Genomic DNA, 71,209 nt, shown 5'->3' on the forward strand with positions numbered 1-71,209 from the left:
AGTTTCAGGGCATGAGGTTCAGGGCTGCAGTTTCAGGGCAGGAGTTTCAAGGCATGATATTCAGGGCAGTAGTTTCAGGGTTTGCGATTCAGGGCAGGAGTTTCAGGACATGAGATTCAGGGCATGAGATCAAGGGCATGATTTTCAGGGCATGAGTTTCAGGGCAGGAGATTCAGGGCAGGAGTTTCAGGGCATGAGATTTTGGGGCATGAGTTTCAGGGCAGGAGATTCAGGCCATGAGATTCAGGGCATGAGTTTCAGGGCAGGAGATTCAGGGCAGGAGATTTCGTGCAGGAGTTTCAGGGCATGAGATTCAGGGCGGGAGAATCAGGGCATGAGATTCAGGGCATGAGCTTCAGGTCAGGAAATTCAGGGCTGGAATTTCAGGGCATGTGATTCAGGGAATGAGTTTCAGGGCAGGATATTCATGGCAGGGGATTCAGGGCAGGAGTTTCAATGCAGTAGTTTCAGGGCATGTGATTCAGGGCATTAGTTTCAGAGCAGGACATTCAGGGCAGAAATTTCAGTGCAGGAGTTTCTGTACAAGAGATTCATAGCAGGAGTTTCAGGCGTTGTGATTCAGGGCATTATTTTCAGGGCATGAGTTTCAGGGCAGTAGTTTTAGGGCTTGAGATTCAGGGCAGGATTTTCCGGAGAGGAGATGCAAGGCAGCAGTTTCAGGGCAGGAGTTTCAGGGCAGGAGTTTCAGGGCAAGAGATTCAGGGCATGAGTTTCAGGGCAGCAGTTTCAGGGCATGTGATTCAGGGCATGAGATTCAGGGCATCAGTTTCACGGCAGGAGTTTCAGGGCATGAGATTCAGGGCAGTTGTTTCAGGGCATGTGATTCAGGGCATGAGTTTCAGGGCAGGAGATTCAGGGCAGGAGTTTCAGTGTAGGAGTTTCTGCACAGGAGATTCAGGGCATGAGTTTAAAGGCATGGGATTCAGGGCATGTGTTTCAGGGCATGAGATTCAGGGCATATGTTTCAGGGCAGGAGTTTCAGGGCAAGAGATTCAGGGCAGGAGTTTCAGGGCATTTGATTCAGGGCAAGCGTTTCAGGGCAGGAGATTCAGTGCAGGAGTTTCAGGGCATGAAATTCAGGGCAGGAGAATCAGCGCATGAGATTCAGGGCATGAGTTTCAGTGCAGGAGATTCAGGGCAGGAGTTTCAGGGCATATGATTCAGGTCAAGATATTCAGGGCAGGTGATTCAGGGCAGGAGATTCAGTGTAGGAATTTCAGGGCATGAGATTCAGGGCATGAGTTTCAGGTCAGGAAATTCAGGGCTGGAATTTCAGGGCATGTGATTCAGGGCATGAGTTTCAGGTCAGGAGATTCATGGCAGGAGATTCAGGACAGGAGTATCAGGGCATGAGATTCAGGGCATGAGTTTCAGGGCAGGAGATTCAGCGCAGGAGTTTCAGGGCATGGGATTCAGGGCTGTGGTTTCAGGGCTTGAGATGGGGGGGCAGGTGTTTCAGGGCATGCGATTCAGGGCATGAGATTGAGGGCAGGAGATTCAGGACAGGAATTTCAGGGCAGGAGTTTCATTGCAGGAGTTTCAGGGCATGAAATTCATGGCATGAGTTTTAGGACAGGAGATTCAGGGCAGGAGTTTCAGGTTATGAGATTCAGTGCAGGAGATTCAGGGTATGAGATTCAGGGCAGTCGTTTCTGGCCTTGAGATTCAGGGCAGGAGTTTCAGGGCATGATATGCAGGGCATTAGATCAAGGGCATGAAATTCAGGGCATGCGTTTCAGGGCAGGAGATTCAGGGCAGGAGATTGAGGGCATGAGATTCAGGGCTTCAGTTTCAGGGCTGGAGATTCTAGGCAAAAATTTCAGGGCATGAGTTCCAGGGCAGGAGATTTAGGGCATGAGTTTCAGTGCCGGAGATTCTGGTCATTAGTTTCAAGGCATGAGATACTGGGCAGGAGTTTCAGGGCATGACATTCAGGGCATGAGTTTCAGGGCAGGAGTTTCAGGGCCTGAGATTCAGGGCATGAGTTTCAGGGCAGGAGAAACAGTGCAGGAGTTTCAAGAAATGAGATTCAGGGCTTTAGTTTCAGGGAATGAGATTCAGGGCTGTGGTTTCAAGGCTTGACATTCAGGGCTGCAGTTGCAGGGCAGGAGATTCAGGGCATGAGTTTCACGGCAGGAGATTCAGGGCATGAGATTCAGGGCATGAGTTTTAGGGCAGGAGATTCAGGGCAGGAGTTTCAGGGCATGAGATTTTGGGGCATGAGATTCAGGGCAGGAGATTCAGGCCATGAGATTCAGGGCAAGGGTTTCAGGGCAGGAGATTCAGGGCATGAGTTTCAGGGCATGAGATTCAGGGCATGAGTTTCAGGGTATGAGATTCAGGGCAGGAGATTCAGTGCAGGAGTTTCAGGGCAGGAGATTCAGGGCATGAGATTCAGGGCAAGAGTTTCAGGGCAGGAGATTCAATGCAGGAGTTTCAGGGCATGAGCCTCAGGTCAGCAGATTCAGGGCTGGAGTTTCAGGGCATGTGATTCAGGGTATGAGCTTCAGGGCAGGAGTTTCAGGGCATGAGATTCAGGGTATGAGGTTCAGGGCAGGAGTTTCAGGGCAGGTTTTTCAGGGTTGGTGTTTCAGGGCATGAGATTCAGGGAATGAGTTTCAGGGCATGAGATTCAGGGCTTTAGTTTCAGGGCATGAGGTTCAAGGCTGCAGTTTCAGGGCAGGAGTTTCAAGGCATGATATTCAGGGCAGTAGTTTCAGGGTTTGCGATTCAGGGCAGGAGTTTCAGGACATGAGATTCAGGGCATGAGATCAAGGGCATGATTTTCAGGGCATGAGTTTCAGGGCAGGAGATTCAGGGCAGGAGTTTCAGGGCATGAGATTTTGGGGCATGAGTTTCAGGGCAGGAGATTCAGGCCATGAGATTCAGGGCATGAGTTTCAGGGCAGGAGATTCAGGGCAGGAGATTTCGTGCAGGAGTTTCAGGGCATGAGATTCAGGGCGGGAGAATCAGGGCATGAGATTCAGGGCATGAGCTTCAGGTCAGGAAATTCAGGGCTGGAATTTCAGGGCATGTGATTCAGGGAATGAGTTTCAGGGCAGGATATTCATGGCAGGGGATTCAGGGCAGGAGTTTCAATGCAGTAGTTTCAGGGCATGTGATTCAGGGCATTAGTTTCAGAGCAGGACATTCAGGGCAGAAATTTCAGTGCAGGAGTTTCTGTACAAGAGATTCATAGCAGGAGTTTCAGGCGTTGTGATTCAGGGCATTATTTTCAGGGCATGAGTTTCAGGGCAGTAGTTTTAGGGCTTGAGATTCAGGGCAGGATTTTCCGGAGAGGAGATGCAAGGCAGCAGTTTCAGGGCAGGAGTTTCAGGGCAGGAGTTTCAGGGCAAGAGATTCAGGGCATGAGTTTCAGGGCAGCAGTTTCAGGGCATGTGATTCAGGGCATGAGATTCAGGGCATCAGTTTCACGGCAGGAGTTTCAGGGCATGAGATTCAGGGCAGTTGTTTCAGGGCATGTGATTCAGGGCATGAGTTTCAGGGCAGGAGATTCAGGGCAGGAGTTTCAGTGTAGGAGTTTCTGCACAGGAGATTCAGGGCATGAGTTTAAAGGCATGGGATTCAGGGCATGTGTTTCAGGGCATGAGATTCAGGGCATATGTTTCAGGGCAGGAGTTTCAGGGCAAGAGATTCAGGGCATGAGTTTCAGGGCAGGAATTTCAGTGCAGGAGTTTCAGGGCATGAGATTCAGGGCATCAGTTTCACGGCAGGAGTTTCAGGGCATGAGATTCAGGGCAGGAGATTCAATGCAGGAGTTTCAGGGCATGAGCCTCAGGTCAGCAGATTCAGGGCTGGAGTTTCAGGGCATGTGATTCAGGGTATGAGTTTCAGGGCAGGAGTTTCAGGGCATGAGATTCAGGGTATGAGGTTCAGGGCAGGAGTTTCAGGGCAGGTTTTTCAGGGTTGGTGTTTCAGGGCATGAGATTCAGGGAATGAGTTTCAGGGCATGAGATTCAGGGCTTTAGTTTCAGGGCATGAGATTCAGGGCTTTAGTTTCAGGGCATGAGATTCAGGGCTGTGGTTTCAGGTCTTGTCATTCAGGGCTGCAGTTTCAGGGCAGGAGTTTCAAGGCATGATATTCAGGGCAGTAGTTTCAGGGCTTGCGATTCAGGGCAGGAGTTTCAGGGCATGAGATCAAGGCCATGAAATTCAGGGCATGAGTTTCAGGGCAGGAGATTCAGGGCAGGAGTTTCAGGGCATAGGATTTTTGGGCATGAGTTTCAGGGCAGAAGATTCAGGCCATAAGATTCAGGGCATGAGTTTCAGGGCAGGAGATTCAGGGCAGGAGATTTCGTGCAGGAGTTTCAGGGCATGAGATTCAGGGCGGGAAAATCAGGGCATGAGATTCAGGGCATGAGCTTCAGTGCAGGAGATTCAGGGCAGTTGTTTCAGGGCATGTGATTCAGGGAATGAGTTTCAGGGCAGGATATTCATGGCAGGAGATTCAGGGCAGGAGTTTCAATGCATGAGATTCAGGGCATGAGTTTCAGAGCAGGAGATTCAGGCCATGAGATTCAGGGCATGAGTTTCAGGGCAGGAGATTCAGGGCAGGAGATTTCGTGCAGGAGTTTCAGGGCATGAGATTCAGGGCGGGAGAATCAGGGCATGAGATTCAGGGCATGAGCTTCAGTGCAGGAGATTCAGGGCAGGAGTTTCAGGGCATGTGATTCAGGTCAAGAGATTCAGGGCATGAGTTTCAGGTCATGAAATTCAGGGCTGGAATTTCAGGGCATGTGATTCAGGGAATGAGTTTCAGGGCAGGATATTCATGGCAGGAGATTCAGGGCAGGAGTTTCAATGCATGAGATTCAGGACATGAGTTTCAGAGCAGGAGATTCAGGGCAGGAGTTTCAGGGCATGACATTCAGGGCATGAGTTTCAGGGCAGGAGATTCAGGGCTGGAGATTCAGGATATTTGATTCAGGGCAATAGTTTCAGCGCAGGAGATTCAGAGCAGGAGTTTCAGGGCATGAGATTCAGGGCTTTAGTTTCAGGGCATGAGATTCAGTGCTGTGGTTTCAGGTCTTGTCATTCAGGGCTGCAGTTTCAGGGCAGGAGTTTCAAGGCATGATATTCAGGGCAGTAGTTTCAGGGCAGGAGATTCAGGGCATGAGATGCAGAGCTTCACTTTAAGGGCTGGAGTTTCAGGGCAGAAATTTCAGAGCATGAGATTCAGGGCATGAGTTGCAGGGCAGGAGATTCAGGGCATGAGTTTCAGGGCCGGAGATTCAGGGCATTAGTTTCAAGGCATGAGATTCACGGCAGGAGTTTTAGGGCATGAGATTCAGCAGCAGGAGATTCAGGGCAGGAGATTCAGGGCTTGAGATTCAGGGCTTTAATTTCAGGGCTGGAGTTTCAAGGCAGAAATTTCAGTGCATGATATTCAGGGCATGAGTTTCAGGGCAGGAGTTTCAGGGCCTGAGATTCAGGGCATGAGTTTCAGGGCAGGAGAAACAGTGCAGGAGTTTCAATAAATGAGATTCAGGGCTTTAGTTTCAGGGAATGAGATTCAGGGCTGTGGTTTCAAGGCTTGACATTCAGGGCTGCAGTTGCAGGGCAGGAGATTCAGGGCATGAGTTTCACGGCAGGAGATTCAGGGCATGAGATTCAGGGCATGAGTTTTAGGGGCATGAGTTTCAGGGCAGGAGATTCAGGCCATGAGATTCAGGGCATGAGTTTCAGGGCAGGAGATTCAGGGCATGAGTTTCAGGGCATGAGATTCAGGGCATGAGTTTCAGGGTATGAGATTCAGGGCAGGAGATTCAGTGCAGGAGTTTCAGGGCAGGAGATTCAGGGCATGCGATTCAGGGCATGAGTTTAAGGGCATGAGATTCAGGGCAGTTGTTTCAGGGCATGTGATTCAGGGCATGAGTTTCAGGGCAGGAGATTCAGGGCAGGAGTTTCAGTGTAGGAGTTTCTGCACAGGAGATTCAGGGCAGGAGTTTCAGGACATGAGATTCTGAGTTTTAGTTTCAGGGCATGAGATTCAGGGCTGTGGTTTCAGGGCTTGAGATTCAGGGCAGCAGTTTCAGGGCAGGAGTTTCAGGGCAGTAGTTTCAGGGCCTGAGATTCAGGTCATGAGTTTCAGGGCAGGAGTTTCAGTGCAGTAGTTTCAGGGCATGTGATTCAGGGCATTAGTTTCAGAGCAGGACATTCAGGGCAGAAATTTCAGTGCAGGTGTTTCTGTACAAGAGATTCATAGCAGGAGTTTCAGGCGTTGTGATTCAGGGCATTATTTTCAGGGCATGAGTTTCAGCGCAGTAGTTTTAGGGCTTGAGATTCAGGGCTTGAGATTCAGGGCAGGAGTTTCCGGGGAGGAGATGCAAGGCAGCAGTTTCAGGGCAGGAGTTTCAGGGCAGGAGTTTCAGGGCAAGAGATTCAGGGCATGAGTTTCAGGGCAGGAATTTCAGTGCAGGAGTTTCAGGGCATGAGATTCAGGGCATTAGTTTCAGGGCAGGAGTTTCAGTGCAGGAGTTTCAGGGCATGAGATTCAGGGCATGAGTTTCCGGGCAGGAGATTCAGGGCAGGTGTTTCAGGGCAGCAGTTTCAGGGCATGTGATTCAGGGCATGAGATTAAGGGCAGGAGATTCAGGGCAGGAGTTTCAGGGCATGATATTCAGGGCAGTTGTTTCAGGGCATGTGATTCAGGGCATGAGTTTCAGGGCAGGAGATTCAGGGCAGGAGTTTCAGTGTAGGAGTTTCTGCACAGGAGATTCAGGGCATGAGTTTAAAGGCATGGGATTCAGGGCATGAGTTTCAGTGCAGGAGTTTCAGGGCATGAGATTCAGGGCATGAGTTCCAGGGCAGGAGATTCAGGGCAGGAGATTCAGGGCAGGAGTTTCAGGGCATGAGATTCAGGGCTGTGGCTTCAGGGCTTGAGATTCAGGGCAGTAGTTTCAGGGCAGGAGATTCAGGGCAGGAGATTCAGGACATGAGTTTCAGGGCAGGAGTTTCAGTGCAGGAGTTTCAGGGCATGAGATTTTGGGCAGGAGTTTCAGGGCATGTGATTCAGGGCATGTTTCAGCGCAGGAGCTTCAGTGCAGGAGTTTCAGGGCATGAAGTTAAGGGCATGAGTTTCAGGGCAGGAGATTCCGGGCAGGAGTTTCAGGGCCTGAGATTAAGGGCTTCAGTTTCAGGGCAGGAGTTTCAGTGCAGGAGTTTCAGGGCATGAGATTCAGGGCATCAATTTCACGGCAGGCGTTTCAGAGCATGAGATTCAGGGCATTAGTTTCAGGGCAGGAGTTTCAGTGCAGGAGTTTCAGGGCATGAGTTGCAGGGCAGGAGATTCAGGGCATGAGTTTCAGGGCCGGAGATTCAGGGCATTAGTTTCAAGGCATGAGATTCACGGCAGGAGTTTTAGGGCATGAGATTCAGCAGCAGGAGATTCAGGGCAGGAGATTCAGGGCTTGAGATTCAGGGCTTTAATTTCAGGGCTGGAGTTTCAAGGCAGAAATTTCAGTGCATGATATTCAGGGCATGAGTTTCAGGGCAGGAGTTTCAGGGCCTGAGATTCAGGGCATGAGTTTCAGGGCAGGAGAAACAGTGCAGGAGTTTCAATAAATGAGATTCAGGGCTTTAGTTTCAGGGAATGAGATTCAGGGCTGTGGTTTCAAGGCTTGACATTCAGGGCTGCAGTTGCAGGGCAGGAGATTCAGGGCATGAGTTTCACGGCAGGAGATTCAGGGCATGAGATTCAGGGCATGAGTTTTAGGGGCATGAGTTTCAGGGCAGGAGATTCAGGCCATGAGATTCAGGGCATGAGTTTCAGGGCAGGAGATTCAGGGCATGAGTTTCAGGGCATGAGATTCAGGGCATGAGTTTCAGGGTATGAGATTCAGGGCAGGAGATTCAGTGCAGGAGTTTCAGGGCAGGAGATTCAGGGCATGCGATTCAGGGCATGAGTTTAAGGGCATGAGATTCAGGGCAGTTGTTTCAGGGCATGTGATTCAGGGCATGAGTTTCAGGGCAGGAGATTCAGGGCAGGAGTTTCAGTGTAGGAGTTTCTGCACAGGAGATTCAGGGCAGGAGTTTCAGGACATGAGATTCTGAGTTTTAGTTTCAGGGCATGAGATTCAGGGCTGTGGTTTCAGGGCTTGAGATTCAGGGCAGCAGTTTCAGGGCAGGAGTTTCAGGGCAGTAGTTTCAGGGCCTGAGATTCAGGTCATGAGTTTCAGGGCAGGAGTTTCAGTGCAGTAGTTTCAGGGCATGTGATTCAGGGCATTAGTTTCAGAGCAGGACATTCAGGGCAGAAATTTCAGTGCAGGTGTTTCTGTACAAGAGATTCATAGCAGGAGTTTCAGGCGTTGTGATTCAGGGCATTATTTTCAGGGCATGAGTTTCAGCGCAGTAGTTTTAGGGCTTGAGATTCAGGGCTTGAGATTCAGGGCAGGAGTTTCCGGGGAGGAGATGCAAGGCAGCAGTTTCAGGGCAGGAGTTTCAGGGCAGGAGTTTCAGGGCAAGAGATTCAGGGCATGAGTTTCAGGGCAGGAATTTCAGTGCAGGAGTTTCAGGGCATGAGATTCAGGGCATTAGTTTCAGGGCAGGAGTTTCAGTGCAGGAGTTTCAGGGCATGAGATTCAGGGCATGAGTTTCCGGGCAGGAGATTCAGGGCAGGTGTTTCAGGGCAGCAGTTTCAGGGCATGTGATTCAGGGCATGAGATTAAGGGCAGGAGATTCAGGGCAGGAGTTTCAGGGCATGATATTCAGGGCAGTTGTTTCAGGGCATGTGATTCAGGGCATGAGTTTCAGGGCAGGAGATTCAGGGCAGGAGTTTCAGTGTAGGAGTTTCTGCACAGGAGATTCAGGGCATGAGTTTAAAGGCATGGGATTCAGGGCATGAGTTTCAGTGCAGGAGTTTCAGGGCATGAGATTCAGGGCATGAGTTCCAGGGCAGGAGATTCAGGGCAGGAGATTCAGGGCAGGAGTTTCAGGGCATGAGATTCAGGGCTGTGGCTTCAGGGCTTGAGATTCAGGGCAGTAGTTTCAGGGCAGGAGATTCAGGGCAGGAGATTCAGGACATGAGTTTCAGGGCAGGAGTTTCAGTGCAGGAGTTTCAGGGCATGAGATTTTGGGCAGGAGTTTCAGGGCATGTGATTCAGGGCATGTTTCAGCGCAGGAGCTTCAGTGCAGGAGTTTCAGGGCATGAAGTTAAGGGCATGAGTTTCAGGGCAGGAGATTCCGGGCAGGAGTTTCAGGGCCTGAGATTAAGGGCTTCAGTTTCAGGGCAGGAGTTTCAGTGCAGGAGTTTCAGGGCATGAGATTCAGGGCATCAATTTCACGGCAGGCGTTTCAGAGCATGAGATTCAGGGCATTAGTTTCAGGGCAGGAGTTTCAGTGCAGGAGTTTCAGGGCATGAGATTCAGGACAGGTGTTTCAGGGCAGCAGTTTCAGGGCATGTGATTCAGGGCATGAGTTTAAGGGCAGGAGATTCAGGGCAGGAGTTTCAGGGCATGAGATTCAGGGCAGTTGTTTCAGGGCATGTGATTCAGGGCATGAGTTTCAGGGCAGGAGATTCAGGGCAGGAGTTTCAGTGTAGGAGTTTCTGCACAGGAGATTCAGGGCAGGAGTTTCAGGGCATGAGATTCTGGGTTTTAGTTTCAGAGCATGAGATTCAGGGCTGTGGTTTCAGGGCTTGAGATTCAGGGCAGCAGTTTCAGGGCAGGAGTTTCAGGGCAGTAGTTTCAGGGCCTGAGATTCAGGTCATGAGTTTCATGGCAGGAGTTTCAGGGCATGAGATTCAGGGCATGAGTTTCAGGGCAGGAGTTTCAGTGTAGTAGTTTCAGGGCATGTGATTCAGGGCATTAGTTTCAGAGCAAGACATTCAGGGCAGAAATTTCACTGCAGGAGTTTCTGTACAAGAGATTCATGGCAGGAGTTTCAGGGCAGGAGATTCAGGGCATGCGATTCAGGGCAGGAGTTTCAGGGCAGGAGATTCAGGGCAGGAGTTTCAGGGCATTTGATTCAGGGCAAGCGTTTCAGGGCAGGAGATTCAGTGCAGGAGTTTCAGGGCATGAAATTCAGGGCAGGAGAATCAGCGCATGAGATTCAGGGCATGAGTTTCAGTGCAGGAGATTCAGGGCAGGAGTTTCAGGGCATATGATTCAGGTCAAGAGATTCAGGGCAGGTGATTCAGGGCAGGAGATTCAGTGTAGGAATTTCAGGGCATGAGATTCAGGGCATGAGTTTCAGGTCAGGAAATTCAGGGCTGGAATTTCAGGGCATGTGATTCAGGGCATGAGTTTCAGGTCAGGAGATTCATGGCAGGAGATTCAGGACAGGAGTATCAGGGCATGAGATTCAGGGCATGAGTTTCAGGGCAGGAGATTCAGCGCAGGAGTTTCAGGGCATGGGATTCAGGGCTGTGGTTTCAGGGCTTCAGATGGGGGGGCAGGTGTTTCAGGGCATGCGATTCAGGGCATGAGATTGAGGGCAGGAGATTCAGGACAGGAATTTCAGGGCAGGAGTTTCATTGCAGGAGTTTCAGGGCATGAAATTCATGGCATGAGTTTTAGGACAGGAGATTCAGGGCAGGAGTTTCAGGTTATGAGATTCAGTGCAGGAGATTCAGGGTATGAGATTCAGGGCAGTCGTTTCTGGCCTTGAGATTCAGGGCAGGAGTTTCAGGGCATGATATGCAGGGCATTAGATCAAGGGCATGAAATTCAGGGCATGCGTTTCAGGGCAGGAGATTCAGGGCAGGAGATTGAGGGCATGAGATTCAGGGCTTCAGTTTCAGGGCTGGAGATTCTAGGCAAAAATTTCAGGGCATGAGTTCCAGGGCAGGAGATTTAGGGCATGAGTTTCAGTGCCGGAGATTCTGGTCATTAGTTTCAAGGCATGAGATACTGGGCAGGAGTTTCAGGGCATGACATTCAGGGCATGAGTTTCAGGGCAGGAGTTTCAGGGCCTGAGATTCAGGGCATGAGTTTCAGGGCAGGAGAAACAGTGCAGGAGTTTCAAGAAATGAGATTCAGGGCTTTAGTTTCAGGGAATGAGATTCAGGGCTGTGGTTTCAAGGCTTGACATTCAGGGCTGCAGTTGCAGGGCAGGAGATTCAGGGCATGAGTTTCACGGCAGGAGATTCAGGGCATGAGATTCAGGGCATGAGTTTTAGGGCAGGAGATTCAGGGCAGGAGTTTCAGGGCATGAGATTTTGGGGCATGAGATTCAGGGCAGGAGATTCAGGCCATGAGATTCAGGGCAAGAGTTTCAGGGCAGGAGATTCAGGGCATGAGTTTCAGGGCATGAGATTCAGGGCATGAGTTTCAGGGTATGAGATTCAGGGCAGGAGATTCAGTGCAGGAGTTTCAGGGCAGGAGATTCAGGGCATGAGATTCAGGGCATTGGTTTCAGGGCAGGAGATTCAGGGCAAGAGTTTCAGGGCAGGAGATTCAATGCAGGAGTTTCAGGGCATGAGCCTCAGGTCAGCAGATTCAGGGCTGGAGTTTCAGGGCATGTGATTCAGGGTATGAGCTTCAGGGCAGGAGTTTCAGGGCATGAGATTCAGGGTATGAGGTTCAGGGCAGGAGTTTCAGGGCAGGTTTTTCAGGGTTGGTGTTTCAGGGCATGAGATTCAGGGAATGAGTTTCAGGGCATGAGATTCAGGGCTTTAGTTTCAGGGCATGAGGTTCAGGGCTGCAGTTTCAGGGCAGGAGTTTCAAGGCATGATATTCAGGGCAGTAGTTTCAGGGTTTGCGATTCAGGGCAGGAGTTTCAGGACATGAGATTCAGGGCATGAGATCAAGGGCATGATTTTCAGGGCATGAGTTTCAGGGCAGGAGATTCAGGGCAGGAGTTTCAGGGCATGCGATTCAGGGCATGAGATTGAGGGCAGGAGATTCAGGACAGGAATTTCAGGGCAGGAGTTTCATTGCAGGAGTTTCAGGGCATGAAATTCATGGCATGAGTTTTAGGACAGGAGATTCAGGGCAGGAGTTTCAGGTTATGAGATTCAGTGCAGGAGATTCAGGGTATGAGATTCAGGGCAGTCGTTTCTGGCCTTGAGATTCAGGGCAGGAGTTTCAGGGCATGATATGCAGGGCATTAGATCAAGGGCATGAAATTCAGGGCATGCGTTTCAGGGCAGGAGATTCAGGGCAGGAGATTGAGGGCATGAGATTCAGGGCTTCAGTTTCAGGGCTGGAGATTCTAGGCAAAAATTTCAGGGCATGAGTTCCAGGGCAGGAGATTTAGGGCATGAGTTTCAGTCCCGGAGATTCTGGTCATTAGTTTCAAGGCATGAAATACTGGGCAGGAGTTTCAGGGCATGACATTCAGGGCATGAGTTTCAGGGCAGGAGTTTCAGGGCCTGAGATTCAGGGCATGAGTTTCAGGGCAGGAGAAACAGTGCAGGAGTTTCAAGAAATGAGATTCAGGGCTTTAGTTTCAGGGAATGAGATTCAGGGCTGTGGTTTCAAGGCTTGACATTCAGGGCTGCAGTTGCAGGGCAGGAGATTCAGGGCATGAGTTTCACGGCAGGAGATTCAGGGCATGAGATTCAGGGCATGAGTTTTAGGGCAGGAGATTCAGGGCAGGAGTTTCAGGGCATGAGATTTTGGGGCATGAGATTCAGGGCAGGAGATTCAGGCCATGAGATTCAGGGCAAGAGTTTCAGGGCAGGAGATTCAGGGCATGAGTTTCAGGGCATGAGATTCAGGGCATGAGTTTCAGGGTATGAGATTCAGGGCAGGAGATTCAGTGCAGGAGTTTCAGGGCAGGAGATTCAGGGCATGAGATTCAGGGCATTGGTTTCAGGGCAGGAGATTCAGGGCAAGAGTTTCAGGGCAGGAGATTCAATGCAGGAGTTTCAGGGCATGAGCCTCAGGTCAGCAGATTCAGGGCTGGAGTTTCAGGGCATGTGATTCAGGGTATGAGCTTCAGGGCAGGAGTTTCAGGGCATGAGATTCAGGGTATGAGGTTCAGGGCAGGAGTTTCAGGGCAGGTTTTTCAGGGTTGGTGTTTCAGGGCATGAGATTCAGGGAATGAGTTTCAGGGCATGAGATTCAGGGCTTTAGTTTCAGGGCATGAGGTTCAGGGCTGCAGTTTCAGGGCAGGAGTTTCAAGGCATGATATTCAGGGCAGTAGTTTCAGGGTTTGCGATTCAGGGCAGGAGTTTCAGGACATGAGATTCAGGGCATGAGATCAAGGGCATGATTTTCAGGGCATGAGTTTCAGGGCAGGAGATTCAGGGCAGGAGTTTCAGGGCATGAGATTTTGGGGCATGAGTTTCAGGGCAGGAGATTCAGGCCATGAGATTCAGGGCATGAGTTTCAGGGCAGGAGATTCAGGGCAGGAGATTTCGTGCAGGAGTTTCAGGGCATGAGATTCAGGGCGGGAGAATCAGGGCATGAGATTCAGGGCATGAGCTTCAGGTCAGGAAATTCAGGGCTGGAATTTCAGGGCATGTGATTCAGGGAATGAGTTTCAGGGCAGGATATTCATGGCAGGAGATTCAGGGCAGGAGTTTCAATGCAGTAGTTTCAGGGCATGTGATTCAGGGCATTAGTTTCAGAGCAGGACATTCAGGGCAGAAATTTCAGTGCAGGAGTTTCTGTACAAGAGATTCATAGCAGGAGTTTCAGGCGTTGTGATTCAGGGCATTATTTTCAGGGCATGAGTTTCAGGGCAGTAGTTTTAGGGCTTGAGATTCAGGGCAGGATTTTCCGGGGAGGAGATGCAAGGCAGCAGTTTCAGGGCAGGAGTTTCAGGGCAAGAGATTCAGGGCATGAGTTTCAGGGCAGCAGTTTCAGGGCATGTGATTCAGGGCATGAGATTCAGGGCATCAGTTTCACGGCAGGAGTTTCAGGGCATGAGATTCAGGGCAGTTGTTTCAGGGCATGTGATTCAGGGCATGAGTTTCAGGGCAGGAGATTCAGGGCAGGAGTTTCAGTGTAGGAGTTTCTGCACAGGAGATTCAGGGCATGAGTTTAAAGGCATGGGATTCAGGGCATGTGTTTCAGGGCATGAGATTCAGGGCATATGTTTCAGGGCAGGAGTTTCAGGGCAAGAGATTCAGGGCATGAGTTTCAGGGCAGGAATTTCAGTGCAGGAGTTTCAGGGCATGAGATTCAGGGCATCAGTTTCACGGCAGGAGTTTCAGGGCATGAGATTCAGGGCAGGAGATTCAATGCAGGAGTTTCAGGGCATGAGCCTCAGGTCAGCAGATTCAGGGCTGGAGTTTCAGGGCATGTGATTCAGGGTATGAGTTTCAGGGCAGGAGTTTCAGGGCATGAGATTCAGGGTATGAGGTTCAGGGCAGGAGTTTCAGGGCAGGTTTTTCAGGGTTGGTGTTTCAGGGCATGAGATTCAGGGAATGAGTTTCAGGGCATGAGATTCAGGGCTTTAGTTTCAGGGCATGAGATTCAGGGCTTTAGTTTCAGGGCATGAGATTCAGGGCTGTGGTTTCAGGTCTTGTCATTCAGGGCTGCAGTTTCAGGGCAGGAGTTTCAAGGCATGATATTCAGGGCAGTAGTTTCAGGGCTTGCGATTCAGGGCAGGAGTTTCAGGGCATGAGATCAAGGCCATGAAATTCAGGGCATGAGTTTCAGGGCAGGAGATTCAGGGCAGGAGTTTCAGGGCATAGGATTTTTGGGCATGAGTTTCAGGGCAGAAGATTCAGGCCATAAGATTCAGGGCATGAGTTTCAGGGCAGGAGATTCAGGGCAGGAGATTTCGTGCAGGAGTTTCAGGGCATGAGATTCAGGGCGGGAAAATCAGGGCATGAGATTCAGGGCATGAGCTTCAGTGCAGGAGATTCAGGGCAGTTGTTTCAGGGCATGTGATTCAGGGAATGAGTTTCAGGGCAGGATATTCATGGCAGGAGATTCAGGGCAGGAGTTTCAATGCATGAGATTCAGGGCATGAGTTTCAGAGCAGGAGATTCAGGCCATAAGATTCAGGGCATGAGTTTCAGGGCAGGAGATTCAGGGCAGGAGATTTCGTGCAGGAGTTTCAGGGCATGAGATTCAGGGCGGGAAAATCAGGGCATGAGATTCAGGGCATGAGCTTCAGTGCAGGAGATTCAGGGCAGTTGTTTCAGGGCATGTGATTCAGGGAATGAGTTTCAGGGCAGGATATTCATGGCAGGAGATTCAGGGCAGGAGTTTCAATGCATGAGATTCAGGGCATGAGTTTCAGAGCAGGAGATTCAGGGCAGGAGTTTCAGGGCATGAGATTCAGGGCTGTTGTTTCAGGGCTTGAGATTCAGGGCAGGTGTTTCAGGGCATGAGATTCAGGGCAGGTGTTTCAGGGCATGAGATTCAGGGCAGGAGATTCAGGACAGGAATTTCAGGGCCGGAGTTTCATTGCAGGAGTTTCAGGGCATGAAATTCAGGGCATGAGTTTTAGGGCAGGAGATTCAGGGCAGGAGTTTCAGGTTATGAGATTCAGTGCAGGAGATTCAGGGTATGAGATTCAGGGCAGTAGTTTCTGGTTATGAGATTCAGTGCAGGAGATTCAGGGTATGAGATTCAGGGCAGTAGTTTCTGGCCTTGTGATTCAGGGCAGGAGTTTCAGGGCATGATATGCGGGGCATTAGATCAAGGGCATGAAATTCAGGGCATGCGTTTCAGGGCAGGAGATTTAGGGCATGAGATTCAGGGCTTCAGTTTCAGGGCTGTAGTTTCAGGGCAAAAATTTCAGGGCATGAGTTCCAGGGCAGGAGATTTAGGGCATGAGTTTCAGTGCCGGAGATTCTGGTCATTAGTTACAAGGCATGAGATTCAGGGCAGGAGTTTCAGGGCATGAGATTCAGGGCTGGAGATTCAGGGTATTTGATTCAGGACAATAGTTGCAGCGCAGGAGATTCAGGGCTGGAGTTTCAGGGTAGGAGATTCAGGGCAGGAGAATCAGGGCATGAGATTCAGGGCATAAGTTTCAGTGCAGGAGATTCAGGGCAGGAGTTTCAGGGTAGGAGATTCAGGGCAGGAGAATCAGGGCATGAGATTCAGGGTATGAGTTTCAGGGCAGGAGATTCAGGGCAGGAGTTTCAGGGGATGAAATTCAGGGCATGAGATTCAGGGCAGGAGATTCAGGGCAGGAGATTCAGTGCAGGAGTTTCAGGGCATGAGATTAAGGGCATGAGGTTCAGGTCAGGAGATTCTGGGCATGAGATTCAGGGCATGAGTTTAAAGGCATGGGATTCAGGGCATGTGTTTCAGGGCATGAGATTCAGGGCATATGTTTCAGGGCAGGAGATTCAGGGCATGAGTTTCAGGGCAGGAGATTCAGGGCAGGAGTTTCAGGGCATGAGTTTCAGGGCCGGAGATTCAGTGCAGGAGTTTCAGGGCATGAGATTCAGGGCATGAGTTTCAGGGCAGGAGATTCAGGGGAGGAGTTTCAGGGCAGTAGTTTCAGGGCAGGAGTTTCAGTGCAGGAGTTTCAGGGCATGAGATTTTGGGCAGGAGTTTCAGGGCATGTGATTCGGGGCAGGTTTCAGGGCATGAGATTCAGGGCAGGAGTTTCAGGGCATGAGATTCAGGGCATTAGTTTCAGCGCAGGAGCGTCAGTGCAGGAGTTTCAGGGCATGAGTTTCAGGGCAGGAGATTCAGGTCAGGAGTTTCAGGGCCTGAGATTAAGGGCTTCAGTTTCAGGGCAGGAGTTTCAGTGCAGGAGTTTCAGGGCATGAGATTCAGGACAGGTGTTTCAGGGCAGCAGTTTCAGGGCATGTGATTCAGGGCATCAGTTTAAGGGCAGGAGATTCAGGGCAGGAGTTTCAGGGCATGAGATTCAGGGCAGGAGTTTCAGTGTAGGAGTTTCTGCACAGGAGATTCAGGGCAGGAGTTTCAGGACATGAGATTCTGAGTTTTAGTTTCAGGGCATGAGATTCAGGGCTGTGGTTTCAGGGCTTGAGATTCAGGGCAGCAGTTTCAGGGCAGGAGTTTCAGGGCTGTAGTTTCAGGGCCTGAGATTCAGGTCATGAGTTTCAGGGCAGGAGTTTCAGTGCAGTAGTTTCAGGGCATGTGATTCAGGGCATTAGTTTCAGAGCAGGACATTCAGGGCAGAAATTTCAGTGCAGGAGTTTCTGTACAAGAGATTCATAGCAGGAGTTTCAGGCGTTGTGATTCAGGGCATTATTTTCAGGGCATGAGTTTCAGGGCAGTAGTTTTAGGGCTTGAGATTCAGGGCAGGAGTTTCCGGGGTGGAGATGCAAGGCAGCAGTTTCAGGGCAGGAGTTTCAGGGCAGGAGTTTCAGGGCAAGAGATTCAGGGCATGAGTTTCAGGGCAGGAATTTCAGTGCAGGAGTTTCAGGGCATGAGATTCAGGGCATCAGTTTCACGGCAGGAGTTTCAGGGCATGAGATTCAGGGCATTAGTTTCAGGGCAGGAGTTTCAGTGCAGGAGTTTCAGGGCATGAGATTCAGGGCATGAGTTTCCGGGCAGGAGATTCAGGGCAGGTGTTTCAGGGCAGCAGTTTCAGGGCATGTGATTCAGGGCATGAGATTAAGGGCAGGAGATTCAGGGCAGGAGTTTCAGGGCATGATATTCAGGGCAGTTGTTTCAGGGCATGTGATTCAGGGCATGAGTTTCAGGGCAGGAGATTCAGGGTAGGAGTTTCAGTGTAGGAGTTTCTGCACAGGAGATTCAGGGCATGAGTTTAAAGGCATGGGATTCAGGGCATGTGTTTCAGGGCATGAGATTCAGGGCATATGTTTCAGGGCAGGAGATTCAGGGCATGAGATTCAGGGCATGAGTTTCAGTGCAGGAGTTTCAGGGCATGAGATTCAGGGCATGAGTTCCAGGGCAGGAGATTCAGGGCTGTGGCTTCAGGGCTTAAGATTCAGGGCAGTAGTTTCAGGGCAGGAGATTCAGGGCAGGAGATTCCGGACATGAGTTTCAGGGCAGGAGTTTCAGTGCAGGAGTTTCAGGGCATGAGATTTTGGGCAGGAGTTTCAGGGCATGTGATTCAGGGCATGTTTCAGCGCAGGAGCTTCAGTGCAGGAGTTTCAGGGCATGAAGTTAAGGGCATGAGTTTCAGGGCAGGAGATTCAGGGCAGGGGTTTCAGGGCCTGAGATTAAGGGCTTCAGTTTCAGGGCAGGAGTTTCAGTGCAGGAGTTTCAGGGCATGAGATTCAGGGCATCAATTTCACGGCAGGCGTTTCAGAGCATGAGATTCAGGGCATTAGTTTCAGGGCAGGAGTTTCAGTGCAGGAGTTTCAGGGCATGAGATTCAGGGCATTAGTTTCAGCGCAGGAGCTTCAGTGCAGGAGTTTCAGGGCATGAAATTAAGGGCATGAGTTTCAGGGCAGGAGATTCAGGGCAGGAGTTTCAGGGCCTGAGATTAAGGGCTTCAGTTTCAGGGCAGGAGTTTCAGTGCAGGAGTTTCAGGGCATGAGATTCAGGGCATCAATTTCACGGCAGGCGTTTCAGAGCATGAGATTCAGGGCATTAGTTTCAGGGCAGGAGTTTCAGTGCAGGAGTTTCAGTGTAGGAGTTTCTGCACAGGAGATTCAGGGCAGGAGTTTCAGGACATAAGATTCTGAGTTTTAGTTTCAGGCCATGAGATTCAGGGCTGTGGTTTCAGGACTTGAGATTCAGGGCAGCAGTTTCAGGGCAGGAGTTTCAGGGCAGTAGTTTCAGGGCCTGAGATTCAGGTCATGAGTTTCAGGGCAGGAGTTTCAGTGCAGTAGTTTCATGGCATGTGATTCAGGGCATTAGGTTCAGAGCAGGACATTCAGGGCAGAAATTTCAGTGCAGGAGTTTCTGTACAAGAGATTCATAGCAGGAGTTTCAGGCGTTGTGATTCAGGGCATTATTTTCAGGGCATGAGTTTCAGGGCAGTAGTTTTAGGGCTTGAGATTCAGGGCTTGAGATTCAGGGCAGGAGTTTCCGGGGAGGAGATGCAAGGCAGCAGTTTCAGGGCAGGAGTTTCAGGGCAGGAGTTTCAGGGCCTGAGATTAAGGGCTTCAGTTTCAGGGCAGGAGTTTCAGTGCAGGAGTTTCAGGGCATGAGATTCAGGGCATCAATTTCACGGCAGGCGTTTCAGAGCATGAGATTCAGGGCATTAGTTTCAGGGCAGGAGTTTCAGTGCAGGAGTTTCAGGGCATGAGATTCAGGACAGGTGTTTCAGGGCAGCAGTTTCAGGGCATGTGATTCAGGGCATGAGTTTAAGGGCAGGAGATTCAGGGCAGGAGTTTCAGGGCATGAGATTCAGGGCAGTTGTTTCAGGGCATGTGATTCAGGGCATGAGTTTCAGGGCAGGAGATTCAGGGCAGGAGTTTCAGTGTAGGAGTTTCTGCACAGGAGATTCAGGGCAGGAGTTTCAGGGCATGAGATTCTGGGTTTTAGTTTCAGGGCATGAGATTCAGGGCTGTGGTTTCAGGGCTTGAGAGTCAGGGCAGCAGTTTCAGGGCAGGAGTTTCAGGGCAGTAGTTTCAGGGCCTGAGATTCAGGTCATGAGTTTCATGGCAGGAGTTTCAGGGCATGAGATTCAGGGCATGAGTTTCAGGGCAGGAGTTTCAGTGCAGTAGTTTCAGGGCATGTGATTCAGGGCATTAGTTTCAGAGCAGGACATTCAGGGCAGAAATTTCAGTGCAGGAGTTTCTGTACAAGAGATTAATGGCAGGAGTTTCAGGGCAGGAGATTCAGGGCATGCGATTCAGGGCAGGAGTTTCAGGGCATTTGATTCAGGGCAAGCGTTTCAGGGCAGGAGATTCAGTGCAGGAGTTTCAGGGCATGAAATTCAGGGCAGGAGAATCAGCGCATGAGATTCAGGGCATGAGTTTCAGTGCAGGAGATTCAGGGCAGGAGTTTCAGGGCATATGATTCAGGTCAAGAGATTCAGGGCAGGTGATTTAGGGCAGGAGATTCAGTGTAGGAATTTCAGGGCATGAGATTCAGGGCATGAGTTTCAGGTCAGGAAATTCAGGGCTGGAATTTCAGGGCATGTGATTCAGGGCATGAGTTTCAGGTCAGGAGATTCATGGCAGGAGATTCAGGACAGGAGTATCAGGGCATGAGATTCAGGGCATGAGTTTCAGGGCAGGAGATTCAGCGCAGGAGTTTCAGGGCATGGGATTCAGGGCTGTGGTTTCAGGGCTTGAGATGGGGGGGCAGGTGTTTCAGGGCATGCGATTCAGGGCATGAGATTGAGGGCAGGAGATTCAGGACAGGAATTTCAGGGCAGGAGTTTCATTGCAGGAGTTTCAGGGCATGAAATTCATGGCATGAGTTTTAGGACAGGAGATTCAGGGCAGGAGTTTCAGGTTATGAGATTCAGTGCAGGAGATTCAGGGTATGAGATTCAGGGCAGTAGTTTCTGGCCTTGAGATTCAGGGCAGGAGTTTCAGGGCATGATATGCAGGGCATTAGATCAAGGGCATGAAATTCAGGGCATGCGTTTCAGGGCAGGAGATTCAGGGCAGGAGATTGAGGGCATGAGATTCAGAGCTTCAGTTTCAGGGCTGGAGATTCTGGGCAAAAATTTCAGGGCATGAGTTCCAGGGCAGGAGATTTAGGGCATGAGTTTCAGTGCCGGAGATTCTGGTCATTAGTTTCAAGGCATGAGATACAGGGCAGGAGTTTCAGGGCATGACATTCAGGGCATGAGTTTCAGGGCGCGAGATTCAGGGCTGGAGATTCAGGATATTTGATTCAGGGCAATAGTTTCAGCGCAGGAGATTCAGAGCAGGAGTTTCAGGGCATGAGATTCAGGGCTTTAGTTTCAGGGCATGAGATTCAGTGCTGTGGTTTCAGGTCTTGTCATTCAGGGCTGCAGTTTCAGGGCAGGAGTTTCAAGGCATGATATTCAGGGCAGTAGTTTCAGGGCAGGAGATTCAGGGCATGAGATGCAGAGCTTCACTTTAAGGGCTGGAGTTTCAGGGCAGAAATTTCAGAGCATGAGATTCAGGGCATGAGTTGCAGGGCAGGAGATTCAGGGCATGAGTTTCAGGGCCGGAGATTCAGGGCATTAGTTTCAAGGCATGAGATTCACGGCAGGAGTTTTAGGGCATGAGATTCAGCAGCAGGAGATTCAGGGCAGGAGATTCAGGGCTTGAGATTCAGGGCTTTAATTTCAGGGCTGGAGTTTCAAGGCAGAAATTTCAGTGCATGATATTCAGGGCATGAGTTTCAGGGCAGGAGTTTCAGGGCCTGAGATTCAGGGCATGAGTTTCAGGGCAGGAGAAACAGTGCAGGAGTTTCAAGAAATGAGATTCAGGGCTTTAGTTTCAGGGAATGAGATTCAGGGCTGTGGTTTCAAGGCTTGACATTCAGGGCTGCAGTTGCAGGGCAGGAGATTCAGGGCATGAGTTTCACGGCAGGAGATTCAGGGCATGAGATTCAGGGCATGAGTTTTAGGGCAGGAGTTTCAGGGCATGAGATTTTGGGGCATGAGTTTCAGGGCAGGAGATTCAGGCCATGAGATTCAGGGCATGAGTTTCAGGGCAGGAGATTCAGGGCATGAATTTCAGGGCATGAGATTCAGGGCATGAGTTTCAGGGTATGAGATTCAGGGCAGGAGATTCAGTGCAGGAGTTTCACGGCAGGAGATTCAGGGCATGAGATTCAGGGCATTGGTTTCAGGGCAGGAGATTCAGGGCAAGAGTTTCAGGGCAGGAGATTCAATGCAGGAGTTTCAGGGCATGAGCCTCAGGTCAGCAGATTCAGGGCTGGAGTTTCAGGGCATGTGATTCAGGGTATGAATTTCAGGGCAGGAGTTTCAGGGCATGAGATTCAGGGTATGAAGTTCAGGGCAGGAGTTTCAGGGCAGGTTTTTCAGGGTTGGTGTTTCAGGGCATGAGATTCAGGGAATGAGTTTCAGGGCATGAGATTCAGGGCTTTAGTTTCAGGGCATGAGATTCAGGGCTTTAGTTTCAGGGCATGAGATTCAGGGCTGTGGTTTCAGGTCTTGTCATTCAGGGCTGCAATTTCAGGGCAGGAGTTTCAAGGCATGATATTCAGGGCAGTAGTTTCAGGGCTTGCGATTCAGGGCAGGAGTTTCAGGGCATGAGATTCAGGGCATGAGATCAAGGCCATGAAATTCAGGGCATGAGTTTCAGGGCAGGAGATTCAGGGCAGGAGTTTCAGGGCATGAGATTTTGGGGCATGAGTTTCAGGGCAGGAGATTCAGGCCATGAGATTCAGGGCATGAGTTTCAGGGCAGGAGATTCAGGGCAGGAGATTTCGTGCAGGAGTTTCAGGGCATGAGATTCAGGGCGGGAGAATCAGGGCATGAGATTCAGGGCATGAGCTTCAGTGCAGGAGATTCAGGGCAGGAGTTTCAGGGCATGTGATTCAGGTCAAGAGATTCAGGGCATGAGTTTCAGGTCATGAAATTCAGGGCTGGAATTTCAGGGCATGTGATTCAGGGAATGAGTTTCAGGGCAGGATATTCATGGCAGGAGATTCAGGGCAGGAGTTTCAATGCATGAGATTCAGGGCATGAGTTTCAGAGCAGGAGATTCAGTGCAGGAGTTTCAGGGCATGAGATTCAGGGCTGTTGTTTCAGGGCTTGAGATTCAGGGCAGGTGTTTCAGGGCATGAGATTCAGGGCAGGTGTTTCAGGGCATGAGATTCAGGGCAGGAGATTCAGGACAAGAATTTCAGGGCCGGAGTTTCAGTGCAGGAGTTTCAGGGCATGAAATTCAGGGCCTGAGTTTTAGGGCAGGAGATTCAGGGCAGGAGTTTCAGGGCATGAGATTCAGGGTATGAGGTTCAGGGCAGGAGTTTCAGGGCAGGATTTTCAGGGTTGGTGTTTCAGGGCATGAGATTCAGGGAATGAGTTTCAGGGCATGAGATTCAGGGCTTTAGTTTCAGGGCATGAGATTCAGGGCTTTAGTTTCAGGGCATGAGATTCAGGGCTGTGGTTTCAGGTCTTGTCATTCAGGGCTGCAGTTTCAGGGCAGGAGTTTCAAGGCATGATATTCAGGGCAGTAATTTCAGGGCTTGCGATTCAGGGCAGGAGTTTCAGGGCGTGAGATTCAGGGCATGAGATCAAGGCCATGAAATTCAGGGCATGAGTTTCAGGGCAGGAGATTCAGGGCAGGAGTTTCAGGGCATGAGATTTTGGGGCATGAGTTTCAGGGCAGGAGATTCAGGCCATGAGATTCAGGGCATGAGTTTCAGGGCAGGAGATTCAGGGCAGGAGATTTCGTGCAGGAGTTTCAGGGCATGAGATTCAGGGCGGGAGAATCAGGGCATGAGATTCAGGGCATGAGCTTCAGTGCAGGAGATTCAGGGCAGGAGTTTCAGGGCATGTGATTCAGGTCAAGAGATTCAGGGCATGAGTTTCAGGTCATGAAATTCAGGGCTGGAATTTCAGGGCATGTGATTCAGGTAATGAGTTTCAGGGCAGGATATTCATGGCAGGAGATTCAGGGCAGGAGTTTCAATGCATGAGATTCAGGGCATGAGTTTCAGAGCAGGAGATTCAGGGCAGGAGTTTCAGGGCATGAGATTTAGGGCTGGAGATTCAGGGTATTTGATTCAGGGCATCAGTTTCAGTGCAGGAGATTCAGGGCAGGAGTTTCAGGGTAGGAGATTCAGGGCAGGAGATTCAGGGCATGAGATTCAGGGTATGAGCTTCAGGACAGGAGATTCAGGGCAGGAGTTTCAGGGGATGTTATTCAGGGCATGAGATTCAGGGCAGGAGATTCAGGGCAGGAGATTCAGTGCAGGAGTTTCAGGGCATGAGATTAAGGGCATGAGGTTCAGGTCAGGAGATTCTGGGCATGAGATTCAGGGCATGAGTTTAAAGGCATGGGATTAAGGGCATGTGTTTCAGGGCATGAGATTCAGGGCATATGTTTCAGGGCAGGAGATTCAGGGCATGAGTTTCAGGGCAGGAGATTCAGGGCAGGAGTTTCAGGGCATGAGTTTCAGGGCCGGAGATTCAGTGCAGGAGTTTCAGGGCATGAGATTCAGGGCATGAGTTTCAGGGCAGGAGATTCAGGGCAGGAGTTTCAGGGCATGAGATTCAGTGCTGTGGTTTCAGGGCTTGAGATTCAGCGCAGTATTTTCAGGGCAGGAGTTTCAGTGGAGGAGTTTCAGGGCATGAGATTTTGGGCAGGAGTTTCAGGGCATGTGATTCGGGGCATGTTTCAGGGCATGAGATTCAGGGCAGGAGTTTCAGGGCATGAGATTCAGGGCATTAGTTTCAGCGCAGGAGCGTCAGTGCAGGAGTTTCAGGGCATGAAATTAAGGGCATGAGTTTCAGGGCAGGAGATTCAGGGCAGGAGTTTCAGGGCCTGAGATTAAGGGCTTCAGTTTCAGGGCAGGAGTTTCAGTGCAGGAGTTTCAGGGCATGAGATTCAGGGCATCAATTTCACGGCAGGCGTTTCAGAGCATGAGATTCAGGGCATTAGTTTCAGGGCAGGAGTTTCAGTGCAGGAGTTTCAGGGCATGAGATTCAGGACAGGTGTTTCAGGGCAGCAGTTTCAGGGCATGTGATTCAGGGCATGAGTTTAAGGGCAGGAGATTCAGGGCAGGAGTTTCAGGGCATGAGATTCAGGGCAGTTGTTTCAGGGCATGTGATTCAGGGCATGAGTTTCAGGGCAGGAGATTCAGGGCAGGAGTTTCAGTGTAGGAGTTTCTGCACAGGAGTTTCAGGGCAGGAGTTTCAGGACATGAGATTCTGAGTTTTAGTTTCAGGGCATGAGATTCAGGGCTGTGGTTTCAGGGCTTGAGATTCAGGGCAGCAGTTTCAGGGCAGGAGTTTCAGGGCAGTAGTTTCAGGGCCTGAGATTCAGGTCATGAGTTTCCGGGCAGGAGTTTCAGTGCAGTAGTTTCAGGGCATGTGATTCAGGGCATTAGTTTCAGAGCAGGACATTCAGGGCAGAAATTTCAGTGCAGGAGTTTCTGTACAAGAGATTCATAGCAGGAGTTTCAGGCGTTGTGATTCAGGGCATTATTTTCAGGGCATGAGTTTCAGGGCAGTAGTTTTAGGGCTTGAGATTCAGGGCTTGAGATTCAGGGCAGGAGTTTCCGGGGAGGAGATGCAAGGCAGCAGTTTCAGGGCAGGAGTTTCAGGGCAGGAGTTTCAGGGCAAGAGATTCAGGGCATGAGTTTCAGGGCAGGAATTTCAGTGCAGGAGTTTCAGGGCATGAGATTCAGGGCATCAGTTTCACGGCAGGAGTTTCAGGGCATGAGATTCAGGGCATTAGTTTCAGGGCAGGAGTTTCAGTGCAGGAGTTTCAGGGCATGAGATTCAGGGCATGAGTTTCCGGGCAGGAGATTCAGGGCAGGTGTTTCAGGGCAGCAGTTTCAGGGCATGTGATTCAGGGCATGAGATTAAGGGCAGGAGATTCAGGGCAGGAGTTTCAGGGCATGATATTCAGGGCAGTTGTTTCAGGGCATGTGATTCAGGGCATGAGTTTCAGGGCAGGAGATTCAGGGCAGGAGTTTCAGTGTAGGAGTTTCTGCACAGGAGATTCAGGGCATGAGTTTAAAGGCATGGGATTCAGGGCATGTGTTTCAGGGCATGAGATTCAGGGCATATGTTTCAGGGCAGGAGATTCAGGGCATGAGATTCAGGGCATGAGTTTCAGTGCAGGGGTTTCAGGGCATGAGATTCAGGGCATTAGTTCCAGGGCAGGAGATTCAGGGCAGGAGATTCAGGGCAGGAGTTTCAGGGCATGAGATTCAGGGCTGTGGCTTCAGGGCTTGAGATTCAGGGCAGTAGTTTCAGGGCAGGAGATTCAGGGCAGGAGATTCAGGACATGAGTTTCAGGGCAGGAGTTTCAGTGCAGGAGTTTCAGGGCATGAGATTTTGGGCAGGAGTTTCAGGGCATGTGATTCAGGGCATGTTTCAGCGCAGGAGCTTCAGTGCAGGAGTTTCAGGGCATGAAGTTAAGGGCATGAGTTTCAGGGCAGGAGATTCAGGGCAGGAGTTTCAGGGCCTGAGATTAAGGGCTTCAGTTTCAGAACAGGCGTTTCAGTGAAGGAGTTTCAGGGCATGAGATTCAGGGCATCAGTTTCAGGGCAGGAGTTTCAGGGCATGAGATTCAGGGCATGAGTTTCAGGGCAGGAGTTGCAGGGCAGGAGTTTCAGTGTAGGAATTTCAGCACAAGCGATTGAGGGCAGGAGTTTCAGGGAATGTGATTCAGGGAATGAGTTTCAGGGCATGAGATTCAGGGCAGGAGTTTCAGGGCTGGAGTTTCTGCACAAGAGATTCAGGGCAGGAGTTTCAGGGCAGGAGTTTCATCGCAGGAGATTCAGGGCAGGAGTTTCAGGGCAGGAGATTCAGGGCATTCTTTTCAGGGCAGTAGTTTCAGGGCTTGAGATTCAGGGCAGGACTTTAAGGGCAGAAGTTTCAGGGCATGAGTTTCAGGGCATGAGATTCAGGGCAGAAGATTCAGGGCAGGAGATTAAGGGCAAGAGTTTCAGGGCATGACGTTCAGGGCTTTAGTTTCAGTGCTTGAGATTCAGGGCAGCAGTTTCAGGGCAGGAGTTTCAGGGCATGATTTCCGTCCCTGAATCTCATGCCCTGAATATCTTGCCCTGAATCTCCTGCCCTGAAACTCCTGCCCTCAAACTCCTGCCCTGAATCTCTAGTGCAGAAACTCCTCCCCTGAATCTCTTGCCCTGAATCTCCTGCCCTGAAACTCCTGCCCTGAATCTACTGTCCTGAACCTCATGCCCTGAATCTAATGCCCTGAAACTCATGCCGTGAAACTCATGTCCTGAAACTCATGCCGGAAACTCATGCCCTGAAACTTCTGCCCTGAATCTAAAGCCCTGAATCTTAAGTCCTGAATCTCAAGCCCTGAATCTCCTGCCTTGAAACTCCTGCTCTGAATCTCCCGTGTAGAAACTCCTGCAATGATTCTCCATCCCAGAATCTCATGCCCTGAAACTCCTGCTCTGAAACTCCTGCCCTGAATCTCATGCCCTGAAACTCCTGACCTGAATCTCATGCCCTGAAACTCCTGCCCTGAATCTCATTCCCTGAAACTCCTGCCCTGTATGTCATGCCCTGAAACTCCTTCCCTAAATCTCATGCCCTGAAACTCCTGTGCTGAAACTCCTGCCCTGAATCTCATGCCCTGAAACTCCTGCCCTGAATCTCATGCCCTGAATCTCCTTCCCTGAATCTCAAACCGTGGAACTCCTGCCCTGAATCGCCTGCCATGAATCTCATGCCCTGAAACTCCTGCCATGAATCTCATGCCCTAAAACGCCTGCCATGAATCTCTTGCCCTGAAATTCCTTCCCTGAATCTTGTGAGCAGAAACTCCTGCCCTGAATCTCCTGCCCCGAAACTCATGCACTACATCTCATGCCCTGAAACTGCTGCCCTGAAAGTACATCCTGCATCTCCTGTGCAGAAATTTCTGCCCTGAAACCCCTGCACTGAATCTTCTGCCCTGAATCTCATGCCCTGAATCTCCTGCCCTGAAACTAGTGCCCTGAAACTCGTGTCCTGAAACTCGTGCGTGAAGCTCCTGCCCTCAGTCTCATATCCTGAAACTCCTACTCTGAATCTCATGCCCTGAAACTCCTGCCCTGAATCTCCTGTGCAGAAACCCCTTCCCTGAATCTCCAGTGCAGAAACTCCTGCCCTGAAACTCCTTCCCTGAATCTCCTGCCCTGAAACTCCCGCTCTGAATCTCATGCCCTGAAACTCATGCCCTGAATCTCCTGTGCAGAAACCCCTGCCCTGAATCTCCTTTCCTGAATCTCATGCCCTGAAACTCCAGCCCTGAAACACCTGCTCTGAATTTCCAGTGCAGAAACTCCTGCCCTGAATCTCCTGCCCTGAAATTCCCGCCCTGAATCTCAAACCCTGAAACTCCTGCCTTGAATCTCATGCCCTGAAACTCCTGCCCTGAAACTCATGTCCTGAAAGCTCTGCCCTGAAACCCCTGCCCTGAAGCTCCAGCCCTGAAGCTCTTGCCTTGAAGCTCTTGCTCTGAAGCTTCTGCCCTGAAACTCCTGCCGTAAAACTCCTGCCCTGAAACTCCTGCCCTGAATCTCCTGTCCTGAATCTCCTGCCCTGAAACTCCTGCCCTGAACCTTATGCCCTGAAAATGCTGCCCTGAAACTCCTGCCCTGAATCTCATGCCCTGAAATTCCTGCCCTGAAACTCCTGCCCTTAAAATCAAGCCCTGAATCTCCTGTCCGGAGTCTCCTGCTCTGAAACCCCTGCCCTGAAACTCCTGCCCTGAAACTTCTGCCCTGAATGTCCTGACCTGAAAGTCCTGCCTTGAATCTCATGCCCTGAATCTCCTGCCCTGAATCTCATGCCCTGAATGTCATGTCCTGAATCTCATGCCCTGAAACTTATGGCCTGAAACTGATGCCCTGAAGCTCCTGCCCTGAAACTAATGGTAAAATAAGTCAAAGGTAGCATCGCTCCTGTACTGGGAAATCTTGCCTGACAAATTTGTTAGACTTCTTCAAGGAAACAATAAGCAGGATGGACAAACGAGAGGCAGTGGATATCATTGACTTGGATTTTCAGAAGGCATCTGTTAACTTGTCACACATGAGACTGCTTAACAGGATAAAAATGAGAAGAAATACTGGCATAGTTAGAGGAATGGCTGACAGCCAAGAGGCAGCGAGTGAGAATAAAAGGAGCCTTTTCTGGTTGGCTAGCAGTGACTAGTGGTCTTCAGGGCTCAGTATTCGGTCCGTTACTTTTCACATTGTTGGTCAATGATTTGGAAAATGGAATTGATGGATATGTGGCAAGGATTGCGGATGATACAAAGAAAGGTGGAGGCATTGGTAGTGCTGAGGAAGCAATGCGATTTCAGCAGGACACTGAAAAAAATTTTAAGAGTGGGCAAAAAAGTGGCAGATGGAATACAGTATTGGGAAATGTATGATAATGCATTTTGGCAAAAGGAACAATAGTGAACTATTATCTGATTGGGGAGAAGGTTCAAACAACAGAAGTACAGAAGGAAATACGAGTCCTCGGGCAAGACTCCCAGAAGGTTAATTTACATATTGAGCCTGTGATAAAGGCGGCAAATGCAATGCTGGCATTTATCTAAAGTGAAGCAGAATATATAGGCAGGGAGATAATGCTGATACTTTATAAGACACTACTTAGCCGCACTTAGAGTATGTGGGACCCATATCTCAGAAAAGGTGTGTTGTCATTGGACAGAGTCCAGAGGATGTTCAAGAAGATGATCCGGGAATGAAGGGGTTAAGATATGAGGAGCATTTGCCAGCCTTGGGTCTGTACTCCTGCACTGACCTATGTTTAATAAATGTGGGTGGTGGGGGGTAGATCTCACTGAAACCCACCGAATGTGGAAAGGTCTAGATAGTGTGGATGAAGAGAGGACTTTTCGTATGGTGGGGGTAGCCATAACAGAGAGCATAGCCTCAAAACTTAGCAGCGACCTTTTAGAGTAGTTAAAGAGGATTTTATTTAGTCAGAGAGTAGTGAATCTGTGGAATGCTCTGACACAGACGGCAAAGGGGGCCAAGTCAGTGGGTACATTTAAGGCAGAAGTTAATAGTTTGCTGATCAGTCAGAGCATTACAGGATATGCCGAGGAAGCAGGTACATGGGGTTGAGTGAGAACTGGGATCAGCCACGATAGAACAGTGCAACAGACTCGATGGGCTGAATGGCCTAATTCTGTTCCTATGTCTTATGGTCTTATACTGCTAGTGTCTAACACAGTGAAGACTGACACAAAATACTCATTACATTTGGCCGCTATTTCTTTGCTCCGTTACTAACTCGCCAGCATCATCTTCCAGCGGCACAATATCAACTCTTGCCTCTTTTATTCTTTATATATCTGAAAAACATTTGATACTTGATATTATTGGCTCACTTACCTTAATTTTTCATCTTGTCTGTTCTGTTTGGTTTTTTTAATTGTCTCCTGCTGGTTATGTAAAAGCTTCCCAATCCTCTAACTTCACACCATTTTCTCGCTATATTATATAACCCCACTTCTGCTTTTATCAAGAACAAGAGACAATCTGTGGATGCTGGCAATCCAAGCAACACATACACAAAATGCTGGAAAAACCTAGGAGGCCAGGCAGCATATATGGGAAATATTAAACAGTCGATGTTTTGGGCCGAGACCCTTCATCAGGACTGGGAAAAAAAGATGAGACATCAGAGGCAGAAGTGTGGGGGTGAGAGGGTGGAAGAAGTGTTTGGTGATAGGTGAAACTGGGAGAGGGGAGTAATAAAGGAAAAAACTTCTTAGCATATAATTTCCTTAACGATTCTCAAAAGATCATTACTCATGCCTCCACATCTCTTCAGCCACCTCTTTCAGATCTCTGGGGTATACACCATCTGGTCCAGATGACCTATTTACCTTCAGACCATCTCTGTTTCCCAAGAAGCTTCTCCTGAATAACGCAACTTTACACATTCTGACCACTGGCATCTGGCACTTCCATATCCCTGCCAGTGTCTTCGACAGATAAGAGTGATGTACAATGCTTATTCAGTTCATCTGACATCACCTTGCACCCCCACCCCATTACTACCTCTCCAGCATCATTTTTCAATGGTCCAATATCCACTTCTGCCTCTCTTTTACACTATATGTACCTGAAGAAAAGTTTGGTATCCCCTTTAATATTACTGGCTAGCTCACCTATGTATTCCATCTATTCCTTCTTAATTATTTTAGTTGCATGCTGTTGTTTTTTTAAAAGCTTCCCAATCCTCTAACTTGCTAGTAATTTTTGTTCTATGTCCTCTCTTTGGTTTTTATGTTGTCTTTGGTTTCTCCTATCAGCCAAGGTTTTCACTTTACTTTTAGAATACTACCCCTTTGTGATGTATCTATCCTGTGCCTTCCGAATCGCTCCCAGAAATTCCAGCCATTGCTACTCTGTTTTCATCCCTGCCGTGTTCTTTTCAAATCAATTTTGACCAATTTTTCTCTCATGACTCTCTAATTCTCTTTAGTCCACATCTGACTTTAGCTTCTCCTTCTCTAATGTCAGGGTGAATTTGATCATATTAAGATCACTTGCCCCTAAGGGTTCTTTGAACTTAAGTGACCTAATTAATTCCAGATCATTACAACACCCAATGCAGAATAACTGATTCCCAAGTGGGCTGAACCATGAGCTGCTCTGAAAAAGCATCTTGTAGGCATTCTAGAAATTCCTCCTCATGAGACCAACACCATCCTAATTTTCCTAATCACCAGCATGACAATCCGCCATGACCATTGTAACATTGCCCTTTTGGCACGCATTTTCTATCTCCCATTTTAATTTGTGGACCACATACTTACTACTGTTTGGAGGTCTCTATACAATTCAAGTCAGGGATTTTTTTAACATTTGCTGTTCCCTAATCCTACCCACAGATTCTACACCTTCCAACCCTATGCCACCTCTTTCTAATGATTTTATTTAATATTTTACCAACAGAGCCACACAACCCCACTACCAGCTTGTTCTTGGCTTGTTCTCTCAAGAAACATATACAGAAAGTATCTGGGAAACAAGAGGACCTGCAGATGCTAGAAATCTAGAGAACTACACACAAAGTGCTGGAGGAGCTCAGCATGTCAGGCAGCATCTATGGATGGGAATCAACATTTCGGGCAAGACACTTCATCGGGATTCTTGACACTTATCCGGAATATCAACAAGCAAAGAAAATGGAAAGTAGTGCAAAATAGTGAAAACCTTTGACAAAATTTACTTCAAGGCTTAAAAAAACCTGCCAAACAGAGCTCAATAGTTAGCAAATAGAACAAAGGCAATAAAAATTTTCATCAATACCGACATTGACTTTTTTTTATAAAAATAACTTGGTCCCATTTAAATCAGGAAAATTTACAAAGATAAATAAGAACTTCAGAAAACTTTAGAAAATACTATTTACGTTCAAACCCTACCTTGGACTAACTTGGACAGAAGGAGGAAGAGAAATAACACACATGAAAATAAATCACACAACAGTCAGCTAAAACTTCCAAGTATATATTTTCATCAAAAATGTATATGCAATCATGATAAGAAATACAGACCCGAAAACTTAAATGAGAGGCCAACTCATAAAAATGAATTATCACTCTGGAAGAAAACATTAACCAGTGGAATGAGTATGACCCTCCATGGGAGACATCCCAATGATCTGAGCAGACGAGATGGTGACAAGGAAGCATCGAGCACCTGACTGACAGTTGGAGACCTCTTCCCAGAAACAGGGGTTCCTTGCAGAAATACAGGACAAGGTGGTTAACAAAAGGAAAAAAAATTGAAAATACATGAAACACAAACAAGGCAGTAAGTGCAGAAACATAGAAACATAGAAAATAGGTGCAGAAGTAGGCCATTTGGCCCTTCGAGCCTACACCGCCATTTATTATGATCATGGCTGATCATCCAACTCAGAACCCCGCCCCAGCCTTCCCTCCATACCCCCTGATCCCCATAGCCACAAGGGCCATATCTAACTCCCTCTTAAATATAGCCAATGAACTGGCCTCAACTGTTTCCTGTGGCAGAGAATTCCACAGATTCACCACTCTCTGTGTGAAGAAGTTTTTCCTAATCTCGGTCCTAAAAGGCTTCCCCTTTATCCTCAAACTGTGACCCCTTGTTCTGGACTTCCCCAACATCGGGAACAATCTTCCTGCATCTAGCCTGTCCAATCCCTTTAGGATTTTATACATTTCAATCAGATCCCCCCTCAATCTTCTAAATTCCAACGAGTACAAGCCCAGTTCATCCAGTCTTTCTTCATATGAAAGTCCTGCCATCCCAGGAATCAATCTGGTGAACCTTCTTTGTACTCCCTCTATGGCAAGGATGTCTTTCCTCAGATTAGGGGACCAAAACTGCACACAATGCTCCAGGTGTGGTCTCACCAAGGCCTTGTACAACTGCAGTAGTACCTCCCTGCTCCTGTACTCGAATCCTCTCGCTATAAATGCCAGCATACCATTCATCTTTTTCACCGCCTGCTGTACCTGCATGCTCACTTTCAATGACTGGTGTATAATGACACCCAGGTCTCGTTGCACCTCCCCTTTTCCTAATCGGCCACCATTCAGATAATAACCTGTTTTCCTATTTTTGCCACCAAGGTGGATAACTTCACATTTATCCACATTAAATTGCATCTGCCATGAATTTGCCCACTCACCCAACCTATCCAAGTCACTCTGCATCCTCTTAGCATCCTCCTCACAGCTAACACTGCCACCCAGCTTCGTGTCATCCGCAAACTTGGAGATGCTGCATTTAATTCCCTCATCCAAGTCATTAATATATATTGTAAACTGGGGTCCCAGCACTGAGCCTTGCGGTACCCCACTAGTCACCGCCTGCCATTCTGAAAAGGTCCCGTTTATTCCCACTCTTTGCTTCCTGTCTGCTAACCAATTCTCCATCCACATCAATACCTTACCCCCAATACCGTGTGCTTTAAGTTTGCACACTAATCTCCTGTGTGGGACCTTGTCAAAAGCCTTTTGAAAATCCAAATATACCACATCCACTGGTTCTCCCCTATCCACTCTACTAGTTACATCCTCAAAAAATGCTATGAGATTCGTCAGACATGATTTTCCTTTCACAAATCCATGCTGACTTTGTCCGATGATTTCACCGCTTTCCAAATGTGCTGTTATCACATCTTTGATAACTGACTCTAGCAGTTTCCCCACCACCGACGTTAGGCTAACCGGTCTATAATTCCCCGGTTTCTCTCTCCCTCCTTTTTTAAAAAGTGGGGTTACATTAGCCACCCTCCAATCCTCAGGAACTGGTCCAGAATCTAACGAGTTTTGAAAAATTATCACTAATGCATCCACTATTTCTTGGGCTACTTCCTTAAGCACTCTAGGATGCAGACCATCTGGCCCTGGGGATTTATCTGCCTTCAATCCCTTCAATTTACCTAACACCACTTCCCTACTAATATGTATTTCGCTCAGTTCCTCCATCTCACTGGACCCTCTGTCCCCTAATATTTCTGGAAGATTATTTATGTCCTCCTTAGAGAAGACAGAACCAAAGTAATTATTCAATTGGTCTGCCATGTCCTTGCTCCCCATAATCAATTCACCTGTTTCTGTCTGTAGAGGACCCACATTTGTCTTTACCAGTCTTTTCCTTTTTACAAATCTATAAAAGCTTTTACAGTCAGTTTTTATGTTCCCTGCCAGTTTTCTCTCATAATCTTTTTTCCCCTTCCTAATTAAGCCCTTTGTCCTCCTCTGCTGAACTCTGAATTTCTCCCAATCCTCAGGTGAGCCACTTTCTCTGGCTAATTTGTATGCCTCTTCTTTGGAATTGATACTATCCCTAATTTCTCTTGTCAGCCACGGGTGCACTACCTTCCTTGATTTATTCTTTTGCCAAACTGGGATGAACAATTGTTGTAGTTCATCCATGCAACCTTTAAATGTTTGCCATTGCATATCCACCATCAATCCTTTAAGTGTCATTTGCCAGTCTATCTTAGCTAATTCACGTCTCATACCTTCAAAGTTACCCCTCTTTAAGTTCAGAACCTTTGTTTCTGAATTAACTATGTCACTCTCCATCTTAATGAAGAATTCCACCATATTATGGTCACTCTTACCCAAGGGGCCTCTCACGACAAGATTGCTAATTAACCCTTCCTCATTGCTCAAAGCCCAGTCCAGAATAGCCTGCTCTCTAGTTGGTTCCTCGACATGTTGGTTCAAAAAACCATCCTGCATACATTCCAAGAAATCCTCTTCCTCAGCACCCTTACCAATTTGGTCCACCCAATCTATATGTAGATTGAAGTCACCCATTATAACTGCTGTTCCTTTATTGCACACATTTCTAATTTCCTGTTTAATACCATCTCCGACCTCACTCCCGCCAGCGTCTTCTGCCCCTTAGTGTTACGCAGCTCTACCCATATCGATTCCACATCTTCCCGGCTTATGTCCTTCCTTTCTATTGCGTTAATCTCTTCTTTAACCAGCAACGCCACCCCACCTCCCCTTCCTTCATGTCTCTCCCTCCTGAATATTGAATATCCCTGAACGTTGAGCTCCCATCCTTGGTCACCCTGGAGCCATGTCTCTGTGATCCCAACTATATCATAATCATTAATAACAATCTGCACTTTCAATTCATCCACCTTATTATGAATGCTCCTTGCACTGACACACAAAGCCTTCAGGCGCTCTTTTACAACTCTCTTAGCCCTTATACAATTATGTTGAAAAGTGGCCCTTTTTAATGCTTGCCCTGGATTTGTTGGCCTGCCACTTTTACTTTTCTCCTTAGTACTTTTTGCTTCTACCCTCACTTTACACCCCTCTGTCTCTCTGCACTGGTTCCCATCCCCTTGTTGTGAACTAACCTCCTCACGCCCAGCCTCTTTAATTTGATTCCCACCCCCCAACCATTCTAGTTTAAAGTCACCTCAGTAGCCCTCGCTAATCTCCCCGCCAGGATATTGGTCTCCCTAGGATTCAAGTGTAACCCGTCCTTTTTGTACAGGTCACGCCTGCGCCAAAAGAGGTCCCAATGATCCAAAAATTTGAATCCCTGCCCCCTGCTCCAATCCCTCAGCCACGCATTTATCCTCCACCTCATCGCATTCCTACTCTCACTGTCGCGTGGCACAGGCAGTAATCCCGAGATTACTACCTTTGCGGTCCTTTTTCTCAACTCCCTTCCTAGCTCCCTATATTCTCCTTTCAGGACCTCATCCCTTTTCCCACCTATGTCATTGGTACCTATATGTACCACGACCTCTGGCTCCTCACCCTCCCACTTCAGGATATCTTGGACACGATCAGAAATATCCCAGACCTTTGCACCAGGGAGGCAAACTACCATGCGGGTCTCTGGACTGTGTCCACAGCATCGCCTATCTGACCCCCTCACTATCGAGTCCCCTATCACAACTGCACTCCTCTTCCTTGCCCTACCCTTCTGAGCTACAGGGCCAGACTCTGTACCGGAGAAAATGCCAAGAGAAACCAGACACAATGCAACACATTCCAGGATCCTGGAGTAGTTTAACTCAATCTGATTATTTACAAAGTTACAATCAAGTGGCAAATATCATTCACCAAAATCTTGCTTTAAAATACAAACTCATGAATGCCCTCCATCACTTCATAAAGGCACCATAAATTTAAGCCTGATCCAATTTTTGAGTCAAAATCTTACAAATTATATGATAATCAATACATTATTTCAGATAGGACAATCCATAATAACCATCCAGATATCATATTATAGGGTAAACAAGCAGGAACAACTCGTTCAATTGATAAAACCATTTCTGCTTTCAGTCTTTAGGACAGTGGTGTTTTCTAACAACCCTTTAGAAGCAGGGAAAATGACCTATTATGTGGAAATGGAAATGAGTCATAATTAAGGAGGTTAACTATCAATGTCATTCTTCCTCAGCCCAGAGATTTGAGGGGCGAAGAACATCTCAGACAGAACTGCAGTCAGCTCCACTTCTTCAGTCTGCAGAAAATTCAAGGGAATCCTCTTCACCTGCAGTGTGGTGACTGTTTGGAACCCATCACCACAGGGAGAGCGAGAGGGAAAAAGGGGAGGATTTAAAAGGACTATCGAGGATCTGAATCACTGGCAGGGTCCAGCTGGCCTGAGTTGACTCTCTACTGTACACTAGGTGTGTTATAAATTCACTAAGTACCGGAGACAGAGTTTAAAACAGAACTGATTTATTTGTCTCAGATCCAGAATATTAAACTCCAGTCCCATTAAAGGTGAATATGCAGCAGAAGAAACTCCTCCCATGCCCAGTGACCAGGGTGCAGAACTGGGTGTGGTGAGCAGCAGCAATAATTGCAAAGTTCAGCACCGACAGTCACTCTCGAAATTGCATTCAGCAACGGTGATGGACAAATATCAGCATGCAGCTTATCGAAAATTCCTCCCCAGTGTGAACCCAGTAGTGTGTCACAAGCTTAGATGACTGAGTGAATCCTTCCCACATTCACAGCAGGTGAACGACCTCTCCCCAGTGTGAACTCAATGATGCACATTTGGTGGAGATGGCTGAGAGAATCTCTTCCCAATGTCTGAGCAGGTGATCGGCCTCTACCCAGTGTGAACTTGCTGGTGTTTCAGTAGGTGAGATGATCGTGTGAATGCCTTCCCACATTCAAAGCAGGTGAACGGCCTCTCCCCAGTGTGAACTCGCTGGTGTATCTGTAGATGAGATGACCGAGCGAATCCCTTCCCACACTCACAGCAGGTGAACGGCCTCTCCCCAGTATGAACTCGTTGGTGTATCTGTAGATGAGATGACCGAGTGAATCCTTTCCCACATTCACTACAGGTGAACGGCCTCTCCCCAGTGTGAACTCGCTGGTGTGCCAAAAGGGTGGAAGAGTGAGTGAATGCCTTTCCACAGTCTGAGCAGGTAAACGGCTTCTCCCCAGTGTGAACTCGCTGGTGACTCTGTAGGGAGGATAACTGAGAGAATCCCTTCCCACAGTCTGAACAGGTGAACGGTTTGTCCCCAGTGTGAACTCGCTGGTGTCTCTGTAGATGAGATGACCGAGTGAATCCCTTCCCACAGTCTGAGCAGGTGAATGGCCACACCCCATTGTGAACTCGCTGGTGTGTCAGCAGAGCAGATGACCGAGTGAATCCCTTCCCACAGTGTGAGCAGGTGAATGGCCACTCCCCACTGTGAACTGACTGGTGTGCCAATAGGGTGGATGACTGAGTGAATCCCTTTCCACAGTCTAAGCAGGTGAACGGCCTCTCCCCAGTGTGAACTCGCTGGTGTCTCTGTAGGGTGGATGACCGAGTGAATCTCTTCCCACAGTCTGAGCAGGTGAACGGCCTCTCTCCAGTGTGAACTGAATGGTGTCTCAGTAGCTGAGATGATTTAGTGAATCCCTTCCCACAGTCTGAGCAGGAGAACGGCTTCTCCCCAGTGTGAACTCGCTGGTGAGCCATTATGTCAGATGACCGAGTGAATCCTTCCCCACAAATTCAGCAGATGACCAGTCTCTGCCCAGTATGAACTGACTGGTGTGTCCACAGGTGAGGAGACCGACTGAATCCCTTCTCACCCACAGAACAGATGAATGGCCTTGCCCAGTGTGAACTTGACGTATCTTCAGTTGAGATGACCGAGTGAATCCATTCCCACTGTCTGAGCAGATGAATGGGTTCCCCCCTGTGTAAAATGACAGGCGTGCCAGTCAGTCAGATGATTGAGTGAATCCCTTGCTCCACTTCTTAAATGTCTAGACAGAGACAGCAAAACCAGCGTGCCGTGTTCGAGATTCCCGTAGACAAATTCCTTGTCATTTTTAACCTGTAAAAAGATTTACAAAATCCATCAATGGGTGAAGAACAACACTTCAGATGAGATCACTTTAGTTGTCAAGGTGTGATCTGACATCACACTGTTACAGTGAGGTTCAATGCAAGTTGGAGAGAGAAATTATCTTCTAACTGGGCACAGTGCTGGTATCTGGAATGACCATCAAATTCTTTGATGCTCTTCCTGTCTCTATAAGAATGGGGCATTTCTGCCATCTCCAATCTGTGACCTGGCTCAGTTTGACTCTCTCCATTGGTATTATTCCCTGTTCCCACTGAGCTGCATGGGTTCCTGGCCCCAGTAACTGAAACACTCCCACACAAATAACCTTTGTTAACGTGTAGCTGGGATTTTCTTTTATGTACTGTTAATTTAAAGTGTCACAGTTTTAACGCCATGTAAATATCTCCTACTCAGATGTATGGTTTGTCTGCACAGCTGTTAAAAGGAATTAGAGTGAATATTAGCATTATTTAAGGTTCTTGTCACAGTCATAGAAAAGTACAACACAGAAACAGGCCCTTTGGCCCATCTAGTTGGTGCTGAACTATTTAAACTTTCTACTCCCATACCCCTACCATCCAGGTACCTATACGAACCTCTTAAATCCTGTGCTGGCTCTTCATTCCACACCCGGATGACCGTCTGTGTGAAGAAGTTTCCCCTCATGTTCCCCTTAGTGTTTCACCTTTCATCCTTAACCCATGGCCTCTGGTTGTAGCCCCACCCAATCTAAGTGGTAAAAGCCAGCTTGCATTTACCCTAACTATACCCTCATAATTGTGGTATATCTCCATCAGATCTCCCCTCAATCTTCTACATTCCAAGGAATAAATTCCTGACCTGTTCAATCTTTCCTTATAACTCAAGTCCTCCAGACCTGGCAACATTCTTGTGAATTTTCTCTGAACTCTTTCAGCCTCTTTTACATCTTTCCTGTAGGTTGGTGACCAAAACTGCACACAATACTCCAAATTAGGCCTCACCAATGTCTTGTACAAAGTCAACATAACATCCATCTCCTGTACTCAGTACTTTGGTTTATGAAGGCCAATGTGCGAAAGTCTTTCTTTTCATCCCTATTGAACTGTGACACCACTTTCAGTAAAATATAGACCTGTATTCCCAGATCCTGTTCTTCTACAACACTCCTCAGTGCTCTACCAGTCACTGTGTAAGTCCTACACTGGTAGGTCCTACCAAAGTGCAACACCTCGCACTTGTCTGATCAAATTCCATTTCCCATTTCTCAACCCATTTTTCCAGCTGGTCCAGATCACACTGCAAGCCATGATAATCTTCCTTGCTGTCCACTGCACCACCAATCTTGGCGTCATCCACAAATTTCCTGATCCAGTCAACCACATTATCATCAAGATTGCTGATATAGATGACAAACAACAACAGATCCAGCACTGATCCCTATGGCACACCACCAGTCACAACCAGAGGCAACCATCTGCTACCACACTCTGACTTCTCCCAAAGACAGTGTCTCATCCAATTGACTATCTCATCTTGAATGCTGAGTGACTGAACCTTCTTGACCAACCTCCCATATGAGAATTTGTCAAGTGCTTTGCTAAAGTCCATGCAGACAACATCCACTGCCTTGCCTTCATCCACTTTCCTGATAACTTCCTCCAGAGACTCTATAAGATTGGACAGACATAACCTACCATGCACAAAGCCATGCTGCCTATCCTTAATCAGTCCACATCGATCCAAATACTTATATATCCGGTTCCTGCACACACATTCCAATAACTTTCCCACTACTGATGTCAGACTCACCAATGTATAATTTCCTAGTTTATTTTAGAGCCCTTCTTGAACAGCGGAGCAACATTGGCTGTGCTCCAATCTGTCACCCATCACTTAAATTAAATAGGCATCCGTTAGTCTTGTGAGACCATGGATTTGCACCTTGGAAGGTTTCCAGGGCACAGGCCTGGGCAAGGATGTATGGAAGACTAGCAGTTGCCCATGCTGCAAGTCTCCCCTCTCCACGCCATCGATGTTGTCCAAGGGAAGGGCAAGGGCCGATACAGCTTGGCAGCGGTGTCGTTGCAGAGCAATGTGTGATTCTCCTTCACCTTGTCTGCTGGGGCAACCTCATGCCTTCTTTTATTTCTTTCATAAATGTTCACTTGAATTTCCTGTATTTCATAAGTACCCCATTTGTTCCCATTTGCCTGTACCTGGTATGCACCTCCTTTTTATTGATCTGGGAGATGAAAAGCCAAAGGGGTGATGGAGCTGCATGGTGGGAGGTGGGGAAGGGGGGGTTAAACTAAAGTTTCAGGGGGAATGGGAGCCTGAATAACAGAACAGATAGTGGAGGGGTTGTGGAGACAGATGTTGTTCAGACCTCCGACAAAGTCAGGAATGAAAAAGTTGAGCATGGTGCAGTGAATACACTGAGCCCGGTATATTTCAATACAAGGAGCAGTATAGGAAAGGCAGATGTGTTCAGGGCATGGATCAACACATGGAATTATGACACTAGGAACTGGCAACTGTGGATTGGGACGGGCTGCTTTATGGCAAAGGTGTACTTGGTAAATGGGAGGCCTTCAAGGCGAAATTTTGAAAGTAAAATGCAGGTATGTGCTTGTCAGAATAAAAGGTAAAGATAGAAACTGTAGGGAGCCTTGGTTTTCAAGCGATATTGAGACCCTGGTGAAGCACAAAACAGAGTTGCAGAACAGCGATAGGCAGGCAGGTTCTTATGGAGTATAAGAAATGCAAGAGAACAAATAAGAAATAAATCAGGATGGCTAAAAGAAGGCATGAGATTGTCCTCACAGAAAAGACGAAGGATAATTCTCAGGGATTCTAGAGATAGATTGATAGCAAAAGGAGAGATAGATTAAGAGCAAAAGGATTACAAGGCACAAAGTTGGTCCTCTGGAAGACCGGAACGGCAATCCATGCGTAGAACCAAAGCAGATGGGGGAGATCTTAGATATTTTTTTCATCTTTATTTACTCAGGTGATGGGTCTATGGGAGTGTGGAAAAGCAGCATTAAAATCATGGACCCCGTACAGATTAAAGAAGAGGAGATGTTTGCTATCCTGAGGCAGATTAGGGTGGATAAATCTCCAGGGCACAACAAGGTGCTCCCTCGGACCCTACGGGAGGTAAGTGCAGAAGTTGTCAGGGCCCCTAGCAGAGATAATTGAATCATCCTTGGTGATGTGGGAGGTAGCAGAGGATTGGAGAACAGCCAATGTTGTTTCGCTGTTTAACATACAACAGGAAACCTACAACATATCACACCCTTCAGGACACAAAGTTGTGCCGACCATGTAACCTACTCTAGAAACTGCCTGGAATTTCCCTAACACATAGCCCTCTATTTTTCTGAGCTCCATGTACCTATCTAAGAGGCTGTTAAAAGACCCTCTTGTATCCGCCTCGACCACCGCTGCTGGCAGCACATTCCACTCACCCACTACTCTGTGTGTGAAAAACTCACCCCTGACATCCCCTCGGTATACACTTTCAAGCACCTAAAATGCTCCCTCTTTTCCATATTTACTTAAAATCTCATTGCATTATGATCACTAGATACAGAGTGTTCCCAGACACTAATTTCTGTCACCAGCCCTGGATCATTTCCTTATAGCTTATTGCACACTTGTACGTTGGGAATTCTACATGCTGATTAAGGGCACATTTGACAAACTCTACCCCAGCTAGACCTTTTACAGTATGGGAGACCGAGTCAATACTTGGAAAGTTAAAATCACTTACTATATCAACATTTGTTTCTTGTCATAGTCTGCAATCTGTCTACAAATTTGTTCCTCTAGATCCTTTCTGATACCATCAAAATTAACCTTTCTCCAATTTAGAATCTCAACTCATGGTCCAGACCTCTCTTTTTCCATATTTACTTTGAATCTCATGGCATTATGATCACTAATTTCTGTCACCAGCCCTGGATCATTCCGTAACAGCTATTGCACACTTCTACATCAGGAGTTCTACGTACTGATTAAGGGAACATTTGACAAACTCTACCGTATCTAGTCTTTTTACGTATGGGAGTCCCAGTCAATATATGGAAAGTTATAATCACTTACTGAATCAACCTTTGTTTCTTGGCATGGTCTGCGATCTCTCTACAAATTTGTTCCTCTAAATCCCTCAGACTGTTGGGTGCAAGCAAGTCCCAGTAATGGCTACACTATCATGATTTCATGCCCTGAGCTCATCTGGCTTTTCTATGATGCTTCTTGCATTGTGATATACACAGCTCAACACATTCATCGCACCATGCTCAACCTTTTGATTTCTGACTTTGTCTGAACAACATGTGTCTGGGTGTCAAGAAAACAACCTCTCCCTCAATGTCACAAAAACAAGGGAACTGGTTGAGTACTACAGAAGGAATGGAGACAGGCTGACCCCTATTGACATCAATGCATCTGGGGTTGACAGAGTGAACAGCTTTAAGTTCCTCGGCATAAACATCACCGAGGATCTCGTGGTCTGTACATACTGGCTGTGTGGTATGTGGCTTTGCGCCTCTTTCACCTCAGATGCTTGAAGAAGTTTGATATCGGTCCCAAATCCTAAGAATTTTCTACGGGGACACAATTGAGAGCATCCTGACTGGCTGCATCACTGCCTGGTATGGAAACTGTACTTCCCTTAATCGCAGGACTCTACAGAGAGTGGTGTGGACAGCCCAGTGTATCTGTAGATGTGAACTTTCCACTATTCAGGACATTTATAAAGGTGTGTAAAAAGGCCCGAAGGATCACTGGGGACCCGAGTCACCCCAACCACAAACTGTTCCAGCTGCTAACCATCCGGGGAACGGTACCACAGCATAAAAGCCAGGACCAACAGGCTCCTGGACAGCTCCTTCCACCAGGCCATCAGACTGATTAATTCATACTGATGCAATTGTATTTCTATGTTTTAATGGCTGTCCTATGTACTATTTATTGTAAATTACTAGAAATTACACATTGCACATTTGGATGGAAAAGATTTCTACTCCTCATGTATATTAAGGATACAAGTCATTTCAATTCACCCTCTCCACTATCTGTTCTGGCATTCTGGCTCCAATCCCCTCTGCAACTGTAGTTTAACCACACCCCCACCCCCACCACACACTAGCACTAGCAAGCCTTACCACTTGGATATTTGCTCTCTGCTAGTTTTAATTCCCAAACTAACAAATCCCCTACCAGCCCTTTGACATTCCTCTGCTAGGAAATCCCCCCCAGCAGTTTCTAAAATGGTCCACCTGTTGTTGTGTGGGATGGCCACAAGAGTACTCTGCGATGGCTATTTAACGTCATTCCCCTTCCTGACTCTCACCCAGTGTCCTGTGTCCTGCACCTTGGGTGCAACTCACTTCTCTTCATGTCATATCTATCACTTCCTTTGACCCCCAGATGATCTCCAGCTCCAACTCCCTAATGTGCAGGGTTACAAGCTGCAGCTGGGTGTACATCTTGCAGGTGAGGGTGTCAGGGACACTGGAGGTCTCCCCACCGTTCCAATGTCCCCTGTAATTTTTAATGACCAGTGGTCACAAAAATCTTGTGCTGTGCACTTTTTTTTTGCATGGTGACAACATGTGCACTCTTAATTTTATACATAGAGGTATTCATTTCAACAGGTAGCAAATCATTGTCAATAAGAACTTTGATCTCCTCTGGAGTTGATCGAGTTCATCTGCACTCTCACACAGCCTATGTAGCAGGCCTGTAGTGGGTTATGAAGGATTTTCTCGCCAGAGCTTTTGCTCGCTGTCCATATATGACTTCCGTGCTAAATGATGTTTTAAAAAGTCAGATCTCCAAATATCACTCCACTTCTTCCCACTTGCAAATTCTCCAGCAACTTTTGCATTGCCACAATACACACAGGTACATAAACATTTCCCCTGAACCCTCCCTCAAAAGACTGGTGAACTCATTGATGGCAGTGCCAATGAATATGAAGGGAAGGGCAGTAGTCTGTCTCATTGAAGTCTGGCACATTTGTGCTGTGAAAGCTATTTGTTGCTCAGGGCAAAGGTGTTTGATATCGTTATGAATCCAGAGAGAATGAGTTAAAACATGTTCTCACGGGTAGAAAAGTCCAGAATAAGAGGAGGTAGAACAAGCAACACACAGAAAATGCACGCACAAAACACAAATAAATGCAGGCCAGGCAGCATCTATGTTAAAAAGTACTAATGCTAAGTTCTTCCAGCAATTTGTGTGTGTTGCTTAGATTTCCAGCATCTGCAGATTTTCTCGTTTGTGATTGGAGATTGAACAAAGGTGATTTTCTCTACAGCTGATGTAAAAGATTTTGTTCCCTTTCTCTGAGTTCCCAATCCTTGCATTTAGACAGCTGGAGCTCAGCTCTGTCTGAGATCCATCGGTTCCCATTCCCTCATCAGCCGGAAGCTCCCCGGGGCCCGTGCACGGATCGTGGGGCTGAGAGAGAGGGAAGAGATAGGGACAGTACCGGGATTGCAGGCCACAGTGTCCGGCGCTCACAGCAATTGACCAGAGGTCGGTGTTAAAAATTCTCACCCGGAGATTCTCCTACCTCCTGCTGCGAAACATCCCGAGGCCTTTTGTGTACTGCGGGCATGCGTGATATTCAGTAACGTCATCAACCCTGAAGCCTGCGCATTTGATCGGCGCTTCGGCGACAGCGAAATATTTAACCCAGTGTTTTATGGGTAATCATGGTACCATTAAAAGTTTCTGCCAGCCCCAGTTCCATGTCCACATCTCAGTTTTTGTTTGTGCGTATAGAAAACTCAGCAGCTGTTTTAACGTAGAAAGCGGCTCCCATAAACAATATACACAATATCAATAGGCTTTCCGTGTATCTACTGCCAAAGTACCATCCTCTTACAAATGCAAGTATGAAACACAAGAGATTCTGCAGTTGCTGGAAATACAGAGACGCACACACACAAAATGCTGGAGGAACTCCGCAGTTCAGGCAACAACTAAGCAGAGGAGGACACACTCTAGGCATTCTGAAGGGGCTCGGCCTAAACGTTGTCTATTTATTCCTCTTCACATTTGCTCCCTGGTCTGCTGATTTCCTCCAGAATTTTGCAGAAATTAACGATTTTTTTACAATCAACCAGTCCCCAAATGTTTCTGATCTTTCATTTCTAGCCACAACATGCTGCTCTGAATCCTCCTCTTCCTCGTAAACTCCAGACCCCATCTCCTTCTGGAGACCCAAAGCCTTGATTCGTACTGGTAACTCTAGTTTTTGACTCTGCTCCATCAAAGATTCACTCGCTAGTCTGCTGTCAGACTTTAGAGGCGCATTGCAACAACCCAGCTTCCTGAGGCACAGTCCTTTGAAATTAGCGAAAATGACCCAAAACGTTGAAAAGAGCAGGGAAGAAGGAGTTTAACCACCATAGTCCAGAGCCCTGAACAACGTCAAAACCACAGTGAGCTCATCGTCTTATTCAGCCCGGAGAAAACAATGCAGGGAATTCATACAGGTGTATAAGATGATGAGAGGTATTGGTTGTGGAATAGCCAGAGGCTTTTTCCCCAGGGCTGAAATGGCTAACACTAGGGGGCATAGTGTTAAGGTGTTTGGAAGTAGTTGCAAGAGAGATGTCAGAGGTAATGATTTTCCATAAAGAGCAGTGAGTGCATGGAATGCAATGCCGGTGATGGTGGTGGAGGAGGATGCAAGAGAGTCTTTTAACAGCTTAGATAGCTACATGGGGCTTAAAAAAATAGAGGGCTATCTGCGAGGGTAATTCTAGGCAGTTTCCAGAATAGTTTATGTGGTTGGCACAACATTGTGGGCCGAACAGCCTGTAATGTGCTGCAGATATCTATGATTCTATGAAATTCAAGGGAAATTTCTTCACCCATGGAGTGGTGACTAGTTGCAACCTGTCATCACAGGGAGGGTGAGAGAGGAACGGCGAGATGGATTTTAAAATACTGATACAGAACAGAAACATGGACAGGGACCAGATGGACTAAGTGGCCTCTCTAGTGTACACTGTGAGTTTGGTAGAGACAGTTAAGTACCTGCGACACGAGGTTTGATACAGAACTGATATATCTTTCACAGATCCACGATGTTAATCACCGCTCCAGTTTAAGGCTAACGTCAGCAGAGCAGCCTCCTCCGATGCTCAGTGACCAGGGTTCAGTCCTGGGAACGATGGGCAGCCACAAGAACTGCAGAACCTGACAGTAACAGTCCCTCATGAACCTGCAGCTGCCTTCAGTCACGGTAATGGTTAAACATTTAACACGGAGCTTATTTGAACTTCCTCACTCATGCAAAGTTGTGGTTGTTGTATCAGCAGGGATGATTGAGTAAATCTGTTTGCTCACTCTGGACAGAAACGTGGCCTCTACTTATTGTGAACTCACCGGAGCATCACAAGGTGGGTTAACTGAATGAGTCTCTTCGCACACGGAGCAGGTGAACGGCCGCTTCCCAGTGCGAAGTTGTTGGTGTATCTGTGATGGCCGACTGAATCCCTTCCAAAATGAGAGACAGTAGATGACATCACACTGCTGTCAACGCCATGGCAATGTATCCAATCAGCTCCCAGACATGGACATGTGTTTGGTCTTTCCTTGTAGCGAGCGGGGCGCTGTCTTCTCCAGCATCTCTGCCTCCACATTTAAGGATCAGTAGCATTCAAGCGCCGGTGAACTGAGAGATACAGTGGAACTAATGTGCTGTTGTGTTTGAGATTCCCATAAACAAATCCTTTGACTTTCCGACTGTAACGGGACCCTGAATTACCTCTATTAACTGTGCTTTTGAAAAGAGAGAGAGTTATTTACCACCAATAGCTTGTTTGTAAAAGAGAGAGATGAAGCCTAATGGTCGGACTGTCACTTTAAGGAATCAGAAAGAACTGGTTAACTGTTGGGTTTCTGTTGAAGTGGAGATAGCACCAAGCTGCTCTTAAGTTGCTATGGAGACCGAAGGCGGTGTTATTTAATGGACACTCGATGTTATGATTTTCAGAAGGTTGTTGACACTATCCTCAAGGATTTTTGCCTGCTTGCATTTCTTCACAGAGGGAGGAAGGAGGAGTTATTTGAATGACAGTTGATGCTCAGCACGGGAAGATAAAATAGGAGGTCAGATGATACAGACCTCAGACACATGTTCCAGACACTGAATGAGCATTTTTGTGCCCACAAAAAAAGTGGGTTTTGGAGGATCGATCAGGCAGATCGATCCATCACTCTTACAGTGGAAAGAGGAAAAGGGTTGACTGGTGAGGAGTTGTCCATGTGTCCACCCTCGCCTGGGGGATAGCTCCACCACAGAAAACTGGTCCCCTTTGTTAAAGTCACAGTCGGTGACTTTTAAAGGATTTTGAAGGACAACGAGAGGATCAACGGCGTCAGCTCACCTGAAGACTCAAATCTCTCCCTCTCTCTCTCTCCATCACTACTCAACTCAATACCACGAACTGAACTGAACTGAACTTTACTCATCATCATAAGACTGTATCCTTTTACCCCTAGACTTAAAGAAGCTTGGTTTTTCATACATATATTTTCCACACTTACTGATAAACTTACTTATATATATATAATCATAGCTAACCTGTTTGATTTGTCTACATTTATATTACTGTATTGTGTAGTTACTAATAAATATTATTAGTTTATAGCAATACTGGACTCCAAAGTGTTTTCCTTCTCTGCCGGTTCTTTATTTCCATCACGGGGTTCGTGACACTACACTGTTAAAAGTTTACAAAGCACGTCAGTGGGTGAAGGACAACATTTCAACTCAAATAATTATAGCCTCCATAGTGCCTTCTGATGAAAACACTGTCACAGGTCAAAACAATTTGGAGGAACAAGACTTCATCTTCTAACTGACTACAGTTCCGGCATCAGGAACAATATCAATCTCTCTGCTTCCGTTTCTGTATCAGAATGAATCATTCCTAACCTTCATCAGTCTGTGACTTGGCTCAGTTTCTCTGTCTCCTTCACATTCTGAACTTACGCCACACACCTACTAAGATCACATTTTATCTACATGGCTGCGACGACAGACTTTCTGATTATTATGTCCCTCCTGGCTTTTGATGGTGGTAAACTCAGAGTCAGCAATGGTATTGAACCTCAAGAGTAGGTGATTAGGCTTTTTTGTTGGAGACTGATAAACTGCCGGTGGTGTGTGGCTGGATGTGTGGGTAGTTTTCAGACTGGAAGGAGGTAACGTTTGGAGTACCCCAGAGATCAGTCCCTGACCACAGTTGTTCACAGTTTAATGGCCTGGCGGAGGCAGCGAGATGTGAGATGTCCCAGTCTGCTGATGACGCAAAGAGAGTGGAGTTGGGGGAGGGGAGGCAATTCACATGCAATTTCGTAGCTTTGCAATCAGTACATAGTGCACTGTGGGGCTGCAGTGGCGGGATCCATTGGTGGGATCAGTGTACAGTCACTTTTTTTGTGAATAAAGTGCCATTCTCCAATTAAGAATCTCAAGCGGGAGAGCAAGCCTATCGTTTGTATATTTAAGTTGTATTTATGGCATTGTGATAACCAGATACTATAGCCCTCCACGACCTCTCTATCCAGTCCTTTCAATATTAGACTTCATTCATAAATTTGGCCACAGGGCCATCAATACTGTCATCTGATGCATTGACATCGAACGTAAACAGAAACGTTGCCAACACAGACCCCTGTGGACCTCTGGGGTAGTAATGTCAGGATTGCTGCCTGCGCCACGTGCTAGCGATGAAGGAATAGCACGATCAGACGTATTAATGTGTGGCTGAGAGACCTGTGTAGGGGGCAGGACTTCAGATTCCTGGATCACTGGGGCCTCTTCTGGGGGAGGTACGACCGGTACAAAAAGGACGGGTTACACCTGAACCCAAAGGGGTCCAATATCCTAGCGGGTACATTTAATCGAGCTGTTAGTGAGGGTTTAAACAAATTTGGCAGAGAGATGGGAACCGGAGTAATTCGGCTGAGGAAGGGGAAAACAGAAATAAATCAAAGATAGCGTGCAACAGAGATGATAGAAAGAACAGGTAGGAAATAAAGCTTAATCAAAGCCAGTGGCATGAGTTACAGGGCAATAGAGTTGTGATACAATTAAAACAGAAGCAACAAATGCTGGACTGAGAGTGTTGTATTTGAATGCACACAGCATAAGGAATAAAATGGATGATCTTGAAATCCAGCTACAGATTGGCAAATATGACATTGTGGCCATCTGTGAAACTTGGCTAAAGAATGTCTGCCATTGGGAGCCGAATGTCCAAGGATATAAGACGTATCAGAAAGATAGGTTAGTAGGTAAAGGAAGTGGTGTGGCCCTGTGTACAAGAAATAATATTAAATCATTGGAAAGAAATGACATGGGATTGGAAAGTGTAGAGTCTCTATGGGCTGAATCAAGAAATGGCAAGGGTAAAAGAACCCTAATGACAGTTGTATACAGGCCTACAAACAGCAGCTGGGATGTGGATTGCAAATTTAGCAAGAGATAGAAAAGGAGTCTCAGAAAGGCAATGTCATGATAATCGTTGGGGATTTTAACAGGAAAGTGGATTGGGAAAACCATGTCAGTACTGGACCTCAAGAGAGAGAATTTGTAGAATGTCTACGGGATAGCTTTTTAGAACAGCTCGCTGTTGAGCCCACTAGGAGATCGGCTATGCTGACTTGGGTGTTGTGTAATGATCCAGAGATAATCAGGGAGCTTAAGGTTAAGGAACCTGTAGGGAACAGTGATCACAATATGATCAAGTTCACATTGAAATTTGAGAGGGAAAATAAAATCCAATGTGTCAGTATTTCAGTGGAATAAAGAAAATTACAATGGTATGAGAGGGGAACTGGCAGAAGTTGACTGGAAAGGGACATTTGCAGGAAGGACAACAGTGCAGCAATGGCTGGAGTTTCTGCCAAAGAGGAAAGTGCAAGACAGATTTTTTTTTCCAAATAAGAAGAAGGACACTACCGTGGATGACAAGTGAAGTCAGAGCCGAAGTAAAAACAAAAAAACAAGGAAGCCAGTGTCATAGTGGGTGGCGTTGGGAGCAGACCCAAATGCAAGAACACAGACACTGAAGTACTAGGAATTGGAATGGACAAAACTAAATGACAGGACAGAACACAGACTAGGCTAGGGAAGCAGGAACAGGACGAGGGACTGGGAACAAGGAGCCTGGGCGTGGACTCCGAGCCAGAGACTGTACGAAGACCCAGAACCTGGGTCTTGACTCGGGCTTGGACCCTAAAACCAGGCAAAGACGTGGCAAGCCTTGGGCTCCTGGAGAACAGGCGAAGTCATGGCGAGGCCTGGGTTCCTGAAGAACAGGTGAAGATGTGGCCTGAGGCTGGAGGCTGGGGTCTTGAGGCTTGAGGCTGGAGTCTTGAGGCTTGATGAGGACATGACGGGGCAAGGGTACTACAAGGCAAATCCTAGGCAGGACGCAGGACTCACCCCACGGAGGCAAGGACAGGAAGGCACAGACCCAAACGCAGGGTAACGGCAAACAGCCTGGCTTACCCAACAGAGGCAAGGGACAGGAAGGGGCAGAATCAACCACAGGGTAACGGCAATCGGCCTGGATTACCTGACGGAGGAAAGCAATAGTGTCGAGTACCCTGTGACAGGAATAAAGAACCAGCAGAGATGGAAAACACTTTGGAGTCTAGTATTGCTATAAACTAATAATATTTATTAGTGACTACAGTAATATAAATGTAAATAAATCAAACAGGTTAGCAGTGATTACATATAAGTAAGTATGTCAGTGAGTGTGGAAATATATGTATATGAAAAACTAAGCTTCTTTAAGTCTAGGGGTAAAAAGATACAGTCTTACGATGTTGAGTAAAGTTCAGTTCAGTTCGTGGTATTTAGTTGAGTAGCGATGGAGAGAGAGAGAGAGAGAGAGAGAGAGAGAGTGAGTTCAGTCTTCAGGTGAGCTGTTGCCGTCGATCTTCTCATCATCCTCCGAAATCCTTCACAAGTCACCGACTGTGACTTTAACAAAGGGGACCATTTTTCCTGTGGTGGAGCTATCACCCCGGCAGGGGTGGACACATAGACAATGCCCAACCAGTCAACCCCTTCTCCTTCACTGGAAGAGCAATTGGATCGATCCGCCTGATCGATCCTCCAAAACCCACTTTCTCTGCGGGCACAACAATGCTCGTTCAGTGTCCAGATCATGTATCTGAGGTCTGTATCATCTGACCTCCTATTTATCTCACCGCGCTGAGCATCACCTGTCATTCAAAGAGTCCCTCCTTCCTTTGTCTGTGAACAAACGCAAGCAAGCAGATCTGTCCTTGAAAGTAACATCAATAATGTGCTGTCAGTCACCATAGCAACCTTCGAGCTGCTCGGTGTTATCTCCAAAGTAAAAATCCAAAGTTACCTCCCATGCCCTAACGTGACAGTCCAACCGTCAATTTTTGTCTCTCTCTCTCTTTTCAAAACAAGCCATTGGTGATAAATAACTCCCTCTCTCTCTCTCTCTCTCTCTCTCTTCAAACAGTTAATAGGGGCACTCCAGGATCCCCTCACAACAGGAAGGGGGCAGAACCAACTGCAGGGTAACGGCAATCGGCCTGGCTTACGTGATGGAGGCAAGGGACAGGAAGGGAGCTAGGTCCAGGGTGGCTCCCAGACTCGAGGCGGACGGTAACCTCAGCGGGCTACAGAACAGCCAAATCCATATCCCGATGACTACACTAGCCTTCCACCAGTGGATTGCTCCAAGGGGAGACTGACGAGACCACCCAGCAACCAGACTTGATCCCAGGGCCACTTATATTCCCAGCCCCAAGATGAGCATCAGATGCTTATGGTTAAGTGCAACCGAAACCAGGGACAGCCGGAAGACCCGGAGTCTAGAGCCTGTGGACCGCAATGCGGACATCGGACCGGACCATGACAGACAGAGCTTGTGGGTAGCTGATTGGGGAGATTTTAAAAACTTGCAGAAGAAAGTTAGGAAGGTCATTCGGAAGGAGAAGATGAATTATGAGAGGAAGAAGGTGACTAATATCAAAGGAGATACTAAAAGATTTTTTAAGTATACAGAATAAAGGGTAAAAGAGAGTCAAGGGTAGATATAGGACCAATACAAAATGACGCTGGAGATATTGTAATGAGAGATGCAGAGATAGCAGAGGAACTGAATACGTATTTTCCATCAGTCTTCACAGTGGAAGACATCTGCAATATACCGGACATTCAAGAGTGTCAAGGAAGTGAATTTTGTGCAGTGAAAATTACAACTGAGAAGGTGCTCAGGAAGCTTAATGGTCTGAAGGTAGATAAATCTCCTGGACCTGATGCAATGCACCCTCGGGTTCTGAAGGAAGTAGCTGGAGAGATTGCGGAGGCATTAACGATGATCTTTCAAAAATCGATAGATTCTAGGATTGTACCGGATGACTGGAAAATTGGAAATGTTACCCCTCTATTTAAGAAGTGTGAGAGACAGCAGAAAGGAAACTAGAAACCTGTTAACCTGACATCAGTGGTCAGGAAGTTGTTGAAATCGATTGTTAAGGATATTATGTAGTATCTGGAGGCACATGACAAGATAGGCCAAATCCAGCATGTTTCCTGAAAAGAAAATTCTTCCTGACAAACCGACTGCAATTCTTTGAGGAAATTACAAGTAGGGTAGACAAATGAGATGCAGTAAACATGGTGTACTTGGATTTTCAGAAGGCCTTTGATAAGGTGCCGCACATGAGGCTGCTTAGCAAGATAAGAGCCCATGGAATTACACGGAAGTTACTAGCATGGGTGGAGCATTGGCTGGTCGGCAGAAAACAGAGTGGGAATAAAGGGATCCTATTCTGGCTGGCTGCCGGTTACCAGTGGAGTTCCACAGGAGTCGGTGTTGGGACCGTTACTTTTCACAATGTATATCTATGATTTGGACTGCGGTATTAATGGATTTGTGGCTAAATTTGCTGATGATACAAAGATAGGTGGAGGAGCGGGTAGTGTTGAGGAAACAAAGAACCTGCAGAGAGACTTAGATAGCTTAGGGTAATGGGCAAAGAAGTGGCAAGTGAAATACAATGTTGGAAAGTGTATGGTCATGACCTTTGGTGGAAGAAGTAAACAGGAAGACTATTATTTAGATGGGGAGATAATTCATAATGCAGAGATGCAAAGGGACTTGGGAGTCCTTGTGCAAGATACCCCAAAAGGTTAACCTCCAGGTTGATCCATTTGTGAAGAAGGCGAATGCAATGTTGGCATTCATTTCTAGAGGTATAAAATATAAGAGCAGGGATGTGAATTGAGGCTCTATAAGGCACTCGTGAGACCGTAGTTTTGGGCTTATTTTATAAAGGATATACTGACATAGAATAGGGCTCAGAGAAGATTCACGAGAAATATTCCAGGAATGAGAGAGTATGAGGAACACCTGGCAGCTCTTGGGCTGTATTCCCTGGAGTTCAGGAGAATGAGGGGGGATCTCATAGAAACATTCCGAATGTTAAAAGGCCTGAACAGATTAGATATGGCAAAGTTATTTCCCATGGTAGGGGATTCTAGAACGAGAAGGCAGGACTTCAGGATTGAATGGCATCCTTTTAGAACTGAGATGTGGAGAAATTACTTTAGTCAGAGGGTGGTAAATGTGTGGAATTTGTTGCCACGAGCAGCTGTGGAGGGCAAGTCATTGGGTGTATTTAAGGCAGAGATAGATAGGTTCTTGATTAGCCAGGGCATCAAAGGGTATAGGGTGAAAGCAGTGGAGTGGTGAATGACTGGATGAGGTGGATCAGCCCATGATTGAATGGTGGAGCAGACTCGATGGGCCAAATGGCCTACTTCTGCTCCTATATCTTGTGGTCTTATGGTCTAACAGCCCATGTCACCCCCTAAAAGAATCCCACTGTCCCGGTCTCTCCCCGCAGCTCTGTGTCAGACCCAAAGTAACTAATTGTGGGAAGTGGAATTAAAATGCTCCCAGGCTGGAACCTCGGAGCACTCTGGGAAATGCACAACGGAAATGTGGAAGCGTTGTCGGCAGCACTTGTATGGGGTCCTGGATAGCTTTGTCCCATTGAGGCAGGGAAAGGATGGTAGGGTGAAGGAGCCATGGCTGCCAAGCGATATTGGACATCTAGTCAAGAGGCTGATTTAAGGTGTCGGAAGCAAGGTTCAGACAGGGCTGTGGAGAGTTACACGGTAGTTAAGGACGAACAGAAAAATGGAATTAGCAGAGCTAGAAAGGACTTAGCAACTGAGATTAAGGAAACACCCAAGACATTGTTAATTTACGTGAAGAAGAAAAGGATGACTAGTTTGAAGATAGGAACTGGTCTGGGATAGAAAATGAAACATGTGCTGGGGTCGGAGAAGGTAGGGCATGTCCTGAATGAAGTCTTTACTTCAGTGTTTACTAGTGAACAGGATCGTGACGATTTGGAGGACAGCGTTAAATGGGCTGATGTGAGACAACATGTTGAGGTTAAGAGCGAGGATGTGCTGGAACTTTTGGAAATCAGGATAGATAAGTGCTCTGGTGTGGTCGCGATATACCCCAGGTCACTGCAGGAAACGTGGGTTAGAGATTGCTGCACCCTTCGCTTTATCACTGGCCAGAGCAGTAGTGTCAGAGCTTTGGTATGTGGAAAATATTATTCCTTTGTTTAAAAAAAGAAGTAGAGATAACTCTGAAAATTATAGTCTAGTGAGTCTTACTTCTGTGTGCAAACTATTGGAAAAGATTCTTCGAGACATTATTTATGAGAATGTGGAGACCTGATTTGAAATAGTCATTATGGCTTCAGAGGGGCAGGTCATGTATCAGAAGCTGTGTTGTATTTTGTGAGGATGTGACAAAGCACATTGATAAAGGTAGAGATGTTGAACTGGTAAAAATGGCTTTTAATAGGCATTTGATACGTTTCACCATGATAGGCTATTTCAGTATCCAGAGAAAGTTGTTTGGTGTATTCAAAATTGTTTTTTTTAATCCGGAGAAGGCAGAAGATAGTTATGCAGAGAATGTTTTCTCCCTGGATGTTGGTAACCAGTGGTGACGTGCACGGATCTGTTCTGCGATCCCCTGTTTTTAGTGTTTTTTTATAAATGATTTGTTTGAGGTGGAAGGGTGGAATTCGTAAGTTTGCCGATGATTTGGAGATTGCTAGAGGCTGTGGTTAGTGTAGAAGATTGTCATAGGTTGCAACAGGAATTTGACAGGATGCAAAACAGGGCCGAGAAGTGCCAGATGAAGTTCAACACAGAAAAGTGTGAAGTGATTAACTTTGGAAGGATGAATTTGAAGGCAGAGTACATGGTTAACAACAGGATTGTTAGCAGTGTGGTGGAACAGAGGGATATTAGGGTCCACATCCACAGATCCCGCAATGTTTCTTCACACGTTGATAGGCAGATTAAGACGACTTATTGGGTGTCAGCCACATTAGTTGGGGATTAAGTTCAGGAGCCAGGAGGTCATATTGTAACTCTAAAAATCCTGGTTAGACCACACTTGGAATGTTGCATTCACTTCCGAGCGCCTCATTATAGGAAGGATGTGGAAACTATAGAGAGAGTGCAGAGGAGGTTTACCAGGATGCCGCCTGGATTAGAGCGCATGTGCTCTGATGATACTTTGAGCCAGCGAGGGTATTTCTTTTTGGAGCAAAGGCAGAGGAGAGCTGACTTAATAGAAATGTACAAGATGATCAGAGGCATTCAGTGGATCGAGTGGACAGATAGCATCTTTTCCCCAGGGTAGAATGGTGGTTATGACTGGAAATAATTTTATGGTGAATGGAGGAAAGTATGGGGAGAGTGAAAAGTACAGAGGGGAAGGGGAATAAGCATAGACCTTGCGGGTGAGTATTAAACTGGAGCAGGGCAAATTACAAGAGATTAGGCAGGAAGGAGGGAGAGTTAACAGGGAACAGCTGTTTTTGAGCAAGTCCACATCCAACATGTGGAGGGTGTTTGAAGTCTAACTACACTGTGTACAGGACAGGTATGTTCCAGTCAGAAGAAAGGACAAGTATGGCAAGGTAGAGAACCAGGGATGTTGGGGGAATGTCATGAATGTCGTCCAGAGTAAAATGGAAAGTAGATAAAGCTTAGGAAGCTAGAAACAAACAGAGACTTGGAGGATTAATATGAAGCCAGAAAAGAACTCCAAGAAATTTAAAAAACTCGAGGGAAATTAGGAAAGCCATGACGGCCCATAAAAACTCCTTGGCAAGTATGATTAAACAGAATCTCAAAGCAAGAAGATAACACAAGAGAGGGTGGGACCATCCAAGGACAAAGGGGGGGGGGGGTACAATTTGGTTGGATACAAAGGATGTGTCTGAGATTTATAAACAAGTACTTTACATCAATATTTATCAAAGACAAGGACGTGGAGCACGTGGAGATCAAGGCAAAGAGAATTAATATGCTCGAGTATTTTGAAGTAATTGAGGAGGAAGCTTTAGGCTTTTAAATAGCATCAAGGTGGATAAACCCCAGGGCCTGTGATGGGACACACCACAGATTATTGACAGAGGCAAATGAAGAGATTGTTGGGACCTCGGACAATATCTTTGTGCCCTCCCTAGCTACTGGTGAGGTCCTGGAGGACTGGTGAGCAGCCATTGTTGATCTATTATTCAAGAAGGGAACCAGTGATAATCCTGGAAGTTAGAGACTGTCAGCGGTAGGGACAGGATTTATGAGTATTTGTAAAACCATAGCTTTTTGGGAGGAGCCAACATGGCTTTGTTTGGAGCAAATTGTGTCTTACTAACTTGATTGATTTTATTCATGTAGTCATGAGGATGATTGATGAAGGTCGAACTCAGGAAGTTGTTTTCACACATTTTTGTGAGGTCTTTGACATTTCCCACATGGGAAGCTCATCCAAAAGATTAAGATGTATGGGATCCACGGTGAATTGGATTCAGAACTGGGTTTCCCATTGAAGACAAAGGGTGGTGGTTGAAGGGAGCTATTCTAACTGGAGGTTTAGGTTAGTGGTGTTCTGCAGGGATCTGTACTGGGACCTCTACCGTCTGTAATGTATGTAAACAACCCGGATGAAAACGTCTATGGGTGTGGATAGAATAGGTAACAGTCAAAGAACACAGTGCTGGGGATATCCTGTAAATTAGCTGCAGATATGGGCAGAGAAATGGCAAATGGAGCTTAACCTGGCCAAATGTGAAGTCTTGCAGCTCGGCAGGTCAAATGTAAACAGACGGTACACTGTTAAATGCAACAGGGTTGGTAGGCAGGGGGATCTTGGAGTCCAAGCTAATCACTCCCTGAAAGTGGTTGCACAGGTTGATGGGGGGGGGTTAATAAGGCAAATGGCATGCTTGTCTTTGTTAGTCCAGGCATTGTGTTCAAAAGTAAAGACGCTACGTTGCAACTTATAAAACTCTAGTTAGGCGACATCTGGAGTATTTCATACCGTTCCAGTCGCCCCATTCTGGGAAGAATGTCAAAGAGTTGAAGAGAGTGCAAACGAGTTTACGAGGATGCTGCCTGGATTAGAGGGCTTGTGGTTGGACAAATGGGTTGTTTTCTCTGGAGTGGTGGAGACTGAGAGGAATTCTGATAGAGGTTTCTAAGATTATGAGGGGTATAGATAGAGTAGGCAGACAGTATCTCTTTTGAGGGGTTGGAATGTTTAATACCAGAGGGGGAGAAGGTAAGTTTGAAGGAGAAAGGCAACCTCTGTGTGAAGGGCAGGTTCTTTACACAGATTTGTTGGTGCCTGGAATGAGCACCTGGGGTTTGGTAGAGGCTGATATTGTTTCATAAGGACTTTTAAGAGATTCTTAGCTAGGCACATGATTGAGAGGAAAATGAAGGGATATGGATATTGCATCTGCACATTGGATTAGTTTAGTCGGCCATTTGATTATTAATTTACTTGGCCACTTTGAGAGAGCTAAGAACATTGAGGGCTGAAGGGCCTCTTCCTGTGTTGTACTGTTCTATGTTCTGTAACATTGTTCAGTCTACAATGTTTAAATGTGATCTTTGTTTCAGTGTGTTGTTTTACCATTCCGAGCTCCAGAACTTCTTTCAGCATTTTGTCGAACTTTGCCAACCCATTCCTCATTTCCACAGAGGATCCCTTCATCACTCCCTGGGAGTGGGAGCCTTTCCCCATCACCAGGCTGAGGAAGAGCAGGGAATCCTCTGTCGAGATTCCCTTCTCTGTGAGTTCTGTGATTCCCTGTAAACGATGAACTTGTTGAGTGACAGACTGAGTGAAAGCGAATGGAGAAGACAATATCTGCTTAGGGATGGGACGTCCCAGTGACTTTGAGCACAGGGACAGTCACTGGGCAGCCTCTTCACCCACACTGTAAATTTCTGGGTTCAGTCATTAGCAACAAAGCACTGACTGTAGAAATTACAAATCAGAATATTATTAGAGTCACGGAGCCCAGCAGCACTGAAACAGGCCCTTCGACCCTTCTAGTCAATGCTGACCTGTTTTTGTTTTTACTTCCTATTTCCAACTACCTGCACCATAGCCTCCGTACACCTCCCATCCATGTCATCACCCAAATTTCTCTTTAGTGTCCAAATCGAACCCACATCCTCCACTTCCACTGGCAGCTCATTCCACACTCTCACCAAACTCTGAGTGAATTCCCCTTCAGATTCCTCTAAAATATTTCACCTGAACTTATGTCCAATGTGGGGGTAAGAGGGAAGACGGGGTGGAGAGGGAAGGCAGTAAGGAGGGGGCAAGGCTGATTGGGGACAAGGAAACAGAGGGGAGTGTTTATACTTACTGTTTTGTGAATTGTTTGAACTTACTTTCTGCAAACTTACTATCCTGTACATTCTCAACCAAATTACTGATTACAGATGACAAGTAACATGAAGAGCAGTGTGAGCTGTCTTAATGACTATCATCCAGTGGCTCTCACATCTCTGGTGATGAAATGTTGCAGGGTTTGTCATAGTGAGAATGAACTCCTGCCTCAGCAAAGACCTGGACCCACTGCAATCTGCCCATCACCACAATAGGTCTATGGCAGATGTGATCGCAATGACTCTTCACATGGCCTTAGATCACCTGGACAATACAAACACCAAATGAGTTCTGCTAAACAACTGACAACTGCTCACATGAGACTAATGTCTATATCGGTGTCACAGGAAATCACTTCACTGTCACTCTCCTGATACCGTGTCTGAGCTGCTCCCCTCCGGGTATCCTCCCTCAACAAGCCTCTTCCTCAGTCACCATCTGTGAGATTATATAAAACAAAAACAATTAAAACGATCTATCAGACAGTTCCTGTACCCCTTCACCCCTGACCATGCTTCGCTGGTTAAATCTCTCCCTTCTCAGCCCCTTCCTTTCTCCCTTTCCCATTGTAACTGCAGATAGGCCAACAGATCTGAACCCGCTGTACAAACTTTGACGCAGAAGTCACAGACACCCCCAACTCGCCACCCGCTTCCTGATCTGCACTCGCAGCTCAGGACGGTGACAACTGTTTCCCACTCTGGGGCTTTGTGACAAACACAACGTTAACAGCAAAACAAGTCAGTGATTGATATAAAGAGAAGAATTGTTGTTTCCTGAAAGGACACGCGAGCGTCCGATACAACGGACCAGATCCTCCCTTGTCTCCTACTTCATGTGACCCGGGTCACGGAACGTCCGATCATCCCACTTTCTCACATCACCACCCTCCCCTCACCCCCAATCGCCTCCCGTCCCACACCTTTCCGATCACTCACCCTGCACCCACACGTCCGCCTCTCCCCTCACACACACACACACAGATCCCCAAACCCCAAACCCCTTCCCCGCTCTGGGAGCCACAACTAATTGATCCCACAGCCCGGGCTCGAGAGCAGAGCTGAAACCGCCGCTACGATACCGGAGAGGGCGAAGCCTCTAGTCGTTCGACTGAGCTCGGTCCTGACCCTTTCCAACCGCAACCAGCCCCCGGTTTACACGAACTCGACATCAGACCCCCACTCACCGGAGAACCACGGTGACACCTGGGGTCGGCACTGCGCCTGCGTCCAGCAGGAAGCTGGAAGATTGCCACAGCGCCACTGGCGGCCGGAGGTCTGCACATCGCCACCAGTTGTCGGATGTCTCCGCAGCACCTCCGGTGGCCGGAGGTCTGCACATCGCCACCGGTTGTCGGATGTCTCCGCAGCGCCACTGGCGGCCGGAGGTCTCCACATCGCCACCGGTTGTCGGAGGTCTCCGCAGCGCCTCCGGTGACCGGAGGTCTGCACATCGCCACCGGTTTCGGAGGTCTCCGCAGCGCCACTGGCGGCCGGAGGTCTGCACATCGCCACCGGTTGTCGGAGGTCTCCGCAGCGCCTCCGCTGGCCGGAGTGACGACGGAGAATAAATCACAAACCCGAGATGCTGGAAATCCAAAACAACACTCACAAAATGCTGAAGGTACCCAGCAGGTCAGATAGTATCTATCGAAAAGAGTCGCCGTTTCCAGTTGAGATCCTTCTTCAGGACTGAGAAGGAAGGGGGGAAATATCTGAATAAAAACGGGGCGGGTGAGGAAAAGGCTCACTCGAAGATGATAGTTGAAGCCAGGGAGGTGGGAAATCTCAAGAGCGGGGGAAAAAAAACTAATAGGAGAGGAGATGATGGCAGAATATAGTATTAATGGTAAGAATCTTAGCAGTGTGGAGGGTCACAGGGATCTTGAGGTCCGAGTCCATATGACGGCCAAAGCTGCTGCGCAGGTTGACTCTGTGGTTAAGAAGGCATATGGTGTATTGGCCTTCATCAAGCGTGGGGTTGAGTTTAAGAGCCGAGAGGTAATGTTGCAGCTATATAGGACCCTGGTCAGACCCCACTTGGAGTACTGTGCTCAGTTCTGGTCGCCTCACTACAGGAAGGATGTGGAAACCATAGAAAGGGTGCAGAGGAGATTTACAAGGATGTTGCCTGGATTGGGGAGCATGCCTTATGAGAATAGGTTGAGTGAACTCGGTCGTTTCTCCTTGGAGTGACGGAGGTGACCTGATAGAGCTGTACAAGATGATGAGAGGCATTGATCATGTGGATAGTCAGAGGCTTTTTCCCTGGGCTGAAATGGTTGCCACAAGAGGACACAGTTTTAAGGTGCTGGAGAGTAGGTACAGAGGAGATGTCAGGGGTAAGTTTTTTTTTACACAGAAAGTGGTGAGTGCGTGGAATGGGCTGCCGGCAACGGTGGTGCAGATAGATACAATAGGGTCTTTTCAGAGACTTTTGGATAGGTACATGGAGCTTAGAAAAATAGAGGGCTATGGGTAAGCCTAGTAATTTCTAAGGTAGGGACATGTTCGGCATATCTTCGAGGGCCAAAGGGCCTGTATTGTGCTGTAGGTTTTCTGTGTTTCTATGTTTCTATGAGATTAGACAATAGGCGAAAGGGATGGAGGAGTGGACGCAGGGAGAAGTGAAAAACAAGTGAGAGGAACGAAAGGTCAGAGGAAGTAAATTGTGAATTGTTGTCTCAGCTGGAAAGACTGTTTGGACAACGGAGAGAGTTCAGTCTTGCTGCCTTCTCTCTCTCTCTCTCTCTCTCTCTCTCTCTGACTCTGGCTATCCATCCCATAGGATGATGATGGTACCTTTCAGTCAGTTAGTGGGATTTGATATGTGCGTCCTGGAGTGGCTGTACAGGCCAATACTTGACAGGAACTGCTTGCCAAATACTTGGCAGGTGAGGCCTGGAGGGTAGCAGGGGCAGAAGCTTCCTGTGCCTTTCCTCTGTTGCCTCGTTGAGCTTGTTCTCAGCAGCATCCACACCTTTTCTGATGGCGTCCCTCCACTGTGAGCGATCTTGAGCCTCATCCTCCCATGTTGATGGGGCAATGTCAGCTTTCTTGAGGCTCCTGTGCAGAACATCCGTGTACCGTAGTCACTGGCTTCCTCCTTTTCGGCTACTACTAGACAGTTGGCTGTACAAGATGTCCTTGGGCGGTCTTCCGTCAGGCATTCTGACAACGTGTCCTGCACAGCGCAGTTGGGCTGACATCACCAAGATTGAAACTGCTGGCATTCCGGCTCGAGAGAGGACCTCGGTATTGGAGACCTTGTCTCGCCAGGTGATCTTCTTTAGAGAACGTAGGTGATGCTGCTGCAGGTAGTCAAACTGGCGTAAGTGACTCTGATATGGGCACCACGTCTCACATCCGTATCGCAAGGCTGATATGACAACAGCCCTGTATACCTTGCACTTGGTGACCAACCTGATGTTCTGTGACCAAACTCGATCTTTCAGCCGACACTTTGACACCCACGAACACACCCACCACATCAAATCCATGCAAACCAATGGGGCGAACGTTAATGATCAACAAATATAATACTGCTCAATAATTAGCTGTCTGAATGAATAACTCACTTTAAAGAGAAAGAGTAAACATGATCCACATTGTCAGGGTGTTGAGTTTACCAGGAGACAAAGACTGCAGCGACGAGAGGTTTTCTGTTGACTAATACACTGTGTGTGGACCCCGCTGACAATTCTGGTGTTGTTGAGACAAATACCCCGCTGCCCACTCCACCAACAACACAACACAGCCGGACACCTGCAGGAGAGTTAACATCACACAACACTGGATTCAGTGATGAAACTATTTTTCTTTCCAAAAATACTTTATTCAGAAATATTACAAAATAAAGTTATTTACATAAAAAACATTCGTTGGCTCTGAGTCCTTATTCAATAGATAAAGTTATTTACAATAAAATTATGCGTTGACTCTCAGTCCATATTCAGATGAAAGATGTTTACAATAAATCGTTCGTTGACTCTCAAATCTTAGTCAAGAATTAAGACTTACTTACAATAAAATTATTAACAATTTAAAAAACCGGCGTTGGCTCTAATTCCTTTTCCAAAGTTCTTTAACGGTCTACACATTTCCAGCCACTCCTGTGGCACTATGTAGATTCATCTATCCACACCGCTGGTGAGGGGTATACTCCTCCCTACCCGACCCCTCCCACTCCCGCGGGTGACGAACCAAAAATTGTGGTCCTTCCCCAACGGGCCTTCGCGGTGGCCGCACCAAGCTTGAGTGCATCCCTCAGCACGTACTCCTGCAGGCGAGAATGAGCCCATTGGCAGCATTCAGTCACGGACATCTCCATGTGCTGGTAGACCACCAAGTTTCGGGCTGACCAAAGAGCGTCTTCCACCGAATTGATGATCTGCCAGCAGCAGCGGATATTTGTCTCCGTATGTGTCCCCGGGAACTGCCCGTAGATCGCGGAGTCCTCGGTAACGCAGCTGCTGGGTATGAATCTTCACACCGTTCCTTCCATCCTCATCCACACCTTCTTCGCGAACCCACAGTGTGCAAAGAAGTGAGTCACTGACTCCACCCCATTACAGTCCTCCCGTGGGCAAAGGGGTGTGGAAGCGACGTTCCGGGCGTGCAGGAGGGATCTGACTGGGAGGGCCCCTCTCACCGCCAGCCAGACGAGGTCTTTGTGCCTGTTGGTGAGGTCTGGCGATGAGGCAATTTGCCAGATATACTGGACAGTCTGCTCAGGGAACCACCCCTCTGAGTCCATCTCGTCCTTCTCCTGCAGGACATTACCCGCCGACCACTGCCTGACAGCCTTGTGGTCAAAGGCGTTGGCCTTGAAGAACTTTTCTGCGAAGGACAGGTATGGAGGCAACAACCAACTGACAGGGGTGTTGCGCGGGAAAGGGGCCAGACCCATCCTTCGTAGCCAGGGCGACAGGTAGAACCTGGGCACATAGTGGTACTTTGTGCTCACGTATCTGGGATCCACGCACAACCTGATGCAGCCACACACGAAGCTGGCCATCAGAGTGAGAGCGACGTTGTGGACGTTCTTGCCCCCATTATCCAGGGACTTGTGCATGACGGTCCGTCTGACCCGCTCCATCTTGGATCCCCAGACGAATCTGAAGGCAGCTCGGGTGATTTCCGAGCTGCAGGATCGGGGAACGGGCCACACCTGCGCCAAGTACAGCAGCCCTGAGAGCACCTCGCACCTGATGACTAGATTCTTGCCCGTTATCGATAGGGAGTGCCCTCCCCACGGTCCCAGTTTCTTTTTCACGTTGGCAGTCCGCTCCTGCCAGTTCTTGTTGCACGCCTCGGCCCCTCTGAACAAGATCCCCAACACCTTCACGTGGTCAGACCTGATGGTGAAGGGGGCGCTGGATCGGTCGGGCGAGTTGCCGACGAGCATGGCTTCGCTCTTCGTGCGGTTGACCCTGGCCCCCGACGTTAGCTCAAACTGTTCGCAGAGGCCAATCAACCTGCGAACTGACCTCGGATCAGAGCAGAAGACGGTGACGTCGTCCATGTACAGGGAGGTTTTCACTTGGGTCCCTCCACTGTCTGGCAGCGTCACCCCTCTTATGCCCTCATCCCTCCTGATGGCTTCGGCAAAGGGTTCAATGCAGCACACAAACAAGACAGGGGAGAGGGGACAGCCCTGCCTGACTCCAGACCTGATGGGGAAGCTGTCTGTTTCCCACCTGTTGACCTGGACTGCATTACAGATGCCTGTGTAGCGCAGTCTGATCTAATTCCGGATTCCTTCCCCAAATCCCATTTTGGAAAGCACGTCCGCCATGTACGTGTGCGATATCCTGTCGAAGGCTTTCTCCTGGTCCAAGCTGACCAGGCAGGCGTTCATCCTCCTGTCCTGCACGTAGGCGATGGTGTCCCTCAGCAGCGCGAGGCTATCTAAGATCTTCCTGCCCGGTACAGCGCAGGTTTGGCCCGGGTGGATCACCTGTCCCAGAGCCGACCTGACCCTGTTGGCGATAGCCTTGGACAGGATCTTGTAGTCCACATTCAGGAGAGAGATGGGCCTCCAATTCCTGATGTCCTCCTTTTCCCCCTTCCGCTTGTAGATGAGGGTGATGATGCCCTTCCTCATGGACTCAGACATACTGCCGGCCAGAAGCATAGCGTTGTACACTTCCAGCAGGTCAGGGCCCATCCAGTTCCACAGAGCCGAATACAACTCAGCCGGTAGGCCGTCGCCTCCGGTAGTTCTATTCGACCCAAAGGAACGGACGGAGCCTGTCAGCTCGTCCAGGGTCAGTGGCTGTTCCAGACTCTCCCGCTTGCCGTCGTCTAAGACCTGCGTGATAGACGACAGACAGTTGCGGGAGGCTGTGGATTCTGTGGCCTTTTCGTCGTACAGACCGGCATAGAAGGACTTGCAGATCCTCAGTATGTCTGTCTGCGAGGACGCGTCTGAGCCGCCCTCTTCCTTAAGGTTGTGGATCACAGAGCTCCCGCCGTGCACCTTCTGGAAGAAGCAGCGTGAGCACGTCTCGTCCTGCTCCACGGTTTGGACCCTGATCGGAAGATGATCTTGGAGGACTTTGGCGGCGAAGTCCCGGACTTGCCGGCCCTTCACCTCTCGCAATTCCTCCCTGACATCCACCCTCTTCGACAACAGAAGGAGGAGTTGCTGCAACTCTGTCTGGAGTTTACGCAGTTCCCTCTGCTCCTGCCTTGCTCTCTGGATACCTTTGCGGATGAAGAACCTCTTGATGTTCTCCTTGGTAGCTTCCCACCGGTGAACCGGGGAATCAAAGAAGGCTTTCAAGGTTCTCCAACCTGTGTACTCCTTCTCCAGTTCCTGAGGGAGCGAGACGCCGCTGTCGTTATTAAAAGCGCAGCACCGCTTCGCCGAAGCAACCCAAGAGAGAACGGTTATGGTACAGATGTTTAATCCCTATGTACCTGTTGTCGACTTTCTCACGTTCCTAGCGCGATATGTAGAGAGTGTGAGAACATCGAGGACAGTCTGGGGGTTTGGACATCTAAACGGCAAGTCAGGGTGAAGTTGAGGGTCGATGACAATGGCTGTGTCATCCACCCACCCTCAGTCTTCGCAATAGGAGGGAACCGGGGCTTCCTGGTTTACGCCGGGCAACCGAAAGTGTGCCGCAACTGCGGCAAAGTGGGGCACATCGCAGCCCAGTGTAAGGCTGTGGTGTCAGAAACTGCCAGGTGGAGGGACACCTCACCAAAGACTGTACGGAGGCCAAATCCTGCAACCTCCGTGGGCAGGCGGGTCACCTATATAGGGCCTGTCCGAAACGTGCGAGCTCCTACGCACAGATGGCCAGGGGTAGCGATATCATCGGGAAAGCCCCAGCTGGAGTGGAGGCGCCCGCCTCTCTGCAGAGGAGACGCCGGTAGCGATGGAGGAAGAAGCATCCATCCTGAGATCTCCCTCAGTAGAAGAGGGGAGAGCCGAGGGGGAAGGGGGAAACTGGAGTGTGGTCACGAAACGAAAAAGGACCCAGAAGACGCCGCCAAAAAGACAACGGGCGGAGCAATTGGAGAGCTCTAAAAAAAAAAAGAGCGATAGAGTATCACACATCCTCTGAGCACTCGTCTTCCTCGGAGGAGGAGGGCGGTGGGGGTGGCCAGCAACCCCGACAGCGGAAGAGGCTGGTTAATCGGGCGGAGGAGAGTCACGGGAAGAGTGAAGGTCTGCTAGCCACCCCCCAATCGCAGGAGGTGGAGATCAGCAGAGCCCCTCAGCTCCGGGAATCCGGGAGCAGTAATACTTCTGGTGGCCTGCAGCCAGATGGAGAGGCAGCCCCGAAGGTTCCTTTTGGTGCCGAACCGGTAACGCCCCTCCCTATCGAGGACTACCAGCAGTACCTGAACCCTCAGCAGGTGGAAGACTTCACCAGGACTGTGGGCATGAGGGCTCCAGACGGCGAAGAAGAGGACGAGGATTTATAAAGGGTGATGGACCTTAAACTGGCGTCCTTAAACGTTCGCAGTGTGAAGAGTACTGGCGTTTTGTCAGCGCGCTCCAGTACTTGAACACTGTGAATGCCGACGTGACCTTTCTCCAAGAGTGCGGTCTGCCGCACCTCAGGAGCTATCGAAGGTGGCCACGGTGGTGGTCCCAGGGTTTGTCTGTGTGGTCGGGGGGCAACGTTTGTCGCGCTTCCAGCCTGGGGATTCTGCTGCGGGGAGGCAACTTCTCAATCACCCAAGTTAAAGAGGTGGTTGCGGGGCGCCTCCTGGTAGCAGACGTCAAATACCGGCGCACTCCGCTCCGGCTGATCAATGTGTACGCCTCCCCCGTGGAGAGTGAGCGGCGGGCCGTCTTCGAGCAGCTCCCACCGCTGCTGGTGACGGCCCAGCCGGACGTTCTGGCCGGCACACTTCAACTGCACCATTGGTGCGGTTGGAAGACCCGGCAGTGCCGGCGGCAGGCTGGACAGTTCCTCCAGACTCCTTATGGAAACGGTGAAGACAGCCAAGCTGCGCGACGCCTTCGGCACCCCCACAGGTGGAGCACAGCCACAAGCCACCTGCGCACGATCGGATGCTCAGCCCGCTCCCGGATCGACTTCCTCTCCCTCACGGTCAGGTCCACCGACGTCACGCCGGTGTTCCTCTCTGACCGCCGCCTTCTGCGAGCCACCTGCCTCTTACGGGAGGACCGGAAGGCAGGCAGGGGGACGTGGAAGCTGAACCACAGAGAATGTTATGGATTCAGTGATGAAACCCGTGATTAATGTTATTGTCCCACTGAAATCATGAGAAACGTCCATTAAGGTGCTTTTAAACACAAGCGCTCCTCCACGCGCCTGACGTCACACATGGTCTTCCCCTCGCGTGTATCTGACGTCACATACGCGCTGCTGTGCTCGCGCAGAAACATTTTAACCGCTGAGCTACCGATCACGAGACCCCCTCCACCCCAACCACAGCAGCGCTATAATCATTGGCCCAAGGTGAAGTCAATCACTGTTTGCGCACAATAGCGGAGGTGGACCAGCCGCGAGGGCGTTACCCGCTGACATCTCCCGCAGCCGCATTGAACTCCACGTCAAAGCGGGACAAAGCCCAAAGTAAATGCTCCGCTTTCTGATTTATTTCCATTTCCCTCCGAGGGAAGTTGGGGGCGTTTGTGAAGCGTCTCCTGCGGCCGGAGTCTGATGTATCGCTGAGAGGTAGGAGGAGACCACTCGGCCCGTCGGTTTGATGCCGATCCCCCGGGGAGAGAGGGATCCCAGATGTGGAAGGAGGCAGAGAGGGAGGGATTTTATTGAAAGGATGAAGATGGTGAGAGAGGGGGCGGACAGGATGTTTGACCCGGTGGGGACAGGAGGGGCTCATCTGTGGAAATGTCTGAGCCCACGGTGGTGGCGATCAGAAGGATTCACCACATTGGGTGGCAAACACCGGCAGACTGTTGCCCTGCAAGCGGGGCCAATGGTCCGGACAAAGTGGGGACTGGAGTGGTGTTGGAGGCTCGGGCCTTATTGAATGACAGGACGTGCTAGAAGGGCCGAGTGGCCTACTCCTGTTCCTGGTGTCTGTGTGTTTAAATAGAAGGAATAACCAGACCCTTCCCGGGCCTGTAGGATGTCCCAGTCGGTGTTGTAGGGACCTGTGCTCGAAGGCCAGTTGTTCCCAAACTGTGTCAACAATTTGGCTGAGAGACCAAATCAACATTCCCAAGCCTGTTATTGACATAAAATACACATATATTTCCTGAAAATGACACCAACTGTACATTAGATCCCGAGAGTTTCGGGAGTTTGGAAAAATTAAATAAGGGTGTCTGTGCGTTTTTGTTTCCCGGGGTTTGTTTCCACGCTCTGATATCGATGGAATTCAGAGCCGACACAGCGGGGTCCGATACAGGTCAGACGGGGTAAGGTACAGGCGACACTCCGCTCCGGGTCACTCAGCACCGGAGCATTTAGAATAACGCCGCAGTAATTCGGAGCGGGTCAGGGAGAATATTAAATAAAACCAACATGGGAACTTTCTGATCCGATCCCGACAGAGTGTGAAGGAGCCGCGACCAAGCATAGTTGCGGAATTTAAAATAAGCGAGCCGAGCAGGGCCCGTGTGGGCGGAAGCTGAGGAGAAGATCGCTCCCTGCGAACGGGGGAAGTAAATCTGCAACGAGCTTTGGAAACTATCCATGGACAAAGTCGGAGACAGCGCGGCTGAGCGGTACCGGACAGTGTGAACAGATGTGACCGGATCGCGGGAATCACTGTCGCTGAGAAAGTTGCCGAGGCTTCCCCGGCTTTGCATATCAGTCAGAAACCTGATGCACAGAGATTTACATTGATTCTCCAAAGCATTCCCGGCCTCCTTCCCGAACCCTGCTCCCCGTGCAGCGCCCCCGACCGTAACGTTTCTCCCGGCGTCCCGCCTTCCACAGTTTAAACCTCCGGGAATGAGCTGCTCTCCATTTCCAGCATCTCTCTGCCCTGAGACCCACCGAGCGGACAGACTCACTCGCTCTTTCTGTTGTTTCCCAATGAATTCAGTGGCGATGGTGATCCTGTCCCGGGGAAAGTGCGGCCTCTCCACCCGCACCACACGCTACCTGGTGGCTACGGCAACGGCAGATCTACTGACCATCGTGTTTGCGGTGATATTGTGGCGGCTCAGTTATTGCTACTTCCCCGGGACTTTCCTGGACATCACCCCCGTGTGCAGTGTGATCCCTGCCCCTGGAGAGACAGCCACAGAAACTTCTGTCTGGTTCACCGTCACTTTTACCCTTGATCGGTTTGTCGCCATTTGTTGCCAGAAGCGGAAAGCAAAGTATTGCACCGGGAAAACTGCGGCTGTGGTTCTGATAACAACCGGCGTTCTACTTTGTTTTAATAATGTGCCCTTCGACTTTATATATCGTCCTGTGAAAGTGGTTGACAATATACCCTGGGACTGTATTGAAATAGCGGTCTACTATACGGATCCCGAGTGGATGGGATATGACTGGCTTTCTATCGTCCTAACGCCATTACAGTGCTCCCGTTCGTGTTGAGACTACTGTTCAACGCTCTGACAGTCAGATACATTTTAGTGACTAGCAGCGTCCGTAAGGGGCCGAAGGGTCAGAGAAAGGCGGAGAACCGCAGTGACCCGGAGATGGAGAGCAGGTGGAGGTCTGTGACCTTACTTCTCACCATCTCCGGAAGCTTCATCATCCAGTGGTCGGTGAATGTTGCCAAATTCGTTTATAACACCATCGCCGGATTGGATCAGAATAATTACAACGATTCTGAACACATTTTTCAACAACACACACAAAAGTTGCTGGTGAACGCAGCAGGCCAGGCAGCATCTCTAGGAAGAGGTACAGTCGACGTTTCCTGACGAAGGGTCTCGGCCCGAAACGTCGACTGTACCTCTTCCTAGAGATGCTGCCTGGCCTGCTGCGTTCACCAGCAACTTTGATGTGTGTTGCTTGAAATTCCAACATCTGCAGATTTCCTCGTGTTTACATTTTTCAACACACCGGAGTCATGCTGATGATATTAAGTTACTGCACAAACACGTTTATTTACAGGGTAATTCAGTCCAAGTTCAGAGAGCAATTCATCAGCGCAGCGAAATATCCCCTCACGTCAATTATTCAACTAATTAATAAACAACATATCTAAGCTCTTCTCAGAGGCGGTCGCAATGTTTCCGATCTTGACACTACGGAACCAGTGATCATCGGAGAAAGTGGCAGCGGGGAGAGTAAATCTGGTTTAGAGCCTGAGAGAAACACAGCACAGGAACAGACTCTTCGACACCCGCAACCCGCGACCCCCCACTCCTACCGATCACTAAACTCATCCTACCTTTTATATTCAGTTTTCCACTATATTCCCGCGCTCGTCACCGCCAGACCCTTTTCGGTCTGAGAAAACGAGACAGGTTCTGGGGACATTAAAGACCAAATCGGCAAAAGCTACAACTCATTTGTTACTTTAGTCTTTTGCATAAAATTGAATGAAAAAAAAGTCAACACGAACTTACAGTAAAGCTTGCACTTGTCTGTCGCATTGGACAAAAATGTTACAGAGAAATGTTTAACACCACAGCACTCACTCCTAATTGCGATTTTTTTACAGAAACCTCCGGTGCCTACTCTGCTACAAGGAAAATAATATCATCTCATTTCCCGATTT

General features: G+C 48.3%; 1 protein-coding gene across 9 annotated transcripts; it reads right to left on the minus strand.

Annotated features, from left to right (window-relative positions):
* Positions 1-32,561: 32,561 nt before the first annotated feature.
* Positions 32,562-60,301, minus strand: LOC140210904 (uncharacterized). Of its 9 annotated transcripts, XM_072280170.1 has the most exons (3): positions 60,253-60,283; positions 59,384-59,504; positions 32,562-38,244 (listed from the first exon to the last, which is right to left on the minus strand). In XM_072280170.1, the coding sequence occupies exon 3, from the start codon at positions 37,878-37,880 to the stop codon at positions 37,011-37,013; it is 870 nt and encodes a 289-aa protein (XP_072136271.1). In that variant the 5' UTR covers positions 37,881-38,244; positions 59,384-59,504; positions 60,253-60,283; the 3' UTR covers positions 32,562-37,010. The 9 variants fall into 9 exon arrangements, 8 of the variants coding, with proteins under 8 accessions (XP_072136271.1, XP_072136269.1, XP_072136273.1 ...); XM_072280168.1 differs by lacking the exon at positions 59,384-59,504 and having other exon boundaries at positions 60,253-60,301; XM_072280172.1 differs by lacking the exons at positions 59,384-59,504; positions 60,253-60,283 and adding an exon at positions 60,148-60,213.
* Positions 60,302-71,209: the final 10,908 nt, after the last annotated feature.

This window comes from Mobula birostris, chromosome 16 (assembly GCF_030028105.1).
Source record: "Mobula birostris isolate sMobBir1 chromosome 16, sMobBir1.hap1, whole genome shotgun sequence".
In the NCBI taxonomy this organism is placed as follows: Eukaryota; Metazoa; Chordata; class Chondrichthyes; order Myliobatiformes; family Myliobatidae; genus Mobula; species Mobula birostris.

Bases quoted from the DNA above. Each gene is read 5' to 3' on its own strand.
- LOC140210904 (XM_072280168.1), bottom strand. From the start codon at position 37,880: ATGGCTCACCAGCGAGTTCACACTGGGGAGAAGCCGTTCTCCTGCTCA.